Genomic DNA, 72,089 nt, shown 5'->3' on the forward strand with positions numbered 1-72,089 from the left:
TGAATGCTTATTCATTAACTTTATTTTCTGATTTTACCTTGTTCTTTTAGGTATTATTGCGAGAAGTGCAATAAATATGGTACCTTCAAATATAATGCAAACCTAAATATTAGGCAATGCCATATGTCCGTCTGTCATCACAACAATTATTCCGCACTCAAACTTTAGGAGTTCCACAACTAACGAAATAATCACCCTTCAACTAACCTAGGCCTCAGACAACATCACAGAGAAGTCCATAGAACATAGAATTCCAGAAAAGGCGGGGGGGGGGGGCGGGGGGGGGCTCCCAATATTGTGCTCCTGGAAAAGTATGTGTTATGCTTCAATTTTGGTCGTTGTTGTGTAAACAAAGAACTATTACGTCAATGTTTTGCACGAACTGCATCATCCTATACCTTATTTAGTTTTTCAGAATCCGGGTTATGTTCATATGGCATTGGGATGAACAAAGCTGATCGAGGAATTATTAATAGATTAATAGGTCTAGACAATACTCACATTTTATCAGTTACAGTGAAATGTGCAATAAAACATTTAAAATAAATCATAGAGTTTCAGAGTGATCTCGTATGTTTTAACGTATTAGACATTCACTCATAGTTCTTTTCCATATTCTATATTACAAATATAGGGTCTAGTCTGCTAGCTACAATACGGTATGTGGTGATGGGTATCATGTATGACATTTCTCTAAATTTTCTCAATAGTGTTCCATGGAAAGAACATGCTCATCCAGGGTTTTCTCATTTGAGTTCATGAAGCATCTCCATAATACTTACATGTTGATTGAGCGTACCAGTAAGAAATCTAGAAATTCACTTCTGAACTGCTTTGTTCTTCCTTGAACTGACCTGGTGGGGATCCCAAAAATTCAAGTGGTACTTCAGAATGAATTGCATCAGTGGTCAATACTGGTGGGTTTCTCTCAACTTGTGGTCTGAGTGACACTCCCCTCATTCCCAGTCTTCCCAAATGTATTTATATTCCCAGAGGAAGGAACTACAAGTACAGAAAGCTAGAAATAATGCTTTTTACTCAGTTGTTGTTTCCTCTAATAGTTCATACAAACCATTTTATAATTTTTAGAGAGCACCATCAGCTGTTCATATATCTGTAAAGTTAAATATCTGTTTAATATGAACATTACTGTTATCCAGTACATGCATCCTTGAGTCCTAACATTATGATTAATCATAGGAGAGGAGGCTAATGAGATAATCTTTTACTTTATTTTGGATAATTTACTTTAAATCATTATCGATCACAATTTGAATTTATTTGTGGTCATCTTCAGACCCATTAGCAGTGGCTGTCTGTGGAGCAGAACTCCACATGGCAGTAAACCACTGTTTCAAAAGTAATTACATTTATTTAATATCTGGGGTTTCCAGTTTACTGTCTGATGCCTGCCAGCAACCTGTTAGACTACAGGGTGTAGAATAAAGGAACAGTGATGGAGATCAGCACCATCCATCACAGATAAAATTCAGATTTTGCACCAGAATGTAAATTTCTATTCTGAATACGAGGCAGAGAAACATTCTGTGCAAGTATTATGGCATTTAATTTCACATATAATACTAAATTCACACTTCTTATTAACAGCAAATAAAATTAGGGGGTTAATATATTGACATGAGAGTGTAAAACTCGACAATGAGGAGGCTTCTGTAAGATGTCAAACTATCACTTTTACACAATAATCTTAATCACGTGGATAAAAAGTTCTCTCATAATATTCCACATCAAATCTGAATAGAATCCCATGCTTTCGATTACTGCCTCCATCACCATTGTCAGGGGCCAAGTCTGACTGTCATAAAATTAATGAGGTTCACACTTATGCTCAGTGGACACAATGCAATTGGCTAAATTACATAATGGAGAAAGCATATCCTACAACAAAACCCTCTGCATCCATAGGCTACATTTTTTGCAAGCTCTCCAGCATAGATTGCAGTGCCTTCACTTGTAATATATGGTGAACTAAGTGTAGTTTTTCTCTGTAATTTTTCTTTCCGAAGTGGATGCTTCCATGCATTGCTTAATTATACTAATTAATTTGAAATTGTGTGAAAATATTGTGTTATATTCATATATACTGCCTTATGTGCAATATGTGGTCTGTTCCTGTATTAGAAATTAGCAAATAAATAAACTTATAATTACATAGCCAGCGTGTGTATTGTTGTGATCGTACAGTCTAATTTCAGTTGCTTCCATAATTACAGAGACTCAACAGCTAGAAATATGGGCCAGATCCTCATCTGCTTAAAGGCTACCTTGCATTTACTCACTAAACAGTTCTTGCAAACTGCTGATTTTCATTTTTTTATGCTTGAGGTGATGATCAACACAGCAGTTAGCAGTAGTTTGTATAGGTTGTCCTACATAACTGATACCATACTCACAAGGAATATCATAAATCCCTAGTACACTGAGCCTGAGAGTATGTTTGTCAGGTCACAACCTTTCTTTAACTTTCCTAGGTGACACAAAGACTCCTCTGATTCCTTGCCTTTTTACACTCTAACTTACCCATTGTACCACAGAATGGAAGCCATGCTGTCTTAGTCCGCATGACTTGGCTGATGATTCGTTCAACAGATTTGACCTAATTTCATATACAGAATGTTTGTTTGGAGGGAGGGGGGGGGGGGGGGGAGGAGTTGGATTGTGCAAGAGCAATGGGAAGGTGAGGAGGTATGATCAAGGGTATAAGTAAGATAAATAGTGACTAAATGGTGGTGACAAGGAGGCGGGGGGTGGTTTGGAGTCGTAATAAGTACAAAAGCAGAAGAGATTATGTCACAGCATTATGACAAGACTATGGACTACAAGGCATGATCCCTTCATTATAAACAATATCATGCTTTGCTGAATATGCAAACACATACAGCAATTCAATAATAATCGTGAGGATAAAAAACATTGTTTGTACTAGATATATACATCAAAACAAGTGTAGAAGGAAAAATGCCTTCAGCTGATTCCAAAATCACAGGGTAAACTAGTATCACAAAGACCATCATACTACACCTAATGACTGCCAATACCAACCATTATAAGATGACATCCAAATTTACCTATTAGTGTTGACACTGATAGCCATCAAAACATATAAAGGGCATTTTCTGGAGTGTAGTTCCACAATCAAACAAAGATATTCCTCTCTTCTGCTCTTATATTGTACACCTTCATGCCCCAACCCTCCTTCCACCGACCCTTTAATCCATGTTCTGCTTACATCTTTCCTTGATCATGAATGTTCACTTTACGATATGCAATCCAAACCCCTCCCGCCACCCCCCCCCCCCCCACCCCCCAATGATCTGTCTCAATGTTGACCCTTTGCCTCAAGTGATGCAAATGTATTACTGACCGCCACTCACCCTATGGTCAAGGCAGACTCATTGCATCAGATACACTAGAAGGTGCCTCAACAGCAGAGCCTATGGTGAAACAAATGATACCTGAGCTGTTCCAAGCAATGCACCAGTTTCTCTGCCACCGCTACACCCGAATGCAGCAGCCTGAAGACAGCTGACCATAGTTAAAAGCACCTTCAGCCGATCATGAACTGCAGCCAGCTCCTCTTGTGTCCAACACACACCCTATCCATCCTACCATTTCTAACTTAAGAATTAAACCATGAAAACAAACAAAAAAAAGCTAAATATGTGACTTACTACTGTTTGACAGAGGCTGATGGCTTCTCCCCGCTCTAATAACATTATATTGAACATATTTGTGCTCTTACCTAAGTGCTGGAATAATTTAATAACCTGTTTATGCACTGTAAAGAAATTTCACCTTCAACTTATGTGTATGTGTAATACCTGCTAGATAGTTGATATGTTAACATTTGGCATGATACTCTGAAGTAAAGTTTTTTTTCTCTGGTATGTTAACTTATTTGCTTATGAATCTAAATATGCTGAATGTGTCATACATATTTTGTGATGTTTCTGGGCAGATATTCTGATGATGAGCAATGTCTGAAAAGCATTACTAATTAGTGCAAAAGTGGTTAAAACATATACTGTTGTTTGCTTAACACTTTCTGGTGACTTACCCATAATAATTTAATCGTTGCACACTATTTCCTTTTGCATTTATTTTAAAAAATAAAAGCAACTTCCTATACAGATATAATGGTACATTGTACTTGGAATTCAATCTTTATTTTTTGTTTCATGGTCCTGCTAGTATTTCAGTTTCTATTTATTTTTAATTGAATTATTATAATTTTTTTTCTGTTTTCAGTTCGTTCACTTAAATTATGAATAATTTAAAAGTACATAAAACATTAATCATATAACCAGCTGAAATACTAAGAAGCACTTCCAGAATTTCTGTAGAATGAGTTAACACCATTATTCCAATCACTTTAAGGAAAACTATCGAAACAATCATTTTAACTCTTTCACTTTACAATTTATTACTGTATTTGGTGGGATGAATTTATATAAGACACATTACTTCTTGAACAGCTGCTGGCAACCAAAACATTTTTATTGAAAATGTATGTACAATATTATGCAAGTGTTTATTTACACAAATAGTAATATTATTTAAATAAACTGAAAGGAAGTTGTTTCTGTACACTGCAAGATTTTGAAACATATTCCAATTAATTCACAAAATTTACTTCCTTTATGCAATTTTCAAGTGCATGTTTACTTCAATGATACTTACTCTTTACTTTCACTTGCCTCTTTTTTTTCCATCACCTCAGTTAACTTCCTTCATTTCATTCTTTTACAAATGTCAGCCAAGTCATCAGGCACAGCCTATCTAACCCATAACCAGTGTGGTGGTGCCATACGGATGACAGGGAATTTTGTTTATGTTTAGATTGAATGCTTGTAAAATTGTAGTGCTGTAGGTCTGCATACTTTGCACTCTGGAGTGTAAAACCAAGTGGTTGTCTTTAGAGCAGGTAAGTTTGGGGCCAGACTGACTCCACCATATTGCTTGTGGGATTTCTCTAACGAACTGTTACCTGTTCCTACAGATTGAAACGATGTTATATTCTCGTAAAGAAATGAAAATAAGTGATCAACTCGATGAATGGCTACAGTCTATCCTTGAGTACAGCTACACACACTGATTAACCAGAACATTTTGACCACCTACTTAATAGCCGGTATGTCAATCTTCACCACAGATAACAGTGACGATGCATTTTTGCACCGAATCAATGAAGCCTTGATAGATTGCTGGAGGGAGTTGGCACCACATCTGCACACACAAGTCACCTAATTCTTGTGAATTCTGGGGAGTGAGCTGATGCCACATTCAAGTACAATCACATGTCAGTCTGTGTGATGGGCAAAATCAAGTATGTCTGTATGATCACCCTGTGTGAACGAGTTCTTAAATGCAAAATTTAGGACTTCTGCCATTCTTTTGCCCTCTTCTACAGAAAGTAACCAGCTACAACTCCAAGTCGGGCCTTTATCCGGATTATATAGCAGCCATGACAGTAATTCAGAGTTAGGTGAAGAAGAAGAAAATGAAAACGAGGTAAAAAATGAAGAGGTGTTGGAAAAGGTCATATTTTGATCTAGCACTTATCAGGCATTGGTCCTACATAGGTCTCCAAAACATCTGGTCATTCCATGTGATGGGTAATATTTTCAGAGAAATTCTTAGGGCAATGAATGATTTTTTCTTCTTTCTGTGAATCCATCAGAGGTGGGATAGATACAGGACTGCAGCTGGCTTCAAATTATTGTGAAAAACCTTGCACCAAACAGCTGTTTTTCTTTTTATAAATCCTTTACTATATGCAACTAGTTTCGGCATCCCATTAATCTTGAGGCTATATGTAAACCACTGGATAAATATATCACATAGTTGGTCTGCATTGTGCAGGTGCCACCAGTTTTTTTACTAGATTCCATGGACTTCTTCAGACTGACGTGGACACCTCAGTCGTAAGACAACTAGTTATATTTCTACAATTATATACAAGGTATCCATTCTTTCAGACATCCGAAAGAACAGTCACCATGCATATAATTGTATCTATACATAGCCTAGCTTGGCATTGGGGAACTTTCTTCAGTTCAGATGCTCTCATATACTCAGAGCCATTTGCAGGAATATCTCACGGATAGGGTGAGTGAGATGGACTGCTGTAGTGAGGGTACTACTGCAGTAGTAGTGACATATGGAATTTTGGGTCGGATGGGAGACTTGCTGAGGTAGTCCGCATAGTCGAGGTGGGCACTGTGTCTGGGTAGTGAAGTAGTCAGTGCAACTGCCTTGAGAGCAGGAGACACAGGTTAAATCCCATCCAGAAAAAAATTTTTTGTGTCACCATTGATAAAGGCCAACACAGCAAGAAAGCATTGAATAAAATTATGATAATACTTTTATGTCAGAGGCATCCACATGGAACTGAAGGAGACATTCACAGAATCTAATAAAAAACTGTTGGGACCTGCACAATGCAGACCAAACTATGTAGAGACGTTTATCTGGTGGTTTGTATACAGCCTTAAGATGGCTGCCATTGGGTCACCGAAACTACATGCATGTAATAACGGATTGGTCGTAGAAAAACAGCTGTTTGATACAAGGTTTTTCACAAGAACAAATGAAAAAATTCTGAAAAACCAGACTATTTCTCCAACAGAAAATACCTGATTGGTGATATACGTCATGCAATTTAAGGCACTCTTGAGATTATTATCCTATTCAGCTTTCTTAAAGTAAAAATGTATTTATGAAGATGACTGCACAAGTTTATCTTGTTGTCAATCTTTTTGATAACTTTTGCAACTTTTATAATAAAATTTATATGAAAAGTTTTCTGTACATGTTTACTTATCCTGTAACTACAGCTAATTGATGCATAACATAGTGCTATTGTGATGGGTTTACTCATATGTTAATTCAACTCATATGTTAATTCAACCGACAGGTTTGGTTCTTAAGGTTTCAAGATTTCCATATATTATGCACATGTCAGAACCATTTCAATGTAAACATTTAAATTATGGTGAGGAGTATGTGATTTTTAACATGCTTCACAAGTTTGATTTTAATTGCTTTAACCAAAGAAAACTAAGTCAAACCTCTTGCACAGCCCACTTTTGTATATTATCCCTTAACTGTCACAAAGTTGCCAGCAGTCATGGCGGATGGCTCTGCTGTGGCTGGTGTTGGCCTCACAGCACTTACCATGTTAAGTAATTAGCAGACATTAACTGAATTATTGGGCAAAAACATTCCATTAAAGGAAAATTCCTCTGACAGACATTAGAATTTTTGCTGCACTTTTTAAACAAGACTTCTAGATGCATATACACTCCTGGAAATGGAAAAAGGAACACATTGACATCGGTGTGTCAGACCCACCATACTTGCTCCGGACACTGCGAGAGGGCTGTACAAGCAATGATCACACGCACGGCACAGCGGACACACCAGGAACCGCGGTGTTGGCCGTCGAATGGCGCTAGCTGCGCAGTATTTGTGCACCGCCGCCGTCAGTGTCAGCCAGTTTGCCGTGGCATATGGAGCTCCATCGCAGTCTTTAACACTGGTAGCATGCCGCGACAGCGTGGACGTGAACCGTATGTGCAGTTGACGGACTTTGAGCGAGGGCGTATAGTGGGCATGCGGGAGGCCGGGTGGACGTACCGCCGAATTGCTCAACACGTGGGGCGTGAGGTCTCCACAGTACATCGATGTTGTCGCCAGTGGTCGGCGGAAGGTGCACGTGCCCGTCGACCTGGGACCGGACCGCAGCGACGCACGGATGCACGCCAAGACCGTAGGATCCTACGCAGTGCCGTAGGGGACCGCACCGCCACTTCCCAGCAAATTAGGGACACTGTTGCTCCTGGGGTATCGGCGAGGACCATACGCAACTGTCTCCATGAAGCTGGGCTACGGTCCCGCACACCGTTAGGCCGTCTTCCGCTCACGCCCCAACATCTTGCAGCCCGCCTCCAGTGGTGTTGCGACAGGCGTGAATGGAGGGACGAATGGAGACGTGTCGTCTTCAGCGATGAGAGTCGCTTCTGCCTTGGTGCCAATGATGGTCGTATGCGTGTTTGGCGCCGTGCAGGTGAGCGCCACAATCAGGACTGCATACGACCGAGGCACACAGGGCCAACACCCGCCATCATGGTGTGGGGAGCGATCTCCTACACTGGCCGTACACCACTGGTGATCGTCGAGGGGACACTGAATAGTGCACGGTACATCCAAACCGTCATCGAACCCATCGTTCTACCATTCCCAGACCGGCAAGGGAACTTGCTGTTCCAACAGGACAATGCACGTCCGCATGTATCCCGTGCCACCCAACGTGCTCTAGTAGGTGTAAGTCAACTACCCTGGCCAGCAAGATCTCCGGATCTGTCCCCCATTGAGCATGTTTGGGACTGGATGAAGCGTCGTCTCACGCGGTCTGCACGTCCAGCACGAACGCTGGTCCAACTGATGCGCAAGGTGGAAATGGCATGGCAAGCCGTTCCGCAGGACTACATCCAGCATCTCTACGATCGTCTCCATGGGAGAATAGCAGCCTGCATTGCTGCGAAAGGTGGATATACACTGTACTAGTGCCGACATTGTGCATGCTCTGTTGCCTGTGTCTATGTGCCTGTGGTTTTGTCAGTGTGATCATGTGATGTATCTGACCCCAGGAATGTGTCAATAAAGTTTTCCCTTCCTGGGACAATGAATTCCCGGTGTTCTTATTTCAATTTCCAGGAGTGTATTCATGCTCATGGTCCCGAAAAGCTGTTAACACATCAACTGCAGTATTGTCACTACAAGCCACCCACCTGATGCCATATGCCTGGTGACAAAACATCCATCACCAAGCATGTCGTAACCGACATGTTAAATATAGAAAATTATACCAAGAAAGTCAGCAAAATAAATTCTCGGGGACTGTTTTAATATAAAAAATAATAACTGGAAATGAATAAACAATTTTCAGCTTGTCCAAGCAGATTTTGCTTTTTGACTTCATTCAGTTGTCAACTAGAAAACATTTGTACTGGAGGATTCTGGTGAATATTCATACTTTACCTGTGAAAAATAGCGAAACCATTTGAAATGACTATGTACATAGTCCAATTAATGTTATAGTTTAGTAGATATTTCAGTTACATTTTGTTAACTATATGCAATAGGATAAATGAGTCAAAACAAACACACAAACAGTGACATTTTCTTTATTAAGAACACTCGGATTTCCACATCACCCTAAGGTACCGAGTATGATGCTTTACTCATTTTTTACATGGCGAGTTTCCCCAGTAGGCTTATAAACCATGATACACAAACATACACACACAACTGTAGGACAGATAAATTTAATTCTTAGAATACGTGTGATCAAAGCCAACATGTACACTAAACACTTCACTGTCAGGTTGCACCAAAGCACTTGCAACATTTTTTTCAGCCAGGATTGGTTTACCAAAGACACTTTTTGGAGTGAAGTTCTGTTTATTAGATGTTCGTTGTGCTGGCACCTTCTCATTGCTGGCACAGTGTTGATCTTCTTTCTTGGAGCGAGAGTTAACAAGTGACAGCAAGTTCTTACCACAGCTTCAGAATTTGCTCACTATCTCCCAGTGCAGTACAACAGTGCACCAGATTACTGAATGCACAAAGAATGAAATTCTATAGTTTTACTCGAAACATTCCTACTATTGAATAGTAAAAACTAATTATTATACGGTGTTTCTAACCGTCCATTGACTGGAATACAATCTTTTCATCCGCAGTTCGAACCACGTGCTTTTTCTCCATATGTGCTCTCAAACTAGCCAATGTATTGAAGGAATAGCTGCAGTCGTCTTGTGGGCACTTAATCTCACCTTCTGTATTTGGCTCTACATCATGCATTTTCCTGATGTGCGCGTATAAAGTTTTTCGAAGCTGAAATGCTTTATCGCACACAAAACACATGTTGGAATCTGCCATTATAGACATAGTCCTAGAACAGCGAAGTACTACAATGAGTTAGCCACACAACATATCGACAGACATATGGCCTTGTTTAAAGAACAGTGCGTTTGAGAAAGAGAAACGATCTGGATTGGCTGGTGTGGAAGACGACGTCATGGCACGACGTGGCCAATCAGCAAGCCCAATTCCTCGGCGTCCCCTAAACGCAAGTGAATATGAAAGTCATGCGCTGGGAGTCGTTAACATGGCTGGTAATCGGCCGACGTAGGAGCTACATCGATCATCTTTTTGGGGTACTGTTGGACCGACGTAGGAGCTATGTCGCTCGTCTCGAAAGTGTTAAAAAGGGGTTTAACGGCACATTTTAGTCTCTCTGGAAAAATGCCTTGACTTAGTGATACATTACATATTTCAGACAATACCAGACTTATTATATGGAAACAAATCTTAGAATATTCTATTGGAAACACCATCAAAACCAGAAGAGCTTTTATTCTTGAGCAAATATATGACCCTCTTAATTTCAGAAGTAGAAGTTGGTGGTACATTCATATGATGTAATTTTATGAGAGTTACTTCTTCAACATATTGCTGCAATCTTTCTCTTGAACAGTTGATCCATATGCTTTCTACTATGTTTAAGAAATGATTATTAAATACATTTGCTATCTGTGACTTGTCATTTATAACCCTTCCATTCAATTCAATAATAATGTTATCCTCTTCTATGGTTGGTTGTCCTGTCCCTTGCTTCACTATATTCCATATTGCCTAAACACTGTTGTCAGACTACTGATTTCTGACATTATGTGTATGTTTCTTGATTTTTTAATAACCTTTCTTAGTAATTTTGAGTAGTTTTTGTAGTGTGTAACTACTGCAGGGTCTCTACTTGTTCTTGCCAAAGGATACATTTCCCTTTTCCTTTCACAAGGTACTTTAGTCCCCTTAGTGTTCCATGTTTTTTTACACGGCTGTTTAGTGTCCCTTCTGATCAGCTTATGCAGAAAGCAATTTTCAAATACTGATATGAATTTATCATGGAATAGATTAAATTTTATATTGGCATTTGGTTCTTTATAAATTTCATCCCAGGTTGTTTCTTTTAAACTACTCTTAAAGACATTTGCCCTGTAGTCATTAATGATTGTGACTGACGCCCACTGAGGTGTATCCACACTGTAAGGCACTATGTCATTTATCCTGACTAACTGTGCATCATCACACTATTAGTAGCCGATCAACAATCAATCACACATCGTGCTGATTTTTAAAGTTGCTTCCATCATTAAGATAATCCCGTCTTCCCTTTTGCTTATCATATAAAACAAACAAAATTTAATCATTTATGAAAGAGAGGAGGCATTATGACAAGTACTCTGCTATCCAAGGAGTTGCTTCCTCTGTGTAGTGCATAATTCTCCACTCCACAGCACACGTTCAGAAATCTACAGCAAAGACCATCATATAATGGATGGAGCCTCTAATTGAGATCCTCCCCTCATCTTCAAACCAAAAATCCCTTTCATTTCTGGGTACGATAATGCAAAATGTTAAGTTCTTCTTGCACTTCTTGACTGAGGCTGGCAGTCTTCAACATTTCTGCTGGTTGCTTGTATGAAATGACATGCGTCATTTGTGCTGTCATGAACCGCAACTCGAAGATGACTGTTCACCGCACCCTCAAGAGCCCCAGGCAGGAGTCCCCTCCACATCTCGGATGAGCCACACATACTGAGCTCACATTGCACTTCTTTCCAGCACAGGACACTATTTCTCTAAGAGGCTCCATAACATGCCTAACATTTGAGCTCCTGATAACTAGCAAACTTGTCCCCCCATATGCTTGCACACATCCTACTGAAGGAGTGGCCACTTGTTCAGTTTTAGAGTGAATAACCAAGGCCAGACAAAGTTTACAACAAAGATAAATCATATACTAATTCAATGCAAGATAAAATACAACTTCATGAAATGGAAAACTATAAAATTTTTTGGTTTCTGAGTACCACTGAAACTAGATTTAATTTTGTCAACTCTTTCTGTACATAAACTGCTTTTTTGATATTAATGTAGAATAGATGTCCCATCAGATAAACCAAAAATTCTGCTTATCAGCACACACAGCTGCTGCGAGTAATTTTGTTTTTTTGAGTATAAGAACTGTGTCTGAGATTGCGACCGCCACAGCTTAACAGAAGATCAGTGAATAGAGTGTGTAGCACACAACATTTACCTAGATGCTTAATGACATTCTTGATAATATAGGTATTTTTCTTGAGACTCTTGGGCGAGACAGAGTCCTAGGTCAATTGAATTGTTAGTAGCAAGCTTGGCATTGGTGATATTGGGGCAAAGGCTCATCTGCCCTGCAAGCTAAAGTAGAAATTATTTTAATCACCTGATTAATGCCACTGACCTCCCTTTGTGTCATCAGGGAGAAAAAGCTCTTACTGACTTTTGCTGAAATATTGACATTGTCAGATTCACTCATCTAAAGATTACTTACCAGTAAATGGCAAATAATTTGCTTAAACTACTGAGATGAAACTCAGTTCACAATAAATTGATTCTCTATTCTGTGATTAGATTTCTGTGCATGATTAGTAGATGCGTTTCATCAAACTATGCAAAGCTGACTTATCTGTGGGAACAGCAGTTGTTCATTAAGTGCAATCAGTGTATCCCTTACATTTTCTTCCAGCATTTTTTAGGCAAACAAGCCAGTAGGCTTATCCTATTGTTAACTTCTTTACTGTTCGTTAAGAGATTTGAGGATGTATATGGAGTTGTGTAAATTGATAAGTTGTTTACTATGTGCTCAAATGTTTCAATAAATCCCACCCAACATTCATGTTGTGAACTTGTGTATGTTCATACTAAACAATTAATTCTCTGAAAATATCTTCAATCAAGTCACCTTGCAGGTGAAATTTTGATATCAAAATGTGTTTCATATTACAATACTGTAGGAAATCTTTCCTTTCTTGTTTGTAAAGTTTGAAGCATTATCTGTTAGGAATGCAGTAGACTTACCAAAGGTCCGTTTTTTAGTCCCTAAGAATTCTTCTAATGATGGTAAATAATGTTGTCATCTTTGTGGCATACAGCTTGACATATTTCGGAAAAAGATCATAAAGGCCTACAATTCCACGTCATGCAGAGGGTACTAGACCAGCAACATCAACAGATACTACTCGCCAGGGTTGAGTTGCTAATATAAGGCATAGTTCTGTATAACAGCATTTGTTTGTTGATTTCATTCTGTCACAGATTTGACAACAGTTCTACATTTCTCCACACATTATGAAAATAAAAATGAATATTCAGCTTTCTTAGACATTTTGATGCTTTGTATGCCAAACTAAAGTGTTTGTGCAAGCTTCAGGTATACACACACCAATTATAATTTTTACATCTGTAAAACAATACATTGTTTTGCATTTTGTAGGATTGTATGAATTGTTCACTTGGATGTTGCGTGAGCAATGTCTTGACTTCATATCATCGGAGATGAGCATCTTTTAGCATGGCCTTGTTAGTACACCTGTTTAAATAGTATTACCTAACATGTGAATCTTTCATTACAAGAATTCAGTAATCAGCAGTTTGGTCAGATAAGTCAGCAAGATCAGTCACTCCTTGTATTGTATTGTATTTATTGGTCCAGTTGTCTACGAAAGCATCTTTTGCACAAGACAAGTTATAAATATACTTCTGAAAGTGTTTCCTGGGCATACTTATTTAAGGTTACAATAAAACACTTTATACATTAAGTATTTATATAAAACACTTCATAAATTTAAATATTCTTCAACGAAGTGAAAGCAGTGATGCTGTAAATACAAGATTAGAGATTTTCCAAAGATTTCGATCTCAGTAATAGGTTTTATGTTCTCAGGAACTTTGTTATAAAGTTTAACTCCCGTACGGAAAGTACCTGTTAAGCACAGAGATTTTTTGATTTGGATTGTATGTAAATTTTTGTTTTGTCTGGTGAAGTGATAATGTATATCACAATAGCTTTTTCGTTTTTTTTTTCCAGTCCTTACCTATTATATTTATTTTAAAGAATATATGGGTCTCCATAATGTATACACATGGTAATGGAGGGATACCATGTCTTAAATGGAGGTTTACAAGAGTCTCTAGGTTTGCATCCAAACACGATTCTAATGGCCCTTTCTTGTAGTTTGAAATTGCTATTAGCTGTTTTAGAGTTTCCCCACAAACTGACTCCATATTTAAGGCACGACTGGAAGGATGCACAACGTGCTTTCAATACTGTCCTCTGGCTTTAGTGAACAAAGAAGGTAACATGTCTTGCGCAGTACTGTTTTAAGGTATTCAATATGCTTATTCCATTTTACATTGCTCTGCAGCCAAAATCCTAGGAATTTGGTTTCAGTAGTGTTACTAATTAGTTCGTTGTTGATAGAGACCAATGGGATAAACATGTTCTTGTTTGGAGCATTGTGGACTTTTGGTGCTATGGTTTTTTTACTATTTATTACACACTGGTTATTCTGTGCCCAGCTACCAAGTAGGTTCGTGACAGTGTTTACTGATTGCTGTAACTGTTCTTTGCTGTCTCCTGTTAGCATAATTGTGGTGTTATCTGCAAATATAATTGTTTTATGGGCATCAAAATTTAAGCTGGGGTCATTTATATACAGAAAGAACAGAAGGGGGTGTCATTACTGATCCTTGTGGTATACCATATTTAATTTGTTTATGGTCTGGTAAGTGTACAGGTACAGTTTTTCGGAGGATATTTGTGTGCTTGATGCATGCTGCCTGCATACGATTGCTCAGGAAGGAACTGATCCAGTTGTTGACCAGACCTCAAACATCATATTTTTCAAGCTTTAACAGCAGAATCTTATGGTTCATCATGTCAAAAGCTTTGGACCGGTCAATAAATACTCCTATTGATTCCTGTTTCTTTGCATTAGCTACTTTATCTTGTGAGACAGAAATGATGTACATTGACTCTCTGTGGCGAAACAAGAGCTGTATCATTTGAGAAATACAGAGGCAAGCGAGTGTGCTGGGATTTACCCTAGTTCACTGCTAGTAGGGCCACATCACAACACGTCTGCTTTAATAAATTAATGTTTAAATTGTCAAATCTCAGATCGATCAAATGAATATTTTTCCCTAAATACGTCATTTTAAGAAAAAATAAGTGACTCTAAATAACAATGCTACGAACCCAAAAATTGGTCAGAAGGTGCAGATGTATGTCAAAATTAACTGGTACAAGTCTCAATGTGTTTAAAGCAATATTTTGGTCAGAATCCGCATTTTTAAGAAAACTTGAAGCCACTAAATATTAAACTTAGAAATATGAAAATTGGTATGATGCGTGAGTTTAGAATAAAAACATTAATTATGTAACCCCACTGAGCTGCCACTAATAGTTTTCGAGTAATTTACTGAAAACTAAATTGGAACGAAAACATCCTTCTTTGTAGTAGATTAAAGTTTTATGCTAGAAAGTTTTGGTTACAGCATATGATGAAACCTATTAAATAACAGAGCTATAACAAATTTCAAGGCCTGGATGTAAATAATAACAAATACAAGCACTCTTTAAAGTTGTAGTTCAGAGGTCAGGTTCTACTGTTAGTTCCATTCTAAAAATTCTGTAGGCGAGCTAAAACTTTTTCTGTGATTTTAACCAACTTAACTACACTACTGGCCATTAAAATTGCTACACCAAGAAGAAATGCAGATGATAAACGGGTATTCATTGGACAAATATATTATACTAGAACTGACATGTTATTACATTTTCACGCAATTTGAGTGCATAGATCCTGAGAAATCAGTATCCAGAACAACCAACTCTGACCGTAATAACAGCCTTGATACGCCTGGGCATTGGGTCAAACAGAACTTGGATGGTGCGTACAGGTACAGCTTCCCATACAGCTTCAACACAATACCACAGTTCATCAAGAGTAGTGACTGGCATATTGTGACGAGCCAGTTGCTCGGCCACCATTGACCAGACATTTTCAATTGGTGATAGATCTGGAGAATATGCTGGCCAGGGCAGCAGTCGAACATTTTCTGTATCCAGAAAGGCCCGTACAGGACCTGCAACATGTGGTCGTGCATTATCCTGCTGAAATGTAGGGTTTCGCAGGGATCGAATGAAGGGTAGAGCCACGGATTGTAACACATCTGAAATGTAACGTCCACTGTTCAAAGTGCCGTCAATGCGAACAAGAGGTGACCGAGACGTGTAACCAATGGCATCCCATACCATCACGCCGGGTAATACGCCAGTATGGCGATGATGAATACATGCTTCCAATGTGCATTCACCGTGATGTTGCCAAACACAGATGCGACCATCATGATGCTGTAAACAGAACCTGGATTCATCCGAAAAATTGACGTTTTGCCATTCGTGCACCCAGGTTCATCATTGAGTACACTATCACAGCTCCTGTCTGTGATGCAGCATCAAGGGTAACCGCAGCCATGGTCTCCGAGCTGATAGTCCATGCTGCTGCAAATGACATCGAACTGTTTGTGCAGATGGTTGTTGTCTTGCAAACGTCCCCACCTGTTGACTCAGGGATCAAGACGGGGCTGCACGATCCGTTACAGCCATGTGGATAAGATGCCTGTCATCTCGACTGTTAGTGATACGAGGCCATTGGAATCCAGCACAGAGTTCGTATTACCCTCCTGAACCCACCGATTCCATATTCTGCTAACAGTCATTGGATCTCGACCAACGCAAGCAGCAATGTTGTGATACGACAAACCGCAATCGTGATAGGCTACAATCAGACCTCTATTAAAGTCGGAAATGTGATGGTGCGCATTTCTCCTCCTTACATGAGGCATCACAACAACGTTTCACCAGGCAATGCTGGTCAAATGCTGTTTGTGTATGAGAAATCAGTTAGAAAAGTTCCTCATGTCAGCATGTTGTAGGTGTCGCCACCGGTGCCAACCTTGTTTGAATGCTCTGAAAAGGTAATCATTTGCATATCACAGCATCTTCTTCCTGTCTATTAAATTTCTTGTCTGTAGCACGTCATCTTTCATGGTGCAGCAATTTTAATGGCCAGTAGTGTACATTCATACAAAAATTACAAAGATTCTAAATTGATTCATGATATTGTTATAAAATAACAATAATCTGTTTAGAAGCTGCTACCATGGGCATAGAGCAGATAACAGCAGGGGTTCCCTTGGCTGTCCGCTGCGCCACATATATAAATACAGTCCGAGAGGCAAGACTACGCTTCACCTCACACCCAGCCACCGTACGATCCATGTCAGTCAAATGCAGGAGTATGCGCTGCCTAAGATGATGTCACAGACAGGCTGTTAATAAACGCATATTTTCAGTACAAATAGAAAGTGAAATCGCAAGGACTGTACACCGTCCTGTATTGCTTAGATTTTGCAGAAGTAACTGTTAATGTGCTGCCCATAAGGTTAACAAATCAGTGTGGCAAGTGGTGACAATTATTTTCTATTTTTCTAGTGCTGTTTAGAATAGAGAGATTTATTGTTAGTATGAACACAATGAATGTTACAATGTTGTGCATGTGAAACTACCAAAAATATCTATCAATTAGAACTCAAAATCTTCATTTATAATCATAGTCCTGATCCCGCTGGGCAAATAGAGAATAGAAACATTTCTTTCAGTGGGATGGACAAGAATTTGGACTTGCAGGCTGGAGACTATGGTCAGTACGTGCTCCACTGCTTTGTGGCTGACCACAGAAATAGTTTCCACACTCTTGTAAAAGACAGCAAACAATATTCCAATATTTCCAACTTATGAGTACCTATAACATTATTATTATTATTATTATTATTATTATTATTTCTTTCTTTTCTCAGACGTTATGTCTGGTCAAAAATGGAAAGTGACGCGGACCTTGATCAAGCGTGACTTCCTTTTAGCTGTACGGTATATGTTAATTTGCATTTAGGAACTTTCGGGTAATTGAACATGTATCAATAATTACGGATTTCTGTAGTTGTATATATAAGTTTGGATGTAGCTGTATTGCATTGATGCACTGGTGGATATTGTGTGGTATGACTCCTGTAGTTGATAGTATAATTGGTATAATGTCAACTTTATCCTGATGCCACATGTCCTTGACTTCCTCAGCCAGTTGGATCTATTTTTCAATTTTTTCTCCTGTTATCTTTTGTATATTTTTTGTATTGGGTATGGATATTTCAATTAGTTGTGTTAATTTCTTCTTTTTATTGGTGAGTATGATGTCAGGTTTGTTATGTGGTGTTGTTTTATCTGTTATAATGGTTCTGTTCCAGTATAATTTGTATTCATCATTCTCCAGTACATTTTGTGGTGCATACTTGTATGTGGGAACGTGTTGTTTTATAAGTTTATGTTGTAAGGCAAGCTGTTGATGTATTATTTTTGCTACATTGTCATGTCTTCTGAGGTATTCTGTATTTGCTAGTATTGTACATCCGCTTGTGATGTGATCTACTGTTTCTATTTGTTGTTTGCAAAGTCTGCATTTATCTGTTGTGGTATTGGGATCTTTAATAATATGCTTGCTGTAATATCTGGTGCTTATTGTTTGATCCTGTATTGCAATCATGAATCCTTCCATGTCACTGTATATATTGCCTGTTCTTAGCCATGTGTTGGACACGTCTTGATCGATGTGTGGCTGTGTTAGATGATACGGGTGCTTGTCATGTAGTGTTTTCTTTTTCCAATTTACTTTCTTCATATCTGTCGATGTTATGTGATCTAAAGGGTTGTAGAAGTGGTTATGAAATTGCAATGGTGTAGCCGATGTATTTATATGAGTGATTGCTTTGTGTATTTTGCTAGTTTCTACTTGTTCTAGAAAGAATTTTCTTAAATTGTCTACCTGTCTATAAGGCAGGTTTTTTATATCGATAAATCCCCTTCCTCCTTTCTTTCTGCTTAATGTGAATCTTTCTGTTGCTGAATGTATGTGATGTATTCTATATTTGTGGCATTGTGATCGTGTAAGTGTATTGAGTGCTTCTAGGTCTGTGTTACTCCATTTCACTACTCCAAATGAGTAGGTCAATATCGGTATAGCGTAAGTATTTATAGCTTTTGTCTTGTTTCTTGCTGTCAATCCTGTTTTCAGTATTTTTGTTAGTCTTCATCTATATTTTTCTTTTAGTTCTTCTTTAATATTTGTATTATCTATTCCTACTTTTTGTCTGTATCCTAGATATTCATAGGTATCTGTTTTTTCCATTGCTTCTATGCAGTCGCTGTGGTTATCCAATATGTAATCTTCTTGTTTAGTGTGCTTTCCCTTGACAATGCTATTTTTCTTACATTTGTCTGTTCCAAAAGCCATAGTTATATCATTGCTGAATATTTCTGTTATCTTTAGTAATTGGCTGAGTTGTTGATTTGTTGCTGCCAGTAGTTTTAAATCATCCATGTATAGCAAATGTGTGATTTTGTGTGGGTATGTTCCAGTAATATTGTATCCATAATTTGTATTACTTAGCATGTTGGATAGTGGGTTCAGAGCAAGGCAGAACCAGAAAGGACTTAATGAGTCTCCTTGGTATATTCCACGCTTAATCTGTATTGGCTGTGATGTGATATTATTTTAATTTGTTTGGATATTAAGTGTGGTTTTCCAATTTTTCATTACTATGTTTAGGAACTGTATCAATTTAGGATCTACATTGTATATTTCCAATATTTGTAATAATCATGAGTGGGGTACACTATCAAAAGCTTTTTGGTAATCAATGTGTGCGTAGTGTAGCGACCTTTGTTTAGTTTTAGCTTGATATGTCACCTCTGCATCTATTATCAGTTGCTCTTTGCATCCTCGTGCTCCTTTGCAACAGTCTTTTTGTTCTTCATTTATAATTGTTCTGTGTTGTATGTGTCATCAATTTCTGTGTAATGACTGAAGTTAATATTTTGTATATTGTTGGTAGGCATGTTATGGGGCGATATTTAGCTGGGTTTGCTGTGTCTGCTTGATCTTTAGGTTTCAGATAAGTTATTCCATGTGTAAGTGTATCAGGGAATGTGTATGGGTCTGCAATGTAATTGTTAAATAATTTAGTTAGATGTGAATGTGTTGAGGTGAACTTCTTTAGCCAGAAATTTGCTATTTTATCTTTTCCAGGGGCTTTCCAATTGTGAGTAGAATTAATTGCTTGGGTGACTTCATGTTGCAAAATTATCACTTCAGGCATTTGTGGTATCATCTTGTATGTGTGTGTTTCTGCTTGTATCCACCGCGCATGCCTGTTATGTTGTACCAGGTTTGACCATATGTTGCTCCAGAAGTGTTCCATGTCTGTTATGTTTGGTGGATTGTCTATTTTAATGTGTGTGTTATCTATTGTCTGGTAAAATTTCTTTTGGTTTGTGTTGAAAGTTTGGTTTTGTTTCCTTCTATTTTCACTTTTTTTGTATCTTCTGAGTCGTTTGGCCAATGCTTGTAATTTCTGCTTCTTTTCATCTAATTGGTCTATCGCTTCTTGTTGTGAGATTTTACCTAACCTTTTTCGTTTTTTTCTGAGATTTCATTTCTTATAAATTGTGTTAGCTGTCCGATGTCTTTTCTCAGTTTTTCTATTCTGATCTGTAGCCTGTGTTGCCATGCATTATTATTATTATTATTATTAACCCTCCACCCCATACCTCCACAAGTACTTATTTTGGTTCATTGGCTTGGGTACTCTTGTGTAAGTTTGACTGTGTCATTACCAGCAACACCTGTGAAAAAATTGCTAAATTATTCGCTACTTTGAAGGGATTTGTTACTTTTTTGTTATAATGTTAGTCCTTAGAATATTTCATGTTGCAACTGCAATCCAGAATCCACAGAGTAGGGATCGCCACAAACTCATGGGAGTGATTCAATGAGAGCTGCATTGTTAGAGACAAATAGCAAACATACATGAAGACATTTTTTATTTTAAAATTAATGGAATTGGACAATGTTTCTTTACACAACAAGAAATCAAAGTTATTTTTGTGTTGTGCTTTTTCAAACGTTTATTTTTGTAGTGAACTGTATGAAATCTGGCTCAATTCGTGAGCACAGTTTGCAAAAGTTGACTCAAATGTTCATCACCTAGTTCATGTCAGTATTTAGATTTAATGAAGTTGAATGCTGATAAATGTGACACACACAAGTGGTCTGTAAAACTGAGTTCTCTTTTCACACTATTCTGTTTGAAGTATTTTTGTTCTGAACTTTCTTCCAGAATTCAGTACATAGCTGAACAACCTGATCGTTTCAGTCCTTTGTCCTCTTGTTGTTCTAGTAGCCCTAATTCTACAGATGCTGAATTCTTTGTAATGGGCCAACCCACACATCAGCAATGAATGGACTTGCCAGGAATATATATGGAAGTCAGTGGCTCAAATCACTAAATATGCCATTTATTTCTTCAGCAAGATCAGGCAATTAACATAAATAATCTCTTTTTTTTTTTTTTTGGACAGTTGAATTGACAATGAATTGATTATCTCCAGTTTGCATGAAATATTGTGTTTTGGAGATAACTGGCTTGGCTATGTATGTTTGCAACTACGAAAGTTTGAAAAAATTTAAGGTGTGATAATCTAATTCATCTTCGCAAATGGACTTTTTAATTAAATGAAGAGGAGGTTCTAAACAATTAGTGCAATTCATAGTCATTTCGGTGAGATTGCCACAACTGCAGCTTTCCAAACTTCACCCAAGCCAGTTATTGTGGTATATACAACACCACTCACTCGTTATTTATGTTTCCACATGGTAATCTGTTGTTAACATAAGAGAGGGAAAAAATACAACAAAATCCATTACTTGAATAAAATATATTATTATTTGCACCCATACACTTAACGATACATCCATCTTATAAAACCAAGGCCAGCAAGAGGAAAGGAAAAGGGAAGTGACAGGTGAAGGATGTCAGACAAAAGATGACAGGGTGTGTACGTGGACAAGGGGGAAAAAATCCCGGATTTTTCCCAGATTTCCTGGTTGAAAATACACTTTTTCCATGTTAAATGACAGTATACTTTTCCTCGGCACTGTAAAACTTATCAACCCTTAGAATGTTTATGGTTTTCTACACAGACATAGAATTTGCCGGCACTTTAGAAAACGAAACCCGGGGAGTGGGGGGGGGGGACACTTTTTGGAAAGATCTTTGATGTGCAGCAACATGTTCGTTTTACGAAGGTATAAATTCGAATTCCACCAAACATTGCATCTTACTTTCCGAAGCAATGAAATCGAGATTGCGACGCGCTTTTGTAAGCCAGTCATAGCTCATGTCAAATGATCGCAGCAGCTGATGACAGTACAGGACACACAGCGTAGTCAACCAATAGCAAGATCACTCTTAAGTAGCGCGAACACACAAAAAGAAAAGTTAATGGTTTAAATTAATATACATAGTTTTGATAGAAGAAAAACAAAGCTTTCACAAATAATATTAGTCTCGAAGATTAATAAGCTGCAAGAGAAAGCTAAAGTTCCACATATAATGCTGATCATTTTGCGCGTGTCACTCTAAGATACATCACACAAATGTGCCAGTAAAATTTTTAATTTCGATGTAAATGTCTAATCTTCTGGGCTCGAAATTCTTCTAGATGGTCGTCCCCAAAGAGTTGATTTTTAAATGAGAGTCAAATGCTCTGTGATTTAAGAAATTCATCGTACATTCTCGCACATAGTTCATCTTGCATAAAAGGAAATTTACTTTGAAATTAACACTTTTCAAACCACCATTCGCAATATCTTCCCGTGACCTGTTAGAAATTGGTTCATTTCAGCAGTTGCCAGAGAGCGCCAGATAACAGGCGTCACTGCGCCTGCGCAGCTACGATGACGCAGGAAGCCCGCATGTTCGTACGTGTAAAATATTAAAAGATCTTGCATTATGTCATAAAAGAAATAAGACATCAAAGGATACTTCAGGAGCATCGGAATTTCGTGAACTATACTAAAATGCATAATTCGGCTTAAAGTGCACAATCTTTGGTACAACAACAAAGTTAGGAAACTACTGCGAAAGCAAAGAGAGCTCCACTCCAAGTTTAAACGCAGCCAAAACCTCTCAGACAAACAGAAGCTAAACGATGTCAAAGTTAGCGTAAGGAGGGCTATGCGTGAAGCGTTCATTGAATTCGAAAGTAAAATTCTATGTACCGACTTGACAGAAAATCCTAGGAAGTTCTGGTCTTACGTTAAATCAGTAAGTGGCTCGAAACAGCATATCCAGACACCACGGGATGATGATGGCATTGAAACAGAGGATGACACGCGTAAAGCTGAAATACTAAACACCTTTTTCCAAAGCTGTCTCACAGAGGAAGACCGCACTGCAGTTCCTTCTCTAAATCCTCGCACAAACGAAAAAATGGCTGACATCGAAATAAGTGTCCAAGGAATAGAAAAGCAACTGGAAACACTCAATAGAGGAAAGTCCACTGGACCTGACGGGATACCAATTCGATTCTACACAGAGTACGCGAAAGAACTTGCCCCCCTTCTAACAGCCGTGTACCGCAAGTCTCTAGAGGAACGGAGGGTTCCAAATGATTGGAAAAGAGCACAGATAGTCCCAGTCTTCAAGAAGGGTCGTCGAGCAGATGCGCAAAACTATAGACCTATATCTCTTACGTCGATCTCTTGTAGAATTTTAGAACATGTTTTTTGCTCGCGTATCATGTCATTTCTGGAAACCCAGAATCTACTATGTAGGAATCAACATGGATTCCGGAAACAGCGATCGTGTGAGACCCAACTCGCCTTATTTGTTCATGAGACCCAGAAAATATTAGATACAGGCTCCCAGGTAGATGCTATTTTTCTTGACTTCCGGAAGGCGTTCGATACAGTTCCGCACTGTCGCCTGATAAACAAAGTAAGAGCCTACGGAATATCAGACCAGCTGTGTGGCTGGATTGAAGAGTTTTTAGCAAACAGAACACAGCATGTTGTTATCAATGGAGAGACGTCTACAGACGTTAAAGTAACCTCTGGCGTGCCACAGGGGAGTGTTATGGGACCATTGCTTTTCACAATATATATAAATGACTTAGTAGATAGTGTCGGAAGTTCCATGCGGCTTTTCGCGGATGATGCTGTAGTATACAGAGAAGTTGCTGCATTAGAAAATTGTAGCGAAATACAGGAAGATCTGCAGCGGATAGGCACTTGGTGCAGGGAGTGGCAATTGACCCTTAACATAGACAAATGTAATGTATTGCGAATACATAGAAAGAAGGATCCTTTATTGTATGATTATATGATAGCGGAACAAACACTGGTAGCAGTTACTTCTGTAAAATATCTGGGAGTATGCGTACGGAACAATTTGAAGTGGAATGATCATATAAAATTAATTGTTGGTAAGGCGGGTACCAGGTTGAGATTCATTGGGAGTGTGCTTAGAAAATGTAGTTCATCAACAAAGGAGGTGGCTTACAAAACACTCGTTCGACCTATACTTGAGTATTGCTCATCAGTGTGGGATCCGTACCAGGTCGGGTTGACGGAGGAGATAGAGAAGATCCAAAGAAGAGCGGCGCGTTTCGTCACTGGGTTATTTGGTAACCGTGATAGCGTTACGGAGATGTTTAATAAACTCAAGTGGCAGACTCTGCAAGAGAGGCGCTCTGCATCGCGGTGTAGCTTGCTCGCCAGGTTTCGAGAGGGTGCGTTTCTGGATGAGGTATCGAATATATTGCTTCCCCCTACTTATACTTCCCGAGGAGATCACGAATGTAAAATTAGAGAGATTAGAGCGTGCACGGAGGCTTTCAGACAGTCGTTCTTCCCGCGAACCATACGCGACTGGAACAGGAAAGGGAGGTAATGACAGTGGCACGTAAAGTGCCCTCCGCCACACACCGTTGGGTGGCTTGCGGAGTATCAATGTAGATGTAGATGTAGATCTTATGTCCGGATTTGGATGTAAATTTTCTTGAGTACCAGTACTGTATTACCTCATGTTTGGTTCTTTATTATGGCATAATACCATGCGAGCTAGAAGATGGAAAACGTGCACTTGAAATGCAGCGAACAGTTGAAACTAGCCAACAGTGTGAAATTAAACACTTTGTTTCAAATAAATTGACTGCCTCAGTGCAAAATATTAATAAAAGCCAAATCTCTATAGCAAACCGACAAAAATAACTTCATTGTTCTGCAAGGTGATTAATGCTTGACTGTTTGAAAGGTGCAAATAAAACCTGAAACTAACAACATATTTTTGCCTTCCGTAATTAAGCGAACGTATTTTAATTCATTTGGTAGCTCCCGGCCACAGAAATCCGTTTTGTTTTCATTTAATGTGAGAGCAATAAACGAAGAGGAAACAGCACAATACCCACCATTCGCAATATCTTCCCGTGACCTGTTAGAAATTGGTTCATTTCAGCAGTTCCCCACTACAACTCGGACTGCTCTGTGCATCAGCCCTGGATCTACGATATTTCCGAACCGGAGCAATTTAGATAGTGGCGCCCAGCCACACATCTGTAGCCAGAAGCGGGAGAAGGTACTACTCATAGGCGACTCAACTGCTGACAAAGGCCTTAATGGCCAAAAGCTATAATGGTGTGAATCTTTTTGTTATGCCTATCACAACTCAGCATCTCCACTATGTGGTGAGATATAATGTAAATGGATATACAAAAAAATGTACTTACTAAGTGGCAGCAGAATAGGCACACAAGAGGGTTTAACTTTTACAAGCTCTCGGAGCCAGTGGGTCCTTCTTCTGGCAGAAGAGTTGAAGGGGAAGAAAGAGGGGTGAAGGAAAAAGACTGGAGAGGTTTTGGGAAAAGGGATACAGTGTACAAAAGTCACCCAGAACATATGTCAGGGGAGACTTACCAGACGGGATGAGAAGAGAAGACTGTCGGGGGACAGCAGTCTGGTAAGTCTCCCCTGACCCGGAGGTCTGGGTAACTTCTGTACACTGTAACCCTTTCCCTAAACCTTTCCAGTCCTTTTCCTTCCCCCTCTTCCTTCCCCTTCAACTCTTCTGGCAGAAGAAGGAGCCAATGGCTCCTAAAGCTAGTAAAAGTTCTCCTGCCCCTTCTTGGTGAGTAGATATTTTTACCTATCCATTTATATTATTTTGTCAATAATTGATTATTTTCATTGTTATATTTGACATCTGAATAGATATAGTTGATAATTTTCAGAACTACCTGCATAACACATGGATACTGAAAATTTATGCTGTACACACAGTATAAAGGAAGCAAAAAGGTTGCTCCTGTACTCTTGTACAGCACTGCCAAGTCAACAAGAGTCACAGTAGATTGAGTTAGAGCATAATGTGCCTAGCCCTGCCATAGAGCCAAAACATAAGCAACTCAATCTTATAGTTCAGCTACATGTGATACGGGAAAAGCTTTTATTTAATGTAGTCTTACTTTTTTTCCCTCCATCTTAAATGATTTACCTACTAGACGATACACGATAGAATCATCTGCAAACAACCTAAAACAGCTACCCAGATTGTTTCCTATATCATTTATATACAAGGTTTGGAACTTTAATAGTGGCAACTATTTATTTACGGCTCGTACAAAAATGGCTCTGAGCACTATGGGACTCAACTGCTGAGGTCATAAGTCCCCTAGAACTTAGAACTACTTAAACCTAACTAACCTAAGGACAACACACACATCCATGCTCGAGGCAGGATTCGAACCTGCGACCGTAGCAGTCGCGCGGTTCCAGACTGTAGCGCCAGAACCGCTCAGCCACCAGTGGCCGGCCAGGTCGTACAAAATAGATACGTGTTTCAAAGTTTTACTGACCTTCAAAGTAGTCACCATCATTGTATATATCCCATTGCCAGTGATGTGGTAGTCATAGGATACTCTTAGCAGTGCCAGTTCTGTTGACAGTTCGAGTGTCGCGGTCTATTGCCCGACGAATTTGTAGCAGTTCTGAAGCGAATGCCGTGAAGTGTTTTCTTCAGTTTAGAAATCGAGTTGAACTTATGAGGGCTTAAGACAGGGGAGTGCAGTACGTGGTACAACACTTAGCAGCCCCATCAGTCGAACAAATCAGTAACAGCTTGCACTGTACGTGCTTGAGCATTGTCCTGCAAAATGATGCTCAGGTGCTGCAGAGAGTGTCATCATTTCTGTCTCTAAGCTGGCTGTAGGTTGTGTTCCAAAAATGAACAGCATAGAGACAGAACTGATGACACTTTCTGCAGGACCTGACCATAATTTTGCAGGGCAATTGTTACCGATTTGTTTGAGTGATGAGGCTGCTAAGTGCTATACCACCTACTGCGCTCCCCTGACTTAAGTCTAACTTGATTTCTAAGCTGAAGGAAACACTTCACGGCAATGGCTTCAGAACTGCTACAAATTTGTCGGGAAATAGACCGCACCACTCAAACCGTCGACACAACTGGTACCGCTAAGAGTATCCTGTGACTCCCACATCACTAGCAACGGGTTATACACAATGCTGATGACTACTCTGAAGGTCAATAAAACTTTGAAACACGTATCTATTTTGTACGAGCTGTAAATAAATAGTTGCCACTATTAAAGTTCCAACCCTCATAGGTGAAGAACAACAGAGGACCTGTAACACTACCTTGGGGAACACCAGAAATAACTTCTTTTTTTACTCTATGACTTTCCACCAGTTGTTAGGTACTGTGACTTTTCTGACAGGAAATTATGAATCCAGTTGCATAACAGACGATATTCCATAAGCACACAATTTGATCACAAGCCACTTGTAAGGTACAGTGTTGAAAACCTTCTCGAAATCTTAAATACAGAATCAATTTGAAATCCCTTGTCAATAGCACTCAACATTTCGTTTCAGTAAAGAGCTAGTTGTGTTTCACAAGAATGTTGTTTTCTAGACCTGTGTTGACTGTGTGTCAACAAACTGTTCTCTTTGAGGTAATTCATAATGTTTGGACACAATATATCTTCCAAAATCCTGCTGCATATTGACATTAATGATATGGGGTTGTAATTTAGTGGATTACTCCTACTGCCTTTCTTGAATATTGGTGTGACTTGTGCAACTTTCAAGTCTATGGGTACGGATCATTCGTCGAGCGAATGGTTGTATACGACTGTTAAGTACGGGGCTGCTGCATCAGCATACTCTGAAAGGAACGTAATATTGCTAGTATTTCCATTGCTGTCCCACAGAGAAGACATTGATAGTGTCTTGCCACTAGCATACTTTACATATGACCACAATCTCTCTAGATTTTCTGCCAGATTTTGAGACAAAGTTTTGTTGCGGAAACTATTATAAGCATCTTGCATTAAAGTCCTCACTACATTTTGAACTTCTGTAAAAGATCTTTGGGATTTTCCATTTGGTTAAATTTGGCAGGCTTTTTTGTTGTTTCTGCAACAGCGTTCTGACCCATTTTGTGTACCAAGGGGGATCAGCTCAGTTGTTTATTAGTTTATTTGGTACAAATCTCTCAATTGCTGTCTATACTATTTCTGTGAATTCAAGCCACGTCTGGTCTGCACTTACATTGTTAATTTGGAAGAAGTGGAGATTGTCTCTCAGGAAGGCACCAAACAAATTTTTATCTGCTTTTTAAATAGGTATATTTTTTGCTTATTTTTGGACGATTTGGGAATTACGGAATTCAGTCTTGCTACAACAACGCTGCACTCATTAATACCTGTATCTCTTTTGATGCTCATTACTGGCATATTACAGGGACAAGTGCTGCGCTGCATAAATCAACAGTACTATCAGTTTTTTTAGCATTGTCGTACAGATGAGAGTCAACATACTTTGCAGCTAATGGACAGAGAATTTTGTCTCTTTCCTTGCAAGGAAAAACTGCTTTACAACAACAGTGACAAAATTTAGATAAAAGAAAGTCATGGTCAATTTTGGTTCTTCAGGAACTGATATCAGAAATAAAATATTTCTGTTAAGGTTTCATAGTGGAACTTACTACAAAATTTTGCATCACTTTCTTATGATTAATTGATAATATTTTTTATTGGTGCTTGCATTTCAAAATGAATATTACACTTTATAGAATTTTTTTAAAATAACAAATAACAAAGGAATGCTAGGAAGAATAACCAATATAAATGCTTTACAGAGACTTTTCCTTCACAATGTTATCACTGCATTTTGCTGAGGATATAGAAGTTTTTGTGTCACCATTTTCCAGTTTCCCTCCTTGTGATTCACTGTCAAGCTGCCCAGAATCTGCAATAGAAGTACTAGAGCTCTGCACTTGCCTCCATGGATTCCAGTATTGCAAGACAACTGGCTGAATGAAGCGGTACCATATAAATAAGAAGAAGGGTACTACAATACAGGGAATGCAAACCATCCCTGTAAAATGGCAAAACAGAAATAAAACCGATTAAATTTTGCACAGACTGTTAGAATTACACTAATGCTAATCTATGAGCAGCAGGGCAAGCCCCAGCATATAACATCATAAAAAATTTTGCTGACTTGACTAATGCACTGTATGCATTTATATAAAAAGCAGTTTAAACAATTCAATATAAATTACAAACTTGTTTATTAATGGCATTAACAAATATCCTTCCATATAAAAATTTAGAAAAGTTAATAAAGGGATAAAGAGGAAGAGTAGGAAACCCATTGTTATACACCAAGTTACAGACAGAAAAAAAAGCTGCACATCTGAGCTTTCAGCCAAGAGGCCTTTTTCTAAAGTAGAAAACACACACACACACACACACACACACACACACACACACACGGCCACTGTTTCTGGCTGCTGAGGCCAGTCTGTATACAGCTACTTTGGCATCTCCATCCGTATCAAACCTACCAACCACCAGCAATACCTCCATATCGATAGCTGGCGCCCATTCCATACCAGGAAGTCCTTTTCACAAAGTCTGACCATCTGTGGCTGCACCTGTAGTGACAAGCAGCTCCTCTCCAAATATACCAAGGGTCTCACTGACGCCTTGACAGACTGAAATTAAATTACCAAATAAGCTGCAACCAGTTGCAAAATCATGTTTTGAAATCGATTTGCAAAAGTAAATAAAGAAAACATGATTTTGCAACTGGTTGCTGCTTATTTGGTAATTTTATGGTTTACGGTCGCTGCACAACTTGGGAACCATATGGAGCCCACCATTCAGATTGAAATTACCCTCTCAACCTAGTACAGAAACAGACCTCCTGTGAATTGTCCCTTCGGTCACCAGTAATCTTAGACACACCCATGGCTCAGCCACTAAAGAGCACTCCCCTCATGACTCAATACTACCCAGGACTGGAACAACTGAACCATATTTTCTTCCAGGATTTCAACTACCTCTCATCATGCCTTGAAATAAGGAATATCCTAGCCACTATCGTTCCCACCACTCCCAAAGTGATATTCTGTGATCCACAGAACCTACACAGTACCCTTTTCCATCCTTACTCCACTCCTGTTGCCAACTCCTTGCCTCATATCCTTGCAGTAGACCTAGACGCAAGACCTGTCCCATACATACCACCACCACCACCACCACCACCACCTTCTCCTGTCCAGTCACATGCATCTCCTATCAAAGGCAGTGTTACCACTGAAAGCAGTTATGTGATGTACAAACTAAGCTAAAACCACCGTGCTGCTTTCTACGTGGGCATGACAAATGACAAGCTGACCGCCCGCACGAATGGCCATCGACAAACTGTGGCCAAGAAACAGCTATACCACTCAGTTGCTGAACATGCTGCTCAACACCACACGCTTAACCTCAATGACTGCTTTTCACAGTATGTGCCACCTGAATCGTTCCTACCAACTCCAGCTTTCCTGAATTGTGCAGGTAGGATTTCTCCTTGCAATATATCCTATGTTCCCATAACTCCATGGCCTTAACATGTGCTAGTCCCTGCCCTTCACCTACCTTTCCCTTCCCTGCTGCCACCGCAGCACTACACAACCTTCTATTCCACCAACGCACTGACCAGGCATTTTCCCCTTCCTCTACTTTCTCCTTTTCTGGTTACCCCCCTCCCCTCAAACCTCCTGCCTACACCTAGCAGCCCTGCACTGTCCCATCATGTCCCTGCATATTCCCACAAGCAGCACTACACCTTTCCTCACCCCTGTTATTCCTATCCCTCCGCACCCAGTCTCCTCCTTACCACTCCTCCCCCTCCCACCCACAGATTGCGGCAAGTTGCAAGTGTGTGTGTGTGTGTGTGTGTGTGTGTGTGTGTGTGTGTGTGTGTGTGTGTGTGTGCGCGTGTGTGCGCGCATGTGTGTGTGTGTGAGGGGGGGGGGGGGGGGGGGGGGCAATAGCTAAAATGTATAGCAGTCTTTCTGCTGTGCCTGTCTGTGACTCAATGTCTCCTCTACATGGTGAGTACCAATCTATTCCTTTCATAAATTTGCAGTCCAAAAATTTTAACAGTATATCACAGTAAATTTTTTTAAAAAGGTTCCTTTTTAAAATGCTGTAATTCAGTGGATAATCATTACAACCATAACACTTCAGAAAACCTTCTATTTGTTCTGTGCACATTCTGAAAGATTTAATTAATTTGGTTCACTATTTTAAGTTCAGGAGCCACTCAAAGTCTTCAAAACATTTTGTTCCAATAACACTTCTTACAAGTTTCAGTATCTTGATTTCTGTCCTTTTGACCTTGTTGCTTAGTAGTTTGTGCATAAAACCTGCAAGTTTTTTTGGTTTTTTTGTAATAATTATTTTGAGGCAGGTGCGGGGATGTTAACGTTAAGTAAACCTGCAAAGTGTTTTACAAACCCTTGTATCTCAGAATGGATGCCGGATTCATATTAACTGCATTAACAATCATTTGAACAAGGATTTTTTTTCTCTCTCTACAAAATGTCAAGTTTGCTTTCTTCCACGAAGATCTTAAGTATTTAGCAAAGTTCTCCTGTAAATCAATATTTCAGAGCATCATCAAACACAAGAGTTTTGAAAGCAGTTGTCAGTAACAATAAAACTGAAAGCTTACTACCAGTTAATAAATGACCCAGCCTAGAGGTCATGTGCAACAGCTAGGAAAAGTCAGATGAAATTGGATGACTTTTTGAGGTTTCAAAGTCTACGAGTAGGATGCTTAACAAGGGTTCTCAAGTTTTTGAGGTATGTAACACAGGTCCCCAGGGCTCATAATATTTAGTTATCTTTATGATTCCCAAGCCTACACAATATCACTGCCACAGTGAACTAAATCTTTCAGCTTTTTTGTTTTCATCTGAGAAACTGTACTGCTGATCCAATGATGTCTTAGAAGGCACTGGTAGATGTGTAATAATGTGATGATCCGGGATCTATAATATATCTCTTTGAAATGGCAAATCAAAATCTCAAATGATTTTTCTCTAACACTGGCAACCCACTATCTGTTGTCATACATGCCCTCAACATATTAGCCATCAGCCAGATGCAGTGTTGAAACTACAAATTTTGGGAATCATCAACTGGTCATCCTGACATTTTAAAAACAAACGACTTAAGCCCACACAACCTTTTCACTGTAATTTCTTCTTCCTTGTCATTTGGCTGGCTGTAGTGTCATTTGGTTGGCTGTATGGCTATGAGACTAAGCAGTGAGGTCATCAGTTTCTTGTTCAGGGGATAGTCCACCTGGAGTTAGTGACGTGAGCAAGAAATATAACTGCATTGTGATAGCTTGCAATGATGATAAACTCTAGGCACTGAAAGTGATATTGATGCAGAGTAGGAAATGATTGATAGAGAGATGAAAATATGTGGGTTGGATGTACTGTGTACAAGCCAGAGAGCAGAAGATGACCCCAAGGGTCAATTTCTGGTGAGAGACAACAGCTGCTGCTCCACCACCACTTGCTGACATATCATCCAGGGGTAGCAACTGATCTGCAACTGGCTCTTTGATGGTGATACAACTCAGCATGGAATCAAGGTAAGCCAGTCTCCTGAACCTCTCTAAGCAGAGATGAGGTATAAAATACCGAGAATAAAAAAAAAAAAACTGTTGGAGGCCCTGAACACAAACCTCATGGAGAATAAGTAAAATGTTAAGTTGTGAAGTGCTGTCATATGCCTTATTTAGGTAAAAAATTAGTACAGAGAGATTTAAGCATTTAGAGAGAAAGCCTATAGGATGTTTCTCCAATGTCCTTCTCAGAAATTTAACTGATAGGTAAACAAAAGGTCTCCTGAATGGAGAACCCCGCATAATACTTGGGCTACAATCCTTTTACGCAGTTTACTGAGCATGAGGGTAATCTGTCAATAGCTGTTGACAGACATTGGGTTTTTGCCTGGCTTAAGGACTGGAAGATAATACTATCTCTAGATTGTGAAGGGAAGATACTTCTAGCCAAATAAAGTTGAGGGCCCTGATGAAATGGAGTCTGTGAGACACATTCAGATGAGAGTCTTATCAATTTTGAATCTAATCACAGCCTAGAACTGTGCCATGGGACAAGTTAAAAGTTTGAACCAGTTCCCAGTTAGTGAAAGACTCATTATACAACTCAGGGTTACACAGAAGGGGTTGGGGGTGGGGGTGGAGGAGAAGAGGATGCCTCACTTTTGCAAAGTGGATTTGAGGTTTTCAGCATAAAAGACATGTTGGCAGTATTACCACCATGAAGGAGGTGAACTAGAACAGTTCATCTTCGGTGGACCAGTAGACAGTAGACTCCAGCACACACCTGCATTTAATTAGGTTGTGAGCGTAAGCACACAGATGTTTAACCCCCCTAGTACCACTGGATTCAGCAGGATCTCAAAGCACATTGGAAACATGTAAATCCCTTTTTCAAAGCCATTATTTTAAAAATATGACTTTTTACCTCTGAGTCAATTGTATCCAATGATGCTTTATTCTTTAAAATGTATTCGTAACTTTTTGCACTAAGTAACACTGGTGTAATATGACCTCCATCTAAATTTCTTTTTGTTTCTTGAATGTAACATCTATGAAAATAGAATGATGACTATTACACTGAACCGCTGTAAGGCACAATTTTACATTACTTCATTACTATACTGCCAATATATGCCATATAAATTACTTGTAGTATTTATGATCATAGTGGTATTCAGTGAAAGCATAGTGGTACTCAAAAGCAACAGCTCAAGCATCAACTGTGCACTTCCTGTTTAGTCAGAGGCTACTACTGTGAAGATAACCTGTGATCTCTTACATGGACATGGATGTAGTGACCAAATGTGAGTTAACTGAAATGTGTTCTACAATAAACAAAAAAAATGGGTAAAGCCACTATCTACGTCCTGCAAACATGCCATGTTGTCAATAGGGAATATGTTCTCCAGATCAGTCCTGAGGAAGGACTTTTACAGTCCGAGAATAAGACTGGAGCAAGGGAACGAAAGAAGTACTACACTGGCTCCGGGCCCCATGCTCATCATGCATTTACTCACAAATGAGTTGGGAGCCTACTGGAGTGAGTAATTTTCTTCTTTTCAATGACGCTACTAACAAGCTTCAATGCATTTTGGTGAGTGGACATCTGAAGAATTAACAGTAAGACGCCATTTCAGTGGCATTCACATAAATTAGAAGAGCCTATTTTTTCCATGCTTTGTTTGTTCAGCAATAAATATTTCTTTTGAACTGGCTAGAAACAGTCATTTTTGTTTTTAAACTTTTATTTCCCCATTCATTGCAGAAACAAATTCCTTAATGCCAGAGCATAACATACGTAACTCATCATCCTCAAAAGATTAAAGTACAGCTTTTTTAATGGATCTGTCAGAGGCACAAAATGTTGATTAGTTTTTTAATACACCAACTGCTCTGTGGCAATGTAAGAATCTTAATTTCTGCAACAAGGGATGATATGCACATTTTTTTTTCCTTCCTAGCTTGACAAATGCTGAATATGTATACTGAAAGTAATTCATTCACTCATGTTTTCCTAGACATTCTAATCGCTGTAACATCATGATCAAAGCCACTAGCAGATATCTATTGACAACTTATTAGCCCTTGTGCCTGATTAACTTTACTTTTGACATTTTCTTTTTAATCATTTTCACAAACTGCCTTAATTCTATGACAGGAATCTCCAACAAAAGAGCAGAACTAACATTAAAGATTTTGCACACTTCCATCTGCATATCTTGATAAGATGAAACTGAAGCTGTTACAGAAGCCAATTTGCTACATAGGTTGACACAATACTTTGTCCAAATGAACCATATTTACTGATTTTACAGAGTTTCATTAACATGACTCAATTATTTTTAAGTAATGATCCTTCTTTGAAACACGAGTACATCTTGATCTTTGAAAGAACTGTTTTTCAAACTAGTTTTATGGTGAAGATGAAACGTAGATATCATACATTACTGAAGCTCTGATCAGAAAAACTCAAGTGATCCTTATGTTAAGGAGAAAAGTATGGTCAACTGACAAATAGGATACAACTTGTCTGGTCTGACCAATGTCATATTTTAGTCATAGATATTAGTTGTTTATTTTTGTGCCATGGATGACAAATTGGTTATCTTCTGTGGCAAAGTGCCATAACTGAAAATAAAAATAAATAACTGTGTTATTAAGAGATAAATATTGTGTATACTTTTTGGCACTTGTGGTAATTTTAAGTCATTTGTGTACACATTTTGAATTATACCTTTCTCTCATAGTGAATTGTTCCAGTTGCTGTTTCCTCTGCGTTTGATTTGTACCCTATACTACGGAGGTCAACTGAAGAATAGGATACTGGCAACAGCAAAGGCAAAAAAGGCAGCATACATAACACTGGCATCTTGTGTCCCAGCTGAACTACAAAGGCTGTATCCTATTCTTCAGTTGATATATAGGTCAACTGAAGCACAAGATACAAATTGTGTATTTGTTGCATTTTTTCACCTTTACTAGTACTAATATCCTATTCTTCAGCTGACCTATGCAAATAAAAATACAAGATGCAAATTTTATGTTTGTCACTTTTTCTGTCTTTGCTAGTACTAGTATTCTATTCTTCAGTTGACCTGTATAGGTCAGCTGAAGTACAGGATAAAAATTTTATGATTTTTGCCTTTTTTCACCTATGATAGTACTAGTCTCCTATTCTTCTGTTGACACCAGTACTAGTGAAGATGAAAAAAACCAACATACATAAAATTTGTATCCTGTACTTCAGTTGACCTACATAGGTCAACTTAGGTACAGGATACAACCTATATGTTAGCTGAGGTGCTCCATGCTAATGTTACCTATGTCACACCCCCCCCCCCCCCCCTTTTTTTGCTAGCACCAGAATCCTATCCTTCAGTTTATCTATATAGGTCAAGTGAAGACTAGGATACTAGGACTTTCTACTGTGAAAAAAGCAATATGTGTAAAATTACATTCGAAATATGGATATACATGGTACATGTCTATGTTCTGTTTTCTCTGTTCTACGTTCCTTTGTTTCTCAACATTCATCTGTGTCTGCAATGCACCATCTGTGGTAACTTGTGATGTCATTTTTTAAAGACGATGGGTTGTATCCCATTCTTCAGTATTCACGAAAAGTCTTCAACGTTCTGCAGCCTTCTGCTGGAACCAAAGAGCAACAAATAGTAACATGGCATTCACCTTACTAACAGTACACTTTGGCAGGTTTTCTTCACTTACTGAATTGATCAGGTTATCAGAGGAATAGTATGAAATATTGTTTGCAAAAATATAATTTGATTAAATCTTCTAATGGTCTTTTTCCTTGCTTCATATAGTTCTTCAAAGTTGAAAATTTAGAGAATAACTCTTGTTTCATTTTGCATTCAGAGCATACTGAGTTTCTGCTTTCATTTACTACTGCCTTCCAACAAACTTTATAAATAGAGGTACTTAATCCAAGTACGGATGCAAAACCCCCTATGAGTTACAGGGTTTAAAATCCACATATTTTCACAGTAATTTTTTTTTTTTTTTTTACAATTCATCTCGTCTATCTTGAAAACTATGAATCCAAAAGTGAAAAACCTTTGGTTTTATAAAGAAGATACTATACAGTAAATCCGCAAAAGATACAGAGGGATCAAAATACTTAAACTTTGATTCATTAGATATGACAAAATATGTTGAACACTACGGATTACATGGCACTAAAGTGGTGAACCAAATGATTTAGTACTTACGGACTGTACACTATGAAAACTATTTAACTAACTTGCCAAATTTTGCAGCTTTATATAATTATTCACTCAATTACAGAATTTCAAACAAAGCAAATTTTTTTTGAAATGTCGCAAAATTTTGGCAAACTTAACTTTTGAGTCTCTTACACCAAAAGTATTAAAATGTATATATTTTCTTTTGGTCATTTAACAAAACTAAACAAAGGTGGAGACATTCAAGTGAGGACATGCAGGTCACTTGACATGGAATTATCCTGATTCAACTGCATATATTACATGCAAGTAATAGTTTCTCAGTGTTGTCCCTTATGTTCTGTTTACAAGTCTAGTAGTCACAAACCCATATGCCTCATGCCTCTCAGAAGCCCTTCACACAAAGAAAATGTGTTAACATATCCTTGCAAAAAGAAACTGCAGAATTTCAAGTGGCTGCCAAAAACCTTAAATAACTTTGTGCTTCTTCAACATTACAGCAAGGACAATGACAAAAAGGAAATTGAAAGAACTGATTGAAAGCAGTACATGCTCATAAGTTAGGAATACACCAGCCTTAGTAACACAGAAGAAACTATGCTTCAGGGATGAGACAAACTTATCTACCAGTACTACGTAAGTTATGTACAGGACATTCCTGCAAAGCAGACACTTAACATCAAGGTCCTCTCTAAGTTTCTTGTTGAGGTTGCGCTGATGCTAAAGTTAGAGAACCTACTCAAATACTTACAAAGATCTATTCTAAAGAGACTAAAAGAGACTTTAAAAGGTTCTTGATGCTTCTGTTAGGTCACAAATTTTAAAACAAAAATTTCTGAAAATTTTCTCTGTCACTTGTCATTATGATCACTGAAAATGACCTGTCACAGAAAAATTCTGAACATGCTGAAAAATGTTTTATTTAAAAACGAGGAAAGCAAGTATTTGGTACAATGGCTCATTAAAAATCTTTCCTTTCTTTGGTTATATTTCAAATCTAAAGTGTTCGCTAACAAATGGTTTTCTGTAAGAATGTTGTTGATAATGGACATTTGTTACATAGAATTAGTTTCCAAACTTATTTGTTGGAATTGTAAGTATTACAATGGGAAATAATTTTAGGAGGTTCACGATGGACATTTGTTACATAGAATTAGTTTCCAAACTTATTTGTTGGAATTGTAAGTATTACAATGGGAAATAATTTTAGGAGGTTCACGATTTCTATTGTTTTAAGGACCCAGTGGTGCATACAGAAAAACCTCAAGGAGGTAGCCCTAAAGATATCTTGAGCTACCTTTACTTTTGCTGCAATAAAATATAATCAAGTCTAATGCAAAGTTTAAGAAAGTTTTATTTCAACTGAGTATACACATATACAGGACAATGCCATCTTATGATAAAAAAAATTACAATTGTGATTCTCTTCCTTAAATGATGAATTCTGTGTGTCTATTCTTCCTGACAAATCGGTTAATTACATCGTCAAACACAGTAACACGGACACACATGCTACACCGAAAAGTACACCTATTCGATAACTCTATTCAGTCGAGTCGACTGACGAAAGAAACGAATGAATAGCATGCGGGCTGACTGGTGGGGGCGGCGCAGGTGGCAATGTGGACGGCCCTGCAAATGGGCGGAGGGGTTGCACGCCCCCCTTATGCATCCGCCACTGTATGGATCTCCACATTGCTTAATCCACAATCTGTCTGTCTAATTATATCATCATAACAAGGACTATAGTCCAAATTCCAAATAAAATTACTTTGTGATTGTCATTTCAGAGTTGAATGGTAGGGATCAGCTGCCATTCAACCTTAGTTCTTTCTTGAGTGCCACATATATGCTGTGTTGCTTGTTTTGCAGCCACATGCAGGATGTTGTGAAGCATGACTGGCTGTGGGTGGCTGCATGCCAGCAACACTGTCTCTCCCACCACTGCATTGTGTCAGTCACAAAGTAATTCTAATCTGAGTATAAACATATACATTTGAGGCATTGTGTATGCAATACAATGCACACTTCTCCTTAATGTAAGCAACAACAATACAAAAGGAAGGCAAGATGACATGTCTTCCCCTCTTGCTCATCCACTCAATCTTGTGACACATAGAAGCTAGGGTACAACAGTACAATATCATAAGTGACAGGTTTACCAATTACACTGTAGGGAATATACACTGAAGTGCTAAAGAAACTGGTATAGGCATGCATATTCTAATACAGAGAAATGTAAACGGGCAGAATACGGCGCTGCAGTCGGCAACGCCTATATAAGACAACAAGTGTCTGGCGCAGTTGTTATATTGGTTACTGCTGCTACGATGGCAGGTTATCAAGATTTAAGCAAGTTTGAATGTGATGTTATAGCTGCCACAGGAGTGATGGCACACGAGCGATAGCACACAACACCTTCAAGGTAGCGATGAAGTGGGGATTTTCCTGTATGACCATTTCACAAGTGTGCCATGAATATCAGGAATCCGGTAAAACATCGTATCTCTGACACCGTAGCAACCGAAAAAGATCCTGCAAGAATGGGACCAACAACGACTGAAGCGAGTCGTTCAGCGTGGCAAAAGTGCAACCCTTCCACAAATTGCTGCAGATTTCAAAGCTGGGTCATCAAGTGTCAGCATGCTAACCATTCAATGAAACATTATCGATATGGGCTTTCAGAGGCGAAGGCCCACTCGTGTACCATTGATCACTGCATGACACAAAACTTTCTGCTTCACCAGAGCCCCATCAACACTGACATTGGACTGTTCATGATAGGAAACATGTTGCCTGGTCGGACAAGTTTCAAATTGCGTTGAGCAGATGGATATGTAAGGGTATGGAGACGATCTCATGTATCCAAGGACCCAGCATGTCAGCAGGGGACTGTTCAAGATGGTGTAGGCTCTGTAATGGTGTGGGGCGTGTGCAGTTGGAGTAATATGGGACCCCTGATACGTCTAGATACGACTCTCACAGGTGAAACATATATAAGCATCCTGTCTGATCATCTCCATCCATTCATGTCCATTGTGCATTCCGACGGACTTGAGCAATTCCTCCAGCATGACAATGCGACACCCCGCATGTCCAGAATTGCTACACAGTGGCTCCAGGACCACTCTTCTGGGTTGATACACTTCTACTGGCCCTCAAACTCCCCAGACATGAGCATTATTGAGCATTACTGGGATGCCTTGCAACGTGTTGTTCAGAGGAGATCTCGACCCCCACATACTCTTACAGATTTATGGACAGACCTGGTCTGTCATGGTGCCAGTATTCTCTGCCAGAGAAACTATTTTACAATTGGAATTTCAGTCTTGTGGGCCACTATCAAACAGTGAAAAGGCTTTGATCTGATGATGACTTGTATGCATGTTGGACAATTAAAAAGTCGGACATACTGAAGCAATATTTTTTGCAGTACCACTTGGTAACAGCTCTAAGATTGAGACTAGAATTGTGAAATAAGTAATTTCTATAGTCACTGGCAAATATGATGTCCTTTAAATAAAATTAAGGGTTAGGAAGCAATTCCTGAAGGTAATTTTAGGGAGTGAACCACGGACCATAAGTAGTTCAGAGAATACGAAAATAGTAGCTTTTGAAATGTGATGCTACAGAAGAAGGAAATACAGAATCGTCTGATTCCACACATCTGCTTTGAACCATGGCGTCCCAAAGATGGCGGAAACGACTATACATGACTCCAATATGGCGCCTATTACGTCATTACGTAAACATATAAACACACCACCAGAAAGAACCACTGACAGCAACAATACGCCACCTATTAACATGCCACACACGCAAACTAAACCAAAAACATCACCTAACACACCACCAGAGAGCACCACTGATCACATCAAAACGACACCTACAAACACGCCACTCTCACAAACTAAATACCGCATTGTCGTAACATCACACACCACAACAGCCTTATGTCACGGGTCAAATCTGACAGGAGGGATCGGGCGCTTCAGTCGACACCAGAAGAATGCTGAAGATTAGATGGGTAGAGTGAATAATGAGGAAGTACGGAATTCAAAAGGGGGAAAGAAATTTATGGCACAACGTGAAAGGATCTGTTGGCAGGATACACCAAGGGACATCAAGGAATTTTTAGTTTGATAATGGAAGAAAGTGTTAGGGGCAAAAATTTTAAAGGGAGACCAAGGCTCAACTACAGTAATAAGGTTACACAGGATAGACTACAATGGAAAGGTGCATCAAATCAGACTGAAAGCAACATCACAGCAAGGGCATCCTAACACTGCAATTGTGGATTAATAAAATGTGGAAGTCTACAATACAGTATGTGATGAATGGCATTTCAAAGTGTACAAATTAGTTAATGCTGTAAGCACATCAAGAGATAGATCACAGTATATTTTACATTAAAAAGTATGTTATATGATAGATACCACATTTGTTGAATGCTGATGTACAGCAAATTGAGAAGCTGAGACCGCTAAAGCATGTCCAATGAAGCTGTTATCAATGGGTCCTTCATCCTTAATCTTCCTTCAGTATACTGTACAGTATCATAAAAACGATAGTTGCTACTCACCACATAGCGGAGATCCGCTTTATGGTGAGTAACAGCTATCATTTTCAAAACACTGTTGCATTTTATCCTGGATTTTCCATTGCTCCATTACACTGCAACAACTTCCACTGTTATTGCTACAAAAAGGGCGAATTTCCTTTGTGTCATGTGACCTATATACTGGAACAATCATCTACAGTCAATACAAAAGTAGCAGCTTGCATGCAAGGTATCTTGTAACTGGTTGTGCGAGTGATGGATGAGAGCATGTAGAGTGCAGCCTCACCTGTGGTTGTGATGTGATAGAAAGGAGGGTGAAATCTGGTACCAGCACTTAGCCGCCCCCTTTCAAATAGCACCAACTAGGCCACTAAATTTCAGATTCACATCCAATGGGTGTGTTAATATGCCCTTACTTGACAAACACTGGACAGGTCTGGCCTTTAATCCAAGGACTGGTGCAAAGTCAGGTGACTAGGAATGTAATGGATGGAGAAAGGTTTTGAGTTTATAGTGTACTTTAACAGTTATACAGTGGATAACTATTATATACATTTTCTACTTATATTTATAGGTATATAGTTACCAAGTAAAAGTTTTAAATTTCCTTAGGTCTTGTTGAACATCTCACAATAGTGCAAAGCAAAACAAGAACTGTACAAAAGGAAAGAACAGCATTCAATGTCTCTATGTTATTAGAGATGGTAGACAAGCTCAGTTTTGACAAGAGATTTGGCAGTGCCCTCTTAAGAAGCACCACTCAGGCATTCACCTTATGGTAATTTAAGAAACCTACTGAAAACAAATTTGTAAACGCTCCAATCAAAATAGCACATGTAGACCGCGAATAACTTTTTATTATAAAATTTGAGAAATAATAACAACTTAATAAAGGGAAAGTAACCAATTTGGAATTCTGACTGGAGTTTTATTACAATATAAAGATAAGTTAAACTACTTTGGGAATGTTTTTCCACCATGGAAACACACGAAATAACTTAATACCTGCAACACTATGTATTACAAACAGGAATCACATTCCCTTATGGGGTTTCTCCTTCCGCCAAGTATTCCAAAAACGCCAAAGATCTGATACGTTACATATCAGCCTCTGAAAATCCCTGTGTAAATGGAGCATAATATGTAAAGCCAAGGCTCCCTATCACGAAACTGAGCAATGGTGGTATGTCTGACCTAAACGGATCAACTGAGTTCTGTATAACGCGAGCAAACAACTCCTTCAAATTCGGTGAGTACATAAGACACACCAAGTTTGGTAAGCTTTGAGGTGCAAACATACTTGGAGACGCGACGCAGCTTGATGAATTAATCGTTTACCTTCTGATAGGTGTATTTCATTCCACGGGACGAAGTACGGGCAAAATAACGTAATATACGAAAAGTATTGCGATAAATGAATAGTGCAATTTTGTGCCCATTCTTGTTTGTACAAGAATACATCGTAAATGAATGCGTTGACTTATTTATCGGCATATCTCAACTGCTTATTGGAGCAATCGCCTGGAGGGCAATCGATTATCAATGAATTTTTTTACAATTCACGTTTAACATTGTAATTAATGTGAGCAGCGCGCATGTTACATTATTTACCTGTGGATTTTCAAGGCTATCTCCGTAGCGCAACGATGTACTACAGAAACTACGAACAACAATTTACATTTAACAACAGTGCAACCACATCCTATATCCCAATCATCTCGTGCTTTTGAAAATGCGCAAAACGCTTGTCATCTTTCAACATGAGACAATTACCACAGTGTTGCCATGCGCTGAATCCAAATGTACCTAATCCCTGTCACAGGCGTCTAAAGCTAGCGAAATGAGGGATGCTCAACTACCGGACCTACCGACAGAGGGCTCTACCAGCTGATTACTGTCGTCTGTATTGCCCGCCATATTTGAATTTGCCAAGAAGTTTCTCTCGGTCTGTACGGTGTATAAGGAATTAAGGATTATCGAAATGGTGATTTCTTGTTCCGCTTTCAAGTGTACGAAGCGATGGAGTAAGGAAAGTGACTTACCATTTTACAGGTAATAGGACTACCGATACAATACGACAACAATACAGACTTAGTGCGTTTGCTAATTCGATGTTTTTGAACAGGTTTCCTCTAAAGCACCCAGAGCTGCTAAAGAAGTGGATTACTTCCGTGAAGCGGAAAGATTTTAAACCTACGTCTTGCAGTTTTCTTTGCGGAAACCTTTTCCGGCAAGATGATTACGTAGTGAGCCCTGGAACGTGGAAGAAACGTCTCAGACACGAAGCAGTGCCATCAATTTTTGACTTTCCGACACATTTGATGCCACCAAATAAACAGCCACGACGACATGTTAGGATTTTGAGTGACAACGATGCTTCTCCATTTGAGGTAGCTAATTAATTTCCTTGCTATGTGTGTGGTTTTGACTTTTGTGAATTTATTTCATACGGACACTAATGGGCTACATAGGTCTAAGCAATGTTGTAATACAGTTCCATATTTTTGTTTTTAGCGTTCTGTCCTGGAATCAGTGCTTGATTTGCCCTCTGCAGAAGCTACTGATTGCGTGGAGAATGTTGTCAATGAGAATTCTTCCGTGGAAAGCATGTCCCATTTATCCAATGCAGAAGCTGCGAATTGTGTCGAAATCGTTAGTATAAGGATGTTTTCACACCCCCAAAGTTTTCTTATAATATTTTTTCATCAAGCCTTGAGTTATTTCAATCATATATAACGAAATTATTTCTTTATTTCAGAGTGCAGTTGGTTCTCAAGTAATTGATTGTGGTATACAGTCGAAAGTAGAAATGGAAGACAAGGCGACCAAAACTTGCAATTTTTTCTCAGACATTGTGCACGAATTAAAACGTAAACTGAAGTGTGAAGTGTGTCCGTGAAAAACTTCGAAGAAGAGAGAAGAAAGTGTTTTCCATGGATGACATCATAAGTTCATTGAAGGAGAAGGGGCATCTTCCTGAGAAGTTACATAACTTCCTCAATCATCAGAAAGGAACACAAGTGGAATTAGTGTGCAATTTAGTGGACAACTCTCTCTCGTCAAAAGGTAATAGATACACAACAAATGTGAAAATGTTTGCGATGACTCTGTACTTTTATTCACCAGCAGCATATGAATACCTGCAAAAATTAATGCCTCTGACCCATAAATCATTGATTTCCAAATGGGTGGCAAGTGTCGACTGTGAAACTGGCTTCTTAAAAGATGTTTTTAAGTACGTTGATTCGAACCCAATCGTAGGGGACCAGTTCAGCGTTCATGTCTAATTGTAGACAGTGTGGCACTTAGGAAGCAAGTAGTTTGGGACCAAGGAACCAAGCAATACACAGGTTTTTTAGAGTTTGGTGGGGAAGTGCCTCAGTCAAAAGAAGTAATAGAGGCATCTGAGGCTCTAGTTTTCATGCTTGTCTCTATTAAAGGCAATTTTATATGCCCGATTGCATATTTCTTTATCAACGGTGTACAGGCAAATAATCAGGCCACACTGATGAAATCCGCTTTAGAGAGGCTGCATAGTTCTGGCATTAGGGTTTGGTGTGTTACATGTTGATGGCTGCAAGGTAAATATAAGCACTTTACGTACACTTGGCTGTACTTTCAATTTTTCCAAGGGTGATTTTAAGAGCTACAATGTTTATTGTATGTTGGACATGTCATATGATGAAGTTTGCCAGAAATGCTCTAGCAGAAGTATCTGCTATTGAGTCTCCAACTGGCATTATTAGATGGCATTTCATTGAGCAATTGAACAAGGTACAACAAGAAGAAGGTATGACATTTGCCAACAAACTATCAGGACAACATATAAGTTATGTAAATAGAAAAATGTTTCATTAGCTCCACAGACTTTGAGTTCTAATGTGGCAGATAGTATAGAGTTTTTGAGGAGGGTTGTTGATCCAAATATTAAAGGAAGTGAAGCAATAGTAGAATTTTTGTATAATATTGATAGGATTTTTGATATTCTGAACTCCAGAAATCCATTAGGTAAAGGGTATAAGAGCCCCCTGAGACTTGACAACAAATCTTATTGGCTTGGTATTAAAAAAAAAAAATGGTTCAAATGGCTCTGAGCACTATGGAACTTAGCATCTATGATCATCAGTCCCCTAGAACTTAGAACTACTTAAACCTAACTAACCTAAGGACATCACACAACACCCATTCAACACGTTGGTATTTTCAGACACACTGAAAATTGTATCAAAAGCTTAAAAATCATTGGTGTTCCATTGCTGCTCCATGCAAGAAATACTTTTGCTTTTGGGATAATTTTCAATATGCAATCAGTAAGGCACATAGCTCTGACAAGTATGCTTCGTGTTGAATCTCCTTTGAAGCATTTGCTAACATATAAACTGTCACAAGACCACATAGAGCTTTTTTTCCCCTGCATTCGGTCCAGATGTGGTTGGAACAACAATCCAAATGCATACCAGTTCAAATGTGCCATGAGAAAGTTGCTCTTGGGTAACAGTGTCACTGCAATGAATGGGAATTGCTCAAATTTTAATGTGTGTTGTTTGCCACCTGTTTATGATTTTCATGCAACAAAGCATGTAGTAGAAAGTGATGAAAGTGCTGCAGAAAATGAAGTAGAGGAGTGGTGTGCACTTCTTGACGATAAGATTAAGTTCTCATTTGACAAGTAAAACATAGTCTATTATATTGCAGGGTGTATGTCATTGCGCCTTTCAAGGCAGATCACATGCAAAGACTGTCTTCACATACTGAAGCCACCAGTAGTTAAATCTGCATTAGAGTGTGATTCTCTCTATGCTTTTCCCAATATGGCCAATAAAAATGCATTTGTAAATTTTGTTAACTGGGGAAAACTGGTTAAAACAAGTGACTGCGTGTACTCTGTTGTAGAATACTCAGAGACTGTTTTAGATGTTTGTGACTGCTGGGGATATGTGACAGAAATATATACAGGCCAAGATTTTGCATTGTGTTAAAAAGAAATTTGTAGATTACCCATTTCCTGCTCTTGGTCATGATTACCGTTATGAAATTAGGATTGAGGACTTACATCAGACTCAACTTGTTTGTTAGATTGCATCCCTATACTCCTGCATACGCTTAAAAACATGTGGAAAAAAAGCCTGCTGAGAAAATTTTAAACAACAAATCAAGTATAAGGCAGAAGTTAAATAAACTCATATTGTTTAATCATGTATAGTGCTCAAATTGGAAAAATTATGTAATGGGACATTCCATGCAGATGGGTGTGACATTTTGACAGATTTTTTAAAACTATTTTGTCCATAGATTTGTTGTTGTGTAATGATGAACTTCAAAAGATGAATCACATTGAAGTAAAATTAAGTCTTTACACCCTGTGTAGATATTGTAACAAAATTATAATTGTTTATTATATAAGCTTATTTTAAGATGTTTGGTGTTACAAAATATGCACTTGCATTGAAAACGGGTGATTTGTGTGAAATTAATGAAAAAAAAAAATGTTCTGAGACTTATTTGACAGATGGCTTTCAGTGTGAGAAAATATGTCCCTCAATAACTATTTTAACTTGAATTTTTCACTTTAAGAGAACAGTTGTTTTAATACTTCCTATAATGAACACAATGTTCCAGTTGATCATAAGCATTCTTATTACTTTATAACCATTCTAGAATAAGGGGACCTGAGTCAGGCAAAACCTAATTTTCTGAATTTTGTGTTTATTTTGCTAGGATGTCTTTCTATTATATTTTCCTATGTTGAGGGGGGGGGGGGGGGGGAGGAGAAGAGAATGCAAATAATCATATAGAATTATCTTTCTAGCACTACAAAGTGCAGAATACAGTGATTACAGGTACACGTGGAAATCTAGGAAATTTCAGTAATGTTACATGCCTAATTTTCATTAACATTTACCTTAATTATACGGTTACACTTTTTGATGATTTGAACTGTGTACTACATGTTAAAAAGATTTTGTTTGGTCATAGTAATAAAAGCATTTCATTTTGTTAGTTCATATGTCCCATACGGAACTGAAATTATCGAGTTATGATGACAAAGGAAGGAAATAACATTAAGGAATCTTACTTCACAGAAATTATGTAACAATGGTTACACTTTTTGCTAGTTAACTTTAACATAAACCATTTAGTTTTCCATTAAGAGTGAAAGCAGTTGCACGAGTCACGTTTACGTTTGAGTTATTGCAGACCCAAAGTATTGTGATCTTCATATTTCTATTTAAAAAAGTTTGTAACTCAAATTCACAGACATTCTGGAATCTGTACATACACGCGTGTAGCAAGGTACTTTTCATGTGCCATGTGGAACCTTTAATTTTCTGGTTTAAATATAATTTATTTCATGAATTACCCTTCATACCAGCACTGTCTGAATGCATTATTTACCATTTCGAAGAAGAAATATTAGTGTACAGAATAACAAACCTCATGAAAAATGCGAGAGATTGTTCTGTACAGAACTTGGAATGGCTCTTTATCAATAGCAGGTAAAAAAGAAGGCTTCTATTAAATGTTCAAAGAAACCAGTCAGTACCTCTTAATTCGCCATAGAGGTGATACAGTAATAAAACAATTTACTTTTTTCAGAATTTCTGCTAAGTATTAAAAGTGTGAAGACGTATTCAATTAGTATTTGCTTTACCAATAACCTGTAGTACAAGCACACGTATAAGCAGATAATTATGGGAGTCAAGAGTTATGTTAAAATTAAAGATACTGACTGTTATTACTTGCTCACAAAGCATTGTAGTTGCTGTACAGTTTATGCTGTATGTGGTGTACCCAATGTGATTCCTGGAGGACATAATATTCTGTTATCCCATGGGAGTGCACTAGTACCACACCTATTGAAAGTACGTTTTGTTGTGGAATAGTTGTATCAGATGTCTGTACCAGAAAACAAATCTCCACTGTGCCACCCTTATGTTCTTGGTATGCTATTAGCTATTATTACAGGAATGCTCTTCACATGGAGGAGGAAGCATAATGAGATTTTCTTTTTCATCATTTCCAACATTGTACACAACTTTCTTGAACTTTTATGTTGTCACATTTTTTCCCTTGATAATTGAAAAGAGGGAGGGGAAAAAAAAAAAATTAAGCGAGCTTTCATAACTGAAAACTCTACTTGCGTCATCTGTTATTTTCAAAATGTTACTCTCTTTCCAAATACTGTCCTATTTCTTCAAACCAATTTTGAATTTCTCAGGTTATTACATATTATTTACTGTACATTGTCCACCAATACTTCTGTTATTACCAGATAGTTTGTAATGTGGCACTACCTTTGTGCCACTGGTATTGGCTAGTGTACTTTTGCAGAAAAGAAAATCGACTGGACTAGATTGTCCTGGCAGTATACGACAAATTCAGACAGTATGGAACTTCTTACACTAAATTTGCAATATAATGTCACCCTTGTCTCACACAGATTGTAGCAGCCATTGAGGTTCCTGTCTGGCCAGCTTTCACTTTCAGGTTTGTTTTTTGCTTGGGCCGTATACTGACAACCAGTCATTCCAGTGATTGACACCATGTCAAAGACTGGAACCAAGATTCACAGAAATAGAATTCTATGGTTGTAATTCAAAGTGTAATTAATTTTGCTCACTGACATGTTTTGAATTCAATTTTAAAATTGTTTGGGTGTCAGACTGGAAAATTACAGTTTTAAGACACCCCAACCTTAAAATTAACAGCTGTGATCGAGGTTATTTTCAACAAGTTCCTTCACTTCCTACATCATCATGGATCAGTCCAATATAATATTACTAGACTTAACTTCCAAATGATACAAGTCAAGCATTTAAGAGGAGCCTTAACGTTGGGCTTTGTGTTTATCTCATTTAAATGTATTTCTTGTCTCGTATCAAAGACTGAAGCACTGTTAAAAACTGGTGCATCTACCATATCACTCAGTTTAAATACACCATGTCATGTACAGGCGTTAATAAAATCATGGCATTTAAGTTTCTGATCAAAGAGAGTGCCAAATTCGTAAGTGCATGTTGCAATTACAGTGTCAGCATATATGCAGATCGGTAATGCGTCACTTCAGATCAAGAAAAAAATAACATTTTTTTCGTTTATCCGTAAGTAATACTTAAATAGTTCAGTTGTAATTTCTGTTTCAGTAAAGATACCCCTAAGCAAACGATGTCAACTTTTTTTCAAGAGTTCACTGTTGTCCACACTTGATTTTCCGAATTATACCAGTAGTTAAAAGCTTCGGCAAATAAGGTAATTTGTTGACCTCCATTGAATCTTAAATAGTGTTTTAAAACGGGCAAATAAATAAAGCACTCATAAAATAGTAAACAATTTATAGGTCAGCTTGTCAAACTTTCAAAACACACTCGAATTTAGGAATTTCATAGCAGAACTGTCACTGTTTTTTCTCGCTGGATTAGAAACACTTCATTATGTTGATGTGTAGATATCTAGAACATCCAATATAAAATACTTATGAGGGCGCAGAACGAAAAACATTTTCATCCGTGTTTTGACACTTCGTTTTTTTGCCAAATTCAGAACAGGCGTCTAAAGCTAGCGAAATGAGGGATGCTCAACTACCGGACCTACCGATAGATGGCTCTACCAGCTGATTACTATCGTCTGTATTGCCCGCCATATTTGAATTTGCCAAGAAGTTTCTCTCGGTCTGTACGGTGTATAAGGAATTAAGGATTATCGAAATGGTGATTTCTTGTTCCGCATTCAATTGTACGAAGCGATGGAGTAAGGAAAGTGACTTACCATTTCACAGGTAATAGGACTACCGATACAATACGACAACAATACAGACTTAGTGCGTTTGCTAATTCGATGTTTTTGAACAGGTTTCCTCTAAAGCACCCAGAGCTGCTAAAGAAGTGGATTACTTCCGTGAAGCGGAAAGATTTTAAACCTACGTCTTGCAGTTTTCTTTGCGGAAACCTTTTCCGACAAGATGGTTACGTAGTGAGCTCTGGAACGTGGAAGACACGTCTGAGACCCGAAGCAGTGCAGTCAATTTTTGACTTTCCGACACATTTGATGCCACCAAATAAACAGCCACGACGACATGTTAGGATTTTGAGTGACAACGATGCTTCTCCATTTGAGGTAGCTAATTAATTTCCTTGCTATGTGTGTGGTTTTGACTTTTGTGAATTTATTTCGTACGGACACAAATGGGCTACATAGGTCTAAGCAATGTTGTAATACAGTTCCATATTTTTGTTTTTAGCGTTCTGTCCTGGAATCCGTGCTTGATTTGCCCTCTGCAGAAGCTACTGATTGCGTGGAGAATGTTGTCAATGAGAATTCTTCCGTGGAAAGCACGTCCCATTTATCCAATGCAGAAGCTACGAATTGTGTCGAAATCGTTAGTATAAGGATGTTTTCACACCCCCAAAGTTTTCTTATAATATTTTTTCATCAAGCCTTGAGTTATTTCAATCATATATAACGAAATTATTTCTTTATTTCAGAGTGCAGTTGGTTCTCAAGTAATTGATTGTGGTATACAGTCGAAAGTAGAAATGGAAGACAAGGCGACCGAAACTTGCAATTTTTTCTCAGACATTGTGCACGAATTAAAACGTAAACTGAAGTGTGAAGTGTGCCCGTGAAAAACTTCGAAGAAGAGAGAAGAAAGTGTTTTCCATGGATGACATCATAAGTTCATTGAAGGAGAAGGGGCATCTTCCTGAGAAGTTACATAACTTCCTCAATCATCAGAAAGGAACACAAGTGGAATTAGTGTGCAATTTAGTGGACAACTCTCTCTCGTCAAAGGGTAATAGATACACAACAAATGTAAATGCAAATAATCATATAGAATTATCTTTCTAGCACTGCAAAGTACAGAATACAGTGATTACAGGTACACGTGGAAATCTAGGAAATTTCAGTATTCATGTTACATGCCTAATTTTCATCAACATTTACCTTAATTATACGGTTACACTTTTTGCTGATTTGAACTGTGTACTACATGTTAAAAAGATTTTGTTTGGTCATAGTAATAAAAGCATTTCATTTTGTTAGTTCATATGTCCCATACGGAACTGAAATTATCGAGTTATGACGACAAAGGAAGGAAATAACATTCACAGAAATTATGTAACAATGGTTACACTTTTTGCTAGTTAACTTTAATATAAACCATTTAGTTTTCCATTAAGAGTCATGTAAAGAACAAAGTTTCCCATAGGGAACTTAAGTATTTTACGTTTGAGTTATTGCAGACCCTAAGTATTGTGATCTTCATATTTCTATTTAAAAAAGTTTGTAACTCAAATTCACAGACATTTTGGAATCTGTACATACATTTGTGTAGCAAGGTACTTTTCATGTGCCATGTGGAACCTTTAATTTTCTGGTTTACATATAATTTATTTCATGAATTACCTTTAATACCAGCACTGTCTGAATGCATTATTTACCATTTCGAAGAAGAAATATTAGTGTACAGAATAACAAACCTCATGAAAAATGCGAGAGATTGTTCTGTACAGAACTTGGAATGGCTCTTTATCAATAGCAGGTAAAAAAGAAGGCTTCTATTAAATGTTCAAAGAAACCAGTCAGTACCTCTTAATTCGCCATAGAGGTGATACAGTACTAAAACAATTTACTTTTTTCAGAATTTCTGCTAAGTATTAAAAGTGTGAAGACATATTCAATTAGTATTTGCTTTACCAATAACCTGTAGTACAAGCACACGTATAAGCAGATACTTATGGGAGTCAAGAATTATGTTAAAACGAAAGATACTGACTGTTATTACTTGCTCACAAAGTATTGTAGTTGCTGTACAGTTTATGCTGTATGTGGTGTACCCAATGTGATTCCTGGAGGACATAATATTCTTTTATCCTATGGGAGTGCACTGGTACCACACCTATTGAAAGTACGTTTTGTTGTGGAATAGTTGTATCAGGTGTCTGTACCAGAAAACAAATCTCCACTGTGACACCCTCATGTTCTTGGTATGCTATTAGCTATTATTACAGGAATACTCTTCACATGGAGGAGGAAGCATAGTGAGACTTTCTTTTTCATCATTTCCAACATTGTACACAACTTTCTTGCACTTTTATGTTATCATACTTTTCCCATGATAATCGAAAAGAGGGGAAAAAAATTTAAGCGAGCTTTCATAACTGAAAACTCTACTTGCGTCATTTGTTATTTTCAAAATGTTGCCCTCTTTCCAAATACTGCCCTATTTCTTAAAACCAATTTTGAATTTCTCAGATTATTACATATTATTTACTGTACATTGTCCACCAATACTTCTGTTGTTACCAGATAGTTTGTAATGTGGCTCTACCTTTGTGCCACTGGTATTGGCTAGTGTACTTTTGCAGATAAGAAAATCGACTGGACTAGATTGTCCTGTCAGTATAGGACAAATTCAGACAATATGGAACTTTTTACAATAAATTTGCAATATAATGTCACCCTTGTCTCACACAGATTGTAGCAGCCATAGGGGTGCCTATCTGGCCAGCTTCTGCAGCTTTCACTTTCAGGTTTGTTTTTTGCTTGGGCCATATACTGCAAACCAGTCATTCCAGTGATTGACACCATGTCAAAGACTGGAACCAAGATTCACAGAAATAGAATTCTATGGTTGTAAGTCAAAGTGTAATTAATTTTGCTCACTGACATGTTTTGAATTCAATTTTAAAACTGTTTGGGTGTCAGACTGGAAAATTACAGTTTTAAGACACGCCAACCTTAAAATTAACAGCTGTGATCGAGGTTATTTTCATCAAGTTCCTTCACTTCCTACATCATCATGGATCAGTCCAATATAATATCATTACTAGACTTAACTTCCAAATGATACAAGTCATGCATTTAAGAGGAGCCTTAACGTTGGGCTTTGTGTTTATCTCATTTAAATGTATTTCTTGTCTCGTATCAAAGACTGAAGCACTGTTAAAAACTGGCGCTTCTACCATATCACACAGTTTAAATACACCGTGTCATGAACAGGCGTTAATAAAATCATGGCATTTAAATTACTGATCAAAGGGAGAGCCAAATTCGTAAGTGCATGTTGCAATTACAGTGTCAGCATATATGCAGATCGGTAATGCATCACTTCAGATAAAGAAAAAAATAATGATTTTTTCTGTTTATACGTAAGTAATACTTTAATAGTTCAGTTGTAATTTCTGTTGTCAGTAAAGATACCCCTCAGCAAACGATGTCAACTTTTTTTTAAGAGACGTCTTCACTGTTGTCCACACTTGATTTTCCGAATTATACCAGTAGTTAAAAGTTTCGGCAAGTAAGGTAATTTGTTGACCTCCATTGAATCTTAAATAGTGTTTTAAACGGGCAAATAAGTAAAGCACTCATAAATTTGTAAACAATTTATAGGTCAGCTTGTCAAACTTTCAAAACACACTCGAATTTAGGAATTTCATAACAGAACTGTCACTGTTTTTTCTCGCTAGATTAGACACACTTCATTACGTTGATGTGTAGATATCTAGAACATCCAATATAAAATACTTATGAGGGCGCAGAACGAAAAACATTTTCATCCGTGTTTTGACACTTCGTTTTTTTACCAAATTCAGATATGGCGGACACTCAATTATATAACCTCTTGCCTGCACGCGCTAGAGCCATCTATCGGTAGGTCCGGTAGTTGAGCATCCCTCATTTCTCTAGCTTTAGACGCCTGTAAATTCAGATATGGCGGACACTCAATGATATAATCTCTTGGCGGCACGCGCTAGAGCCATCTATCGGTAGTTGAGCATCCCTCATTTCGCTAGCTTTAGACGCCTGTATCCCTGTCTTGCAAAAAATTCTCTAAAGACATATAGGCATATCCTAATGCGCTATCTCTACTGCACAGAAAGACGACGGTAAGCACTATAACTATTTGTTACTCTTCAAACTTCCATTCAACAATATGACAATGAACCCAATCACAGAGAACTGAACTAGCAAAGAATAACTACGTTAAAACTCGGCCGCTCGCCCAAAAAATAATACAAATGTCCAAGGTTATTTAAATGTCTCTCTACTTGTCTTCCGTTGCAGGTGCTTCCCATAGACAGCTCAAGTCGATCCACAGCGGAAGTCAATGAAATGAAAGGCGTCACCATCAAAAGGACTAGTGTTCAGGGTAAATGGAATGTCAACAAAACGCCACTTCGTTTGCATAACGCTGAATGATGAAAGTGATTTGATTTTTTAAGGTCGATTCGCACTCACGTGACGGAAAGGAACGGAACATCAAACATTCCACAATTCATGTATCAATTTCGTATTCACTTAACGGGAAGAAACAGAACATCAAGGTCACAGAACAACAAGATAGAAGTATTCTGCCCAAGTTTTACGATACGGAAGCAGAGAATGACGTCACTCACGGCCTAATACAGGCGGCCGTGCGTAACTACTTCTAGTTGACTGGGGGTGAACTTCGAATATGTGAAAATATTACTGCCTTTCGAAATACGAGTATTAGTGCGTATAATTACGATGAGAAAGGTAGGAACGAAATTTTCAAAAGTAACAATCAATCGGATAGCCATGGGCGTGGACTCGCAAAAATTTTACGATATGGACATGGTACAAATGTATCTACTTACGTGAAACCAGGGGCACCTATGCACGAAATTACAAAAAAAAAAAAACATAAAAGCCGGAACTAAATCAAATGCAAATGAATGCACAGTGATAGCGGCGAAAGCAAATGATGTTTACCAACGTGAATTATCGAGTATCGTCGAAAACTAAAGGAAATACTGGATACCAATCAGAGTAAAACCATTTTCATCATTGGAATTCCGCATAGACAAGACCTCATAAACGATTCGTGTGTAAACAAAGAAATCATGAAAGCCAACAAACAGTTCGAGAAAATATGCAAAATGTATGAAAATTTCTACCTGTTAACTACCTAGAGAGAGACAGTTTTACAAGACATGGTATGCACTTAAACGGTATAATAGTACAGCAACCACCACCAACTACAGCAGTGAAACCATCAAAAACTACAGCAAGAAAAAAACCACTGTCAATATCAGAAACAGAAGCACCATCATCAGCTGAAACAGCACAGCCCTTACCAGAGATAGAAAACAGAGCATCAAGTGAATCAAGACAATCCTCATCAGATGTGGCAGGAACTACAGATGCAGCAACATCATCTCAATCAACAGCAGAACCACCATCATCAGAGACAACAACAGAGCCACTGTCACAAGTGATGATAGCATCAGCATTGCCAGAATCAGGACTATCATCATCACATGAACAAGCAACAAGGGAAGAAGCAACAACGTCAACAGAAGTAACAACAGCAGAAGAATCAATAGGAGCCACTCATAACAAAAGAAAAACTTCACCACCACGCCATCTTAAGGATTTTTTAGTAGAAACTGGGAACAAAAGACCATTAAGATAAGTAATCTACAAAAAGTTGTGTCTGGCCAGTTTAGAGTAGATAACTTTGATAACATCACATCCAGAATAGCAAAAAATGACCTTATTATGTATTTGAATATTGGAGGTTTATCAAGTAATCTGGTCAGTAAGCTTCATGACTTAGAACTATTTCTAGAGAGAGTAAAATGGTCTGTAAAGGTTATCCACTTAAGTGAACATTGGCTTAGAGATGAAAATATAAATTTATTGAACAAACTTACAGCTTACGAAGTAGCAGCTAGATTCTGTAGATACAATGGGTATGGTGGTCCATGTATTCTGGTCATTCATCAGTAAAATACCAAATTAAGCAAAATTTCATTTATTTAAATGAAGAACGCCATTTGTGACTTTCTGCGTAGAACTTAAGGACTGTAACATGCTTATGTTCAACATATATCGTACTCCTGGTTACTCAATCTCCTGCAATTTTCTGGTTAAACTTGAAAATTTACTCCACCAACTCAAAACTGAAAAGATATGTAAAAACGTTGTTTGTGCTGATTTTAATATATATGTGAGAAAAAATGACAAATTTGCCTTTAAGATGAAGGAGGTGATGTTCACACATGGTTTTATTCTAAATTTTGTAGAAATGAGAAGGGTAACTGCTTCGTCAGCATCCTGCATAGATAACATTGCTAGTAGCTTAAACTACAGATTAACAGAAAAATGTGTAGTAAGCTTTGGATCTCAGACAACAGTGCTCTGTTAGTGCCGATACCCTGTATTAGCTGAAAGCACCCATTCAAGAAAATCAGAAACTTTAAACAAGAAAATATAGAAATGTTTGTCAATAAAATCAGCCTCACCTCATGGCCATTTACTGCTAAGTCCTCAAAAAATGAAAATTTCAATAACTTTTTGGAGGCCTTCTTGATGGTGTTTAATGAATGCTTTCCTTTTATAACTATAAAACTGACACACCTAAAGAGTGTTCGTGGATAACAAGGGGTATTTAGATTTCAAGCATGAGGAAAAGAGAACTTCATATGGAGGTGAATGTCAGTCGAGACACAGAATTCTTAAATTATGCATGGCAATATAAGAAAATCTTTGATAAAGTTGTCAGGCATGCCAAAAAAATTGGCAAATAATAATTACATTTCAAATGCTAAAAATAAGTCTAAAGCAGTATGTAGTATTATGAAGAATGAAATAGGGGAAAAAAGGAAGACAACGGAAACTTGGACTGGTGGTTGAAGGTGACACTGTTCAGGACCCTACAAAAATCTGTGAAGCGTTTAACAGCCACTTCATAAATCCGTGTAAAACTGATGAACTTTCACTGCCAAATGCGTACCCTGTTTCCAGTTTATGTAACCCCACAACATTTGAATTCAGCCATATACCCTGTTCTGAAGCAGCTGATGTCATAAAGTCCTTGGAGAATTTAAATTCTGTAGACTGGGATGAAGTTCCTACAAAAATAATAAAGGCAGTCACACATAGTATTGCACATCCTCTGTTCCTTATAACGAATCAATCTTTCGAGGAAGGATGTTTCCCTCATAGATTGAAGTATGCTGAAATACGATCCATTTACAAAAAAAGCAGACATGATGAAGTGAGTAATTATCGACCAATATCATTGTTATCAATATTTTCCAAAATATTTGAAAGAGCTGCATGTAACCATATAGTTAACTATAATAATCTGCATAATATTATCAAGAACAATCAGCATGGTTTCCAAAGAGGACACTGCACAGTGCAACCCATTAATTAACTTATTATAAAAATTAGCAGTAGTCTAGATAAAATATGGATGTATCAGGCTTATTTTGTGACCTAAGTAAAGCTTTTGACACAGTAGATCAAAAACTACTACTTTTCAAGCTACAAGCATATGGTTTCAGTGAAAACTGGCCAAGATGGATCTCATCCTACCTATTAAACAGGAAGCAAAGAACAGTAATAGAAGAAATTAGTAAGAGATTCTTCTCAAGTTGGAAAAAGACGGTACAAGGTGTGCCACAAGGATCTATCCTTGGGCCAATATTGTTCTTGTACTATATAAATGACCTGCCGACTAACATAAATTCAGAAACTATTCTTTACACTGATGTCTCTACAGCAATAGTCTGTTGCAAGAAAAGTGAAAATTTAATTAGTCATCTCCAGCAGTCTCTGGGTGAAATTGAGGCATGGGTGAGAAATAATGGTCAGAAACTAAATCTAACAAAGACACAAATCATTCACTTTACCACAAAACAAGGTGAACAGGATATACTAGAAATACCTAGCCACCACAAACTGCAAGGATTATTTGCCCTTCAACATAGTGGAAAGCAAACATTTCCAAAGTTCTGTAGGCAAACTGAATGGTGCTTACAGAATGCCAGCTCGGAAGACCATTTCCAATACACTACTACAACAACAGTACGCCATGATGAAAGAAATTGTGAGAGTCAAAATTAATTAGCTGTTGTGCTTACAATGGATGGGTGGACCTCAACCACAAATGAGAGTTGTTTGTCAGTGACAGCATACTACGTTAAAGACCTGGAGCTGGCGTCTTCCCTCCTAGAGTGCATTAAATACGAAAAAAGGCACACGTCAGAAAAACTCTCCGAAGAACTGTGACGTGTCACAAGGGAATGGGGGATTCAAGAAAAAGTTGTGTGTGTTGTTAGCGACAATGCTGCTAATACTGTGGCAGCTATAAGACTCACAGCCTGGAAACACATCCCCTGCTTTGCACACACAATCTATTTAACTGTTCAGAATGGGCTTCCGCACATTCAACCCATTCTGAATAAAGTAAAAAGAATTGTTGATTTTTTTTAAAAAGAAGTTCGCAGGCCTGCACGAAACTGAAAAAGATGCAGGAACAGTTAAAAGAGCCAGTTCTGACACTAAAACAGGACACTGTTACAAGATGGAATTCGACCTGTGATATGCTGCAAAGAATAACCAAGGTTAAGAATTCCCTAATGACAGTTATCACTCTGAATTATCCGTATCTTCCAAATCTGACTGCAGAGGACATTGCAAATGTGTCACAAGCCTGTGACCTGTTGAAAGTTTTCAACGACTGCACTGAGGAAATGTCAAGTGAAACGTTGTCACTGCTTCTAAAGTTATGCTCCTTAGTCGCTCGTTGAAAAAATGGTGTTGCACGTTTGTTAATAACACTGAAATTCATGTAGACGTGCAACAGACGGCCGAAAAGTTAGCTGAAGACGTAAAACGACGATCTCGAAATATAGAGGAAAGTTCCATTTTCGCAGAAGTAACTTCATTGGATCCCTGGTTCAAATTACATGGTTTTTCTGATAAAAATTCTGCTAAGAAGGTATAATTAATCCTGATCAGGCGCAGTGAGAAATTTGTAATGAACACATCCACTGCTACTGCAACAATCTCAGTTCCAACCACTGAATCTACTTCTAGTCTCCGGCTCGAATTTGATGAAGTGTTTTCCAGGCTGCAGAGTAATCCACACCCGAGAGCTGCTGCCATAGTGGAAGTGGACAAATATTTACAAGAGCCCCTGCTAGAGAGACAAGGCAATCCACTTCATTGGTGGTCTGAACAGCTGTCAGTATACCCTCGCTCTTTGAACTTGCAAAAATACGACTGTGTATTGTTGCAACCTCCACACCGTGTGAAAGAGTGTTCTTGAAGGCAGTACACCTTATAACTGACAGAAGCAATCGCCTGACAGGAAAAAAGTGGAACAAATCATATTTTAAACGGAAATCTCTGAACATTCGCCAAATTCGTTTATATATATATAATTAGGACAATCCTCAACTGACATTTAGTGTAATTATTTCAATAATGTGTACGAGATAAACATTCCTACATGAATGATTACCTTTCAAGCATGGATTCCACGCATGCTTCAGTTCCAAACTCACAAGGTTAGCATTTTATTTTCATGTTGGCTGTGCGTGCTCACACAGCCAGCCTCTTAGTTTGTATCTTTAATATTCATTTGTCCGCAAGCGCTGCCAACGGTAGGCTACCCGTAGACGGGAAGTATTAACTGCACGTACAGTCATGGATAATGATGTCAGCACAGCAGGAAGCAGCTGACGGTGCCTTCCCCTCGCCTCTCACCATCCCAACCCTTCCGAAACCTATCGTTCCCCATAAACACCGTGCGATTCGTCGACAGGCAGTAGATGGAGGAATGAAGGGAAGGGAGAATGAGTGACGTAGCGTCGATGTAGTGGGAGAGGGGAACAGAATGAGTGAACTAGAAAAAAGTATGTAGTGTGCTATCTGTGAAGAGTTTGAAGTACCAGTTCATTGAAATTGAGTGGTTAGTTCACACTTCACTGGAGGGAAGCATTGATTTGAACGACTCATTCACGAGCTACCCATCACTAGTGGAAATACCGCCGCCAGAAGTGTCTCGACGCTAGAGGGTCCTATTTTGAAAATTTTTGATTATTTGTACGAATATATTCAATAAATGATTTTTTATGAATTTGGTTTTGAAGTACAAACTGCCATGACAGTTACCCATCTTCTTCTATAACTTGAAGGCACCCTGCTCTTCAGCACATGGGTGCTATCCAGTTGGTGAAACGTGAGGGAGCCAAAATGGTACATCTGCCTAATATCGTGTAGGGTTCCCATGAGCATGCAGAAGTACCCAACATGATGTGGCATGGACTCGACTAATCTCTGAAATAGTGCTGGAGGGAACTGACACCATGAATCCTGCAGGGCTGTCCATAAATCTGTTCAATTATGAGGGGGTGGAGACCTCTTCTGAACCGCATGTTGCAAGGCATCACAGATGTGCTCAGTAATGTTCATGACTGGGAAGTTTGGTGACCATCGGAAGTGTTTAAACTCAGAAAAGTGTTCCTGGAGCCACTATGTAGCAATTCTGGAAGTGTGGGTTGTCGCAATGTCCTGCTGGAATTGATCACTTTCCATTATGTAAATAAAATGATTCTCTATTTACACAATCTCATTTTGAAGAAAAGAAATGTATTGTTAGTAGTGTAAAGTATCTCTGCTGCTGTAAATATTCTGTTGTTGATCACTTGCTGTTATGTAAATAAAATCATTTCGCTTACAGGCAATATCTTTTTTTTTAAAAAAAATGAAATGCAATCTTTCTGATAGTAAACAGTTATTTAAACTACTATACCTGTGTCATTATTACTGGATCTTTTCAGCATTAAAGCTATTGTAGGATGGAAGCAAAAAAGAACAACTTTATAAAACTTTTTTTCATTTATACGCACTCAGTCATTCAGCTTCACAGAATTATCCAAATAACTGTTTTTATGTGCTTTGAATTCAGCCTGAACTGTATTCAGGCGATTACATACATGAACATTCCACGCAAAAATTCTGCCTCCACTGATTTTGTAATTACAGTCTCAACACTTAGGTACGTTGGTACAGGGTGGATGCAGGCATAGATGCAGTACTGCAATTGATGAATATTACACTGTTATTGTGCCAATACTCAGTAGATTCATAATGTGGCCCTCTCACATACGGATGTGAAAAACACAATCTATCTGTGGCAATCGATAATGTGCAGTACAGGTCTTTCAGTTTGATGAGACTTAGATGTTTTAGATATACATTCATGTACCATTGTTTCACATATACACACATCCATTATAGACACTTTACTGCCAAGTGTGTGAATATCATTAGGGGTGTGAGATGTGTCATATGCATGTATTACATACCTATCTACTTATTCCTCCATATTGCACACATAGTCCCACTCATACTGTGAATGTGCACTTAAGCACCAGCATATTCTGCATTTTCTCTCTCTATAACCACTTCGAAGTCAAAACTACATTTAAACATTTACAACAAATGACAGTTGCATTGCATGTGTTAGGAAATATCAATACTCTTTTGAGACATGGCTGCTGTCATTATGCTATGATGTATTCAGATGAGAGCACGTGCAAAATATCGAGATGACATCCTGTGGGCTGTGACTATGGAAACATCTGAGTGTCATGATTAATCACTGAATCAGATGCTCATTGCAGCTACTCTACTCATCCTACGGCGTACTCTAGCAATGCTGGACATCCTGTGGGCTGTAACCATTGGTGTGTTGCCTGCAACAATTACAGCAAAAAATTAAGTATCATGAAGCATACACAGTATAATAATAATAATAATAATAATGATAATGATAATAATAATCATAATATTTAATGGTGTCACTATGTACTGGACAACAAATGGCAATGCATACACTATCACATTATTACAAAAAATTCTCAAGGGGTGAGGAACTGAGCCTGCATGGCATTGGCAGCAGTGTGGGAGCACTTGTGCAAGGGTGTGGTTCATGATAACTGAAGTATTATAAGGGGAGGGCCCCTCTCCTCCTTGGATATGTCATGAGACTGGATGTCACGATTTGTGGAATAGCCTTGGAGAAAATGAAGTGCTGATGCTGCTGTCAGTGAAATATGACACACACAATTGTGACTGCTGTCATATGACACCAGAAAGAAAAGTTCTGGCACAATGCATCAGCGGTTTTACCGAGAACTGGCGGTGCCCTCCTACTCACTCATACCACATCCTTTCTGCAGCATACCATGTCATAAGCCATGGGCACCTGCATACCTACTGAGACAATGTGTCATCATCGGCAACCTCCTATGACAAACCTTACTCCTCTTCTGAGAATTTTGTTACCCTGTACCCGTCTGAGCATTGAACATGATACATTCACATGCCATCAATAAATCCAGAGACTTATTAAATGATAAAACATGCTGAGGCTGGTGCCAGACATACAACAGACTCAGTCCTACAATTCCAATCAATTCTTTCAAGCAATGGAAAGCACTGTATCGACTCACCAGCAGTAATTAGAACTCTCACTATCTGCTCCTCCACAACAACCATCCCCTGCCTGACAATCTGGGCAAAGTCGACTCCATCATGTTCTGTCTTTCTTACTTAAATACCAATTTACCCCGGATGCATCCATCAACATCTGAAACAATAGCACCTGAAACTTCCTGGCGGGTTAAAACTGTGTGTTGGACTGAGACTCGAACTCGAGACCTTTGCCTTTCGCGGGCAAGTGCTCTACCGACTGAGCTACCCAAGCATGACTCACGACACGTCCTCACAGCTTCAATTCTGCTAGTACATCGTCTCCTACCTTCCAAACTTCACAGAAGCTCTTTTGCGACCCTTGTAGAACTAGCACTCCTGGAAGAAAGGGTATCATAGAGACATGGCTTATCCACAATTGGGGGGGATGTTCCCACTCTGCAGCAGTGGGTGCACTGATATGAAACTTCCTGTTCTAGAGCACTTGCCCGTGAAAGGCAAAGGTCCTTAGTTAGAGTCTTGGTCTGGCACACAGCTTTAATCTGCCATGAAGTTTCATATCAGCACACACTCCACTGCAGAGTGAAAATCTCATTCTGGAAACAACAGAATCTGCTTCGAGTCAAACAGTATGGTTTGTGTCCTAACATCTTCTGTGGTGACTAACTCCTACGTAACCAAACCAACTCCATCAGTCCACATCTTTTGATGTGATGATGATACCACTTCCCTAGCCCTCTACCCTACACTTCAGATATGCCAACGATGACTCTAAATTGACTTTTACCTCCTGGTACACCCACAGGCTCCTCAGGTTCAACCTTTATGAAACTTACGCAATAATTATAGGAAGCACCATCTGCAAAATCTTCCTTCACCATCTCACCACTTACAAGCACCCTATCGTGTTTAGTAGTACACTAAAATATCTGGCACTCTTCCTTGACTTGCAACTAACATGAAAACCTAACCTATTAACTATGCAACTGCAAGGAAATAATAGACTAATTGTACTAAAATTACTAACTGGCCGAGCTTTGGGTTGCACCCCTCCACCATCCTCTACATGTACAAAATGTCGATTTGACATTCTCTCCTATACAAACATTTAGTGGATATCTGCACCATTATCAGCCCTTCGAAATCGTTGAATGTGGTGCACTCTGCATTGGTTTCTGCATCTGCTTACCTTCTCCCACGAGGATCCTCTTCCATTTCATCGAATTCCTGCTTAACCTCACCAACATTAAACATCTCTGTATATCCTCCACTATGCAAACTACACTCCAGTAGTCCCATTGTTTCCTCTCTGTTCACCAATGATGGTATGATGCTGTGCCTGTACCAACATCCCACAGTCCCTGCCCATACACAGACTCAATACCCTGTTCCTACATAACTCCAAACAACACCTTTCCCGAGATAATTAAATCTACCCTAACATTTGTCAGTCCTCCCCACCATCGCACTCCACATCTGGGCTGCTCTTCCCTCTCCATCCCTGGTGCTCTCTCCCTGTCCCTTCTCTTTATACCACAGCCTGTCCACACATTGGTCTGTATGTCTTCCTATTATCCACTTCAACACCTGATTGCATCTTCATCTTCATAATTACTATCTAATGGACTCCTATATTTTCAAACAATGGCTCTGAGCACTATGGGACTTAACATCTATGGTCATCAGTCCCCTAGAACTTAGAACTACTTAAACCTAACTAACCTAAGGACATCACACAGCACCCAGTCATCACGAGGCAGAGAAAATCCCTGACCCCGCCGGGAATCGAACCCGGGAACCCGGGCGTGGGAAGCGAGAACACTACCACATGGCCACGAGCTGCGGACTCCTATATTTTTTACCAGCATACTTATACCCTATGGAACTCATTTTCTCATCCTCAGACTTGTCACAGTGTACGTCCTTTACCTTTTTAGTGTAAGTGTAGTGCTTTTTAATGAATGTTGCCATCCTTTCCAACGTATTTTAAATATTTGCTTTTTCTTTTTATCCTCATTGTTTTATCAATTTGTTTGTAATTTTTAAACATGAAGAAAAACAGCAGTATAATTTTTTCTAAACCATGTTAAACATTCACCTTCTTAGAGATATTAAAAAGTTTATTAATACATATCATTTAACTTTGTTTGTTATGTCTTTGTTTATATTTTTGAAGTATTTGACTGACGCTGAACTATGGATATCCAACTCCCGGACATATGGGATGAAGGGAATGAAATAATGATAGATAAAAAATGTAATATTCTGACAACATATTATGAGGACACGTATGATGTGTAATGATGTCGCAAGTAATGCTACATGTATTTGTGCTTTTCACTTGTAATCGCTTTATATCGTATACATCTTATCATGCATAATGTTCATTGTTTCCAGTTTCCTATTTGGCTCAAAAAATGCAAAATCGCGATAATGGAATAATAAAACCATACAGTGAAATGGGGCCAGAGCTGTCTTTTTCCAAAAAAGAAATTATACCTATGTTTCACATTACTGCATTGACCTTTTGGTTCTAGTATCACAGTTCTGCGTTTTGATACAGTGGCAGTTTCATTCTGCATGTATCATTACCACAAATTTTTGTAAACCCTCGTCCCCAGTTTTGTAAAGGCCTCATTGCTACTGCTGTGGAGGCTGAGTTGCCACTGTTGTTAACAGTAGGCCGAGTTTGTGGATTTGTGAAATGGCTTCTGGTGCAGTACACAGCTAAGTCAATTTCTGGCCGCACTATTACACAGTTATGCCCCAGTGTCAGGTAACATGCCAGAAGAACGAAGGATCTACAACACTCCAAAAAATTATTAACAAAGTCACACAAATGAGTTAAAAAGGTTTACTTATCTTTGTGACTTGTTGAATAACGAACTCTGCAACACTGAATGTAATATAACAAAAAAAGGGTCTCAATAGCTAAGTACGAAAAACTGTAGGCAAACTTCACAGCACATAGCAAATGCAATTTACAACAACTGCCTGTTCACTTCTAAGAGTTCACTATATGACTTTCTCTATATGAGTCAGCCCTGGACGATGATCTATAACCAAGTGGGCGAGATTTGCTCTTCTATCTTCCGAGTAGGCTTCTGTCCATTCTCGTCCGGTCATTTGTGGATTGTACTCGTCCGGCAATTGGCCGAGGCAAAGTCGATACCTTCATCCTCAGTGCTGAGTCTTTATGGCACTGGCACCAGCTCGCATCTTTGAGCGTGTGATGTTTTTGCCCTGGCTGTGTCTTGTTCGGACGACACAGCACAAATCTAATGTACTTTAAAACGTTCTCCAGAACACACACACACACATACACACACACACACACACACACACGCACACACACTTGTAGATCTGAACTCGTCAGATTAACATGTCGAATGCCAACTGTAGCTTCTGTCAGTCATTATGTACCTTTGTTCCATGGGTCAATGGTTTTTTGTGATTCATATTGTTTTCGCCACCATCCGTGCTGCAACCAGTGCCTTCATCTGTGCTGCATGTCATCGCGGACTATGCAGGACATATTTTCCATTATTCTCAGGCACGGTCACGCGTCGTCACCTGCCTCTCTTCTATTCTCATTCATCATTCTTGTTTCCCGTGCATCCCGACACTTCCACGTTTGGCGCATATTTTCACAGTATCCGCTACCTAAACTTATCTTTACACATATGCGAGTGTGTTGCCTGTGTACTTACACACAGTTTTGGTGATTTGCTGTTATGTTCAGCTTAAACTGTGTCTAATACAACAAACTGTTTTCTGCAGCAAGTTATCAAATACTAAGTTCCAAAACGACTCATTTGGAGAAACATACTTTTGTTTCTGATGCTATAAACTGTTTTCACTCTGAATGGATTTTCCTCAACATTTCTAAAGCACAACGTAAAAAGCTTGCATCAATGTATGATTCTTTTGCATTGATGTACATGTTTGACTAATAATAACAGGTAACCTGAGCATTAAGTATAGTCTGACTATAAAAATTCAGTACTATAATGAGATCATTGTAAATAATTGCCATAGAATGTATTTTCTGTCTGATGGTACATGGTTACAATAGTCTAATAATAATCATATGCACCTCAGTGTATTGAATATTTACATGTTTTGTGAGAAATTTTGTTATTACCTGAAATGAAATTACTTTTAAGATTTTTTGACATATTCCACATCCATGAGCACCATTCCACTTGGGATTTGAGGAAGGTGCATTAGCATACTTATTTTTCTTTGTAAATATTGTGCTGTTTTGTTTTCTAACATGTTTTACGTCCTGGAGATCTCCTCTCACTGGATCTGTTGCAACTAAAAGTATCCCTGATCTAATCCTCACAGTGTTCAAATGTGTGTGAATTCCGAAGGGGCCAAACTGCTTAGGCCACTGGTCCCTAGACTTACACACTACTTAAATTAACTTATGCTAAGAACAACACACACGCACACACCGATGCCCGAGGGAGGACTCGAACCTGCGGTGGGAGGGGCCGCACAGTCCGTGTCATGATGCCTCTAACCACGCGGCCACTTCGCGCGGCTCCTAACAGTGTCGGCAGCGCTAGACAACGTTCCGTTGTTCCACAGCTGCTTTGCTCAGCTGTGGGCGGCAGCCATGCGGGCTGCTCCCTTAGCTCTGGAAGCATGGCAATCACGTGCAAACAACAAAATTAATTTACTGGTTCCGCCTAATTACAGTTCCATTTGGCTGTTTTGAAATTTATCAAAAACCATGTCAAACTTAAAAAACGCAGATTAATCTCTCAAATGTTCAAATGTGTGTGAATTCCTAAGGCACCAAACTGCTGAGGTCATTGGTCCCTAGTCTTACACACTACTTAAGCTAACCTATGCTAAGAACAACACATACACCCATGCCCAAGGAAGGACTCGAACCTCCAACGGGAGAGGCCGCGCAATCAGTGACATGGCGCCTCAAACCGTGCGGCATTAATCTCTCCACATGTTGGATCTTTAGTTTCACCGTTATTAGCATCGGTTTGATTTGCTCTTAGTAATGTCATATACACAGGACCATAGTATTAAGACAAATTGTTTCACATACACAGATGAGTGTTGCGCAAAAGGATTTGAGTTTGCAAGGGCAGTACTGATTACAGATCAAATACACCAAAGAGAAAGGAGGCAACCATCGAACATAGAAGTCAACTGGTTGACTCTTGGCACAGAGGGATGAAGTTGTCAGTCTGTGTAGCTCAGTGGTCAGCAAATTTGGCCACTATGTGGAGGACCCACAGTCGATTTTCGGTTCTGGTAGGGATTTTTGATCGGTGGGAGAGCTGGAACGGAGTGCACTTAGACTCATGATGCTATATGAGGAGCTACTTGATTGAGGAATGGTGACTAAGGTGAAGAGAGCCAACAATGACTGGGATAGCAGTATGCTGATGGCATGCCTCTCCATACTGCATCTGAATGACGCCATTGGTAGATTATAACAAGGCAGTCGATTGGTCATTATTCGTTCACATGGACCAGAATGTGGAACATTGGTTTGCTAATACTCCAGCCCATACTGTTATCGTTACATTTGCCATGAACTTTGCCTTTCAGTTGAACCAACATATAAAGTGCTATCGCCCCCTTTGAGCACATAGAGCGAGAACCACAGTGTGCAAGTACTAAATATTTGGCCAGAATTATATTAATTTTTTCCCACGACACAGGTAAGATCATTTATTCCATATTTGACTGGTCCTACACATTCGTTTCTCACTTGGTGGGGTTACATATCACACTATTCTCTCTCTCTCTCTCTCGTGTGTGAGTGTATATATATATATATATATATATATATATATATATATATATATATATATATATGTATGTATGTGTGTGTGTGTGTGTGTGGGTGTGTGTGTGTGTGTGTGGGTGTGTGTGTGTGTGTGTGTGCGTGAGAGAGAGAGAGAGAGATTTGTAAAGAGTTGTAGCACAGTCGATGTTAAACGCTACATTGTAAGACAAACCTCCCAGCCCTCCCCACATTCCGCTTCGTCCCATCCCTCCAAACTGACTGAATGAGCCGACCGTAGGGCTGTTGATAATAAACGATTGTTGTGTTGTATGTCCCTTCTAGTTTATATATTGTCTGTGTTGTCGTGGAAATGCTTTATATATATTCCTCCTTGTGTTGGCAAGGAAAATTAGTGGCATACACTATCCAGAACTGCATTAGTGATCATATGTAACACACTGATGCACAACAGGTTAAACTAACCAGAACTGAAGTCAACAATTTACATAAAATATGTTACTGTATATGGTTCGAAAGTAAGTTTCAGACAGATCAACAATGAATCGTGCCTCTATCCATAGCGTTATAAAAGTAAGCTGATGGAGAAGATGTATTTAGCTTGATAAGTCATGGGTGAATGTACTGCTCCTATTTGTCCTAACAACTGCCTCACTTCATTATAACTTTGTGCTCACAATCTGCAATTGGAATAGACTGCCATGTAATGAAGAATGACATAATGACAAGATGTGGAGCTTGTTGATGCGGTTTTACGTCATGTATCCCGTGTATTCATCACGACATTAACATCCAGTTTTGGCCAATATGAACTCTAAGGAGCGCCAGTTTTGCCCTGCAAATTATTAAACCTGTGGTTCACATTCATATCATATATATAAATTATCATATGCGTAAATGAAATTATAACAACACTGGCTTTTTCGGCGCATTTTGCAGACAGAATCCTCTCGAATTAACAGCAAAGTTGCAGTATCATTTTGAAGTGTCGGAAGATTCCATAGACAATTCAAATGTTCAATAGTCCACGTCATTTATATTCCTGAAGATGCTTTGCGGTAATAAATATCCAACAGTGTGAGCTAGGAACATAACTTTCAAAGTTTATGTGTTTCTGTGACAACTATGAAATTAGTGGACTGCACATCGTCGAGGATATTGTTGTAGGCAGAAAAGTCAGTAGCGCAATGAGAAAAATCGGGAATCTCTCTTGCAGAGCTATGCAAAGTGTAGACTGTACTGACCTTTATAACACCACTCCATATACACGAGGGTTGGAACTTTAATAGTGGCAACTATTTATTTACAGCTCGTACAAAATAGGTACATGTTTCGAAGTCACGGCATTGTGTATAACTGACAGCATACTTTTATTCAATCTGTCCTACAGCATTTTCTTTCTAAGAAGCGCAGCTAAGATCTAAAAATTTTCCATTCTAACACTGAAATTCTAACAATTACACCCTAAAACATTTACTCCCTAATGGTACTTATGATTAATAATGAAGAGTGAATTTACTAGACACGTGTTTGATTTCCGAATTTTCTGAATGTCAGGCGAGACATTCATATGAATTCTTACCTGCTATTTCAACATCTTTTTTTGCAAATGCAACTTTCCCTCTGTATCTCCAGTTTTGCTGCATTTCTCTTCCTGTTTTTACGAGTTTCATCGCTATATACTTCAGTGACTATTTTTAGTCAACAACTCCATTACTTAACATCTCAACATGTTAAATGAGAGTTACCGTTGAAGAAGCCTTCCAACAGCCACTACAACAGTTACTAAGTTGCATACAACACAGCTATGAAACGAAATCTGCCGTTTATAACGTTCATGAGCATTATACCGGACCAAAGGTAGCCCCTGAGGGCCAGCAACCCATATTACACCACAGATGACGAGGTTGTCTATGCTCAAGGCATACCAAAAGCAACATGGTAAACACTGGCTATTTACATACAGACATTCCTCGTGCAGGAGGAGCTCGAGCCATGGCCTGCAGGAAGTATCACTATGCCAAAACCTGATTGGCTGGAGACAGCTATTTAGGAGCTAGAACCAGCCCCAAAGTAGGAGACTTTTACTGGCATCGTTATTGTTAGGTCATCAACCTTGTGAACTTACATCAATAAAAGTTGTGTTTGTGGAAAAATGCAAAATGTCTGTCACAACAATGAGTATAACACTACACGTGAAGCTTGAGTACATACATCACAGTATTAAATAAATCCTATACATTTATATTCTATGAGAAAATACGATATTCTAACCACAATCATTTTAACCGATCAGTTTTTTTGCCTCCCAGAATGTGAATTTATATTACGTTTCCTGTTTCCTCTCCAAAAATTTTGAGTTCCGCTTTTCGTCTCTTAGAATTCACAATAGCACAAGGCCTATTACTGAGTTACTACAACAGTTTTTTTTTTTGCTGATGTCTCCCCATTCAGGACGACATAGAATACTTTCTATCCAACAGCATATGTCATTCGACAGACCATAAGCGTGCCCTTTTTGGAGCAAGCGACAGTGTGGAACTGAGTCGAATGCCTTTCGAAAGTCGAGGAATATGGCATCAACCTGGGAGCTCATATCTAGAGTCTGTTGTATATCATGCACAAAGAGGGCCAACTGGTTTCTGCAGATGACCTTCTCAAAGTCTAGAAAGGTCATTATGTCTGAACACAAAATATGTTCTGTTGTGGCGTAACAAAACAGCTACGCCACACTGAAGTAGCCGAAAGGCACGCGTATTTCAAGGAGGCTAGATAGAGGTCTGAAACAGGATACTTATTAATGTTATAAAGAAAAGTATGCAGCTCCTTGAATACTTAACTTTTATTTATCCTTGTTGTGAATACAGCATTCTAGATGAGACATTTCATACGATAACTATCAACTCTGTAAGGCTAATGGCGCCTTGCTAGGTCGTAGCCGTGGACTTAGCTGAAGGCTATTCTAACTGTCTCTCGGCTAATGAGCAATGCATGCTAACTATCTGCTCAGCTAATGAGCGATGCTTCGTCCGTGTAGTCGCTAGCAATGTCGTCCGTACAACTGGGGCAAGTGCTAGTCCGTATCTCGAGACCTGCCTTGTGGTGGCGCTCGGTCTGCGATCACACAGTGGCGACACGCGGGTCCGACATGTACTAAATGGACCGCGGCCGATTTAAGCTACCACCTAGCAAGTGTGGTGTCTGGCGGTGACACCACATGTTCCATGATTCTACAACAAATCGATGTCAGTGAAATTCTCCGGTAATTACGTGCATCCGGTTTTCTACCCTTTTTATAGATTACTATGACCTGGGCCTTCTTCCAGTCCCATGGAACTTTCTGCTGTTCCAATGATCTCTGATAGATGATGGACAAGAGGGTGCTATATTTGTAGCACAGTCAACATAAAATCTTACGGGGATAC

At 38.7% G+C, this 72,089-nt stretch overlaps 2 protein-coding genes across 4 annotated transcripts; one reads left to right on the plus strand and one right to left on the minus strand.

Annotated features, from left to right (window-relative positions):
- Positions 1–28,957: 28,957 nt before the first annotated feature.
- Positions 28,958–43,422, minus strand: LOC126412399 (UPF0729 protein CG18508). 3 transcript variants are annotated; one of them, XM_050081976.1, is made up of 3 exons: positions 43,236–43,381; positions 36,317–36,506; positions 28,958–29,321 (listed from the first exon to the last, which is right to left on the minus strand). In XM_050081976.1, exons 2-3 carry the CDS (start codon positions 36,435–36,437, stop codon positions 29,077–29,079), a joined length of 366 nt encoding a protein of 121 aa, XP_049937933.1. In that variant the 5' UTR covers positions 36,438–36,506; positions 43,236–43,381; the 3' UTR covers positions 28,958–29,076. The 3 variants fall into 3 exon arrangements, 2 of the variants coding, with proteins under 2 accessions (XP_049937933.1, XP_049937934.1); XR_007575284.1 differs by lacking the exons at positions 28,958–29,321; positions 36,317–36,506 and adding exons at positions 41,664–41,804; positions 41,911–42,098 and having other exon boundaries at positions 43,236–43,391; XM_050081977.1 differs by lacking the exons at positions 36,317–36,506; positions 43,236–43,381 and adding an exon at positions 43,398–43,422.
- A 125-nt stretch (positions 43,423–43,547) lies between these two features.
- Positions 43,548–56,061, plus strand: LOC126413168 (uncharacterized). Its single transcript, XM_050083063.1, has 4 exons — positions 43,548–44,014; positions 44,139–44,276; positions 51,107–51,202; positions 55,612–56,061. The coding sequence occupies exons 1-4, from the start codon at positions 43,736–43,738 to the stop codon at positions 56,059–56,061; spliced, it is 963 nt and encodes a 320-aa protein (XP_049939020.1). The 5' UTR covers positions 43,548–43,735.
- The last annotated feature ends 16,028 nt before the right edge of the window (positions 56,062–72,089 follow it).

This window comes from Schistocerca serialis, chromosome 7 (genome assembly GCF_023864345.2).
Source record: "Schistocerca serialis cubense isolate TAMUIC-IGC-003099 chromosome 7, iqSchSeri2.2, whole genome shotgun sequence".
NCBI lineage: Eukaryota > Metazoa > Arthropoda > Insecta > Orthoptera > Acrididae > Schistocerca > Schistocerca serialis.

Bases quoted from the DNA above. Each gene is read 5' to 3' on its own strand.
- LOC126412399 (XM_050081976.1), bottom strand. From the start codon at position 36,437: ATGACATCACAAGTTACCACAGATGGTGCATTGCAGACACAGATGAAT. The intron at 29,322-36,316 runs GTAATTTTACAC...GCCATTTTACAG, and splicing joins TGTATATCCATATTTCGAAT to GGATGGTTTGCATTCCCTGT.
- LOC126413168 (XM_050083063.1), top strand. From the start codon at position 43,736: ATGTTTTTGAACAGGTTTCCTCTAAAGCACCCAGAGCTGCTAAAGAAG. The intron at 44,015-44,138 runs GTAGCTAATTAA...TTTTGTTTTTAG, and splicing joins ACGATGCTTCTCCATTTGAG to CGTTCTGTCCTGGAATCAGT. The intron at 44,277-51,106 runs GTTAGTATAAGG...TCTTTATTTCAG, and splicing joins CTGCGAATTGTGTCGAAATC to AGTGCAGTTGGTTCTCAAGT.